The sequence below is a fragment of the Phoenix dactylifera genome, chromosome 8 (genome assembly GCF_009389715.1).
Source record: "Phoenix dactylifera cultivar Barhee BC4 chromosome 8, palm_55x_up_171113_PBpolish2nd_filt_p, whole genome shotgun sequence".
NCBI classification, from domain to species: Eukaryota; Viridiplantae; Streptophyta; class Magnoliopsida; order Arecales; family Arecaceae; genus Phoenix; species Phoenix dactylifera.
Window position 1 is genome coordinate 5,974,197 of NC_052399.1, and position 61,409 is coordinate 6,035,605.

At 42.2% G+C, this 61,409-nt stretch overlaps 3 protein-coding genes across 13 annotated transcripts; all 3 read left to right on the forward strand.

The window, feature by feature from the left end:
* Window positions 1-21,632: 21,632 nt before the first annotated feature.
* LOC103724316 (leucine-rich repeat extensin-like protein 2) lies at window positions 21,633-24,307 on the forward strand. The gene is made up of 2 exons (XM_008815539.4): window positions 21,633-23,000; window positions 23,115-24,307. The coding sequence occupies exons 1-2, from the start codon at window positions 21,781-21,783 to the stop codon at window positions 23,923-23,925; spliced, it is 2,031 nt and encodes a 676-aa protein (XP_008813761.2). The 5' UTR covers window positions 21,633-21,780; the 3' UTR covers window positions 23,926-24,307.
* Window positions 24,308-38,237: 13,930 nt separating this feature from the next.
* Window positions 38,238-49,238, forward strand: LOC103713995 (lipid phosphate phosphatase 2-like). 3 transcript variants are annotated; one of them, XM_008801080.3, is made up of 10 exons: window positions 38,238-38,366; window positions 38,453-38,596; window positions 41,731-41,952; window positions 42,061-42,148; window positions 42,260-42,369; window positions 42,496-42,589; window positions 43,053-43,241; window positions 43,352-43,411; window positions 48,795-48,950; window positions 49,050-49,238. In XM_008801080.3, exons 2-10 carry the CDS (start codon window positions 38,561-38,563, stop codon window positions 49,052-49,054), a joined length of 960 nt encoding a protein of 319 aa, XP_008799302.2. In that variant the 5' UTR covers window positions 38,238-38,366; window positions 38,453-38,560; the 3' UTR covers window positions 49,055-49,238. The 3 variants fall into 3 exon arrangements, with proteins under 3 accessions (XP_008799302.2, XP_008799301.2, XP_008799303.2); XM_008801079.3 differs by having other exon boundaries at window positions 48,795-49,238; XM_008801081.3 differs by lacking the exon at window positions 43,352-43,411 and having other exon boundaries at window positions 48,795-49,238.
* A 934-nt stretch (window positions 49,239-50,172) lies between these two features.
* On the forward strand, window positions 50,173-60,635 carry LOC103713996 (lipid phosphate phosphatase 2-like). Of its 9 annotated transcripts, none has more exons than XM_026807256.2 (8): window positions 50,173-50,356; window positions 54,237-54,461; window positions 54,581-54,668; window positions 54,765-54,913; window positions 55,012-55,105; window positions 56,280-56,468; window positions 56,560-56,619; window positions 60,153-60,635. In XM_026807256.2, exons 2-8 carry the CDS (start codon window positions 54,246-54,248, stop codon window positions 60,347-60,349), a joined length of 993 nt encoding a protein of 330 aa, XP_026663057.2. In that variant the 5' UTR covers window positions 50,173-50,356; window positions 54,237-54,245; the 3' UTR covers window positions 60,350-60,635. The 9 variants fall into 9 exon arrangements, with proteins under 9 accessions (XP_026663057.2, XP_038984733.1, XP_038984734.1 ...); XM_039128805.1 differs by having other exon boundaries at window positions 54,795-54,913; XM_039128806.1 differs by having other exon boundaries at window positions 54,795-54,874.
* The last annotated feature ends 774 nt before the right edge of the window (window positions 60,636-61,409 follow it).

The window sequence follows — 61,409 nt, forward strand, 5'->3', positions numbered from 1 at the left end:
GCCAGTCTGAGCGGCATATCGAGCCGTACAAGCGGCCTCGTCCAATCACACCACAGGTACACCGACCCCCCCTTATAAAAGGGAACCTTCGCTTTTCAGAGGGGGGGGACAAAAAAACTAATAAACACACTTTCTTCTTCTCACATAGATTGCCCCCCTTCTGACTTGAGCGTCGGAGGGCCGGCACCGAAAGACCCGGCCACCGGCTTTTTGCAGGCACCCCAACGGAGGACGCCACTAGCCGACGGACAGCCGCTCCGCTGCCGCTCCCCCTCCTCGACCGACGATCGCCCCCGGGTCCAATTTCCAGCAACAGTTGGCGCTAGAGGAAGGGCCCGAGTAGCGATTATGAAGTTGAGAAGCAAGGGAGCCTCCAATACCTCCCGGCGCCTCCCACAGAGTCCTGGACATTCCGTCCAGAATCCACCTACTCCGGCTGACCCGGTTCCCCAGGTTCAGCCGGAGCAATTCAATGCTTTGATGCAGCAAGTTCAGGTCCTGGCCGCCGCCGTTCAAGGCCTGCGGCGCAAGGAGGCTTTACCAACACACCCCCCGCAGGCCCAGGCCCTGCCGGAGTTTCCTCCCAACGGCCCAATTTTCCTAGGCCAGAATCTCCACGGCTCTTCCAGAGCCAACGACGAGGAGCGGACTTCCTCCCAGAGAGAGCTACCGGGGGGAGATCTCAACAGAAGACCCCAACCCTCTGAGGCTGAGTCAGCCCCAGACCACCGTGAGCCGGAGCAGACCACGACGACAATCCCACGGGTTGGGGAGCTCGACAGAAAAGTTGAGCACTTGGAGCGCCAGATCGCAGCGCTCCACAGTAGGAAGGCAAGGCAGGAGGGAGACTTTGAGTTCACTACCAAATCCCCCTTTTCCTGCCAGATCGAGGATGAGCCGGTCCCAGCGAGGTTCAAAATGCCTCAGGTGGAGCCCTATAACGGAATGACCGACCCTCTCGACCATTTGGAGAGCTACCGAGCCCTCATGGCTCTGCAAGGATCCTCGGAAGCTGTACTTTGCAAGGCCTTCCCAGCGACTCTTCGAGGGACCGCCCGGCTTTGGTTTTCTGGACTAAAGCCGAATACGGTATCCTCCTTTGAGCAACTCGGCAGGCAGTTCGCCACCAATTTTGCCGCCAGCCGGCGCCAACAACGGACGTCAGACTCCCTCCTGGACATCAAACAGAAGGAGGGGGAATCCCTCAAGGAGTATCTGGACCGCTTTACCGCCGCCACGTGGGAAGTTCGCGAGCTAGACCAGTTGATAGCCATGTCGGCTCTGAAGACCGGGGTTCGCTCCTACCGATTTCTCTTCTCCATTGAGAAGAGCTTCCCAGCCGACTTCACCGAAATGCTGGCCCGAGCCCGAAAGTATGCCAAGGCCGAGGAGGCAGTTGCCTCCAGGCGGGGCGCGATTGAGCCCGCCTCGAGGAAACAGAAGAAACGCCGCGAGGAGCGCGGCCGACAAAGAAGCCGATCCCCCCGTCGAGAGAAGAACCTCCCTCGGCTGAGGAGCCCCCCTCGGCAGCAGGGGCGAGCTCGGCGGAGGACCCCACCTCGACCAAGATCTCCACCACGGCCTCGGACGTACCCAGGGAGGTACGAGAACTACACACCTGTCAATGCCCCCCGGGCCGAGATCCTGATGGAAATCGAGGGTCGGGATTTCTTCCGACCCCCGCCTCCTATGCGGGATACGGGAGTTCCCCGCAATCCTAGGAAGTATTGCCGCTTCCATCAAGACCGTGGGCACGACACGGAGGATTGCTTCCAACTCCGGGACGAGATAGAGGCGCTCATTCGCCGGGGAATACTCAACCGGTTCGTGAGAAACCGGCGCGAGGAAAGGAGGCCGGCGGAAAACGCCACGCCATCCGAAAACCCGGACGACAACGGGCCCATCGCCGGCACCATCAATATGATCGGAGGGGTCTCGGCAGGAGCAACAGCCCAGGGAGCACCCCTAAAGCGCCCGCGTACTGATGAAGTCATCTCGTTCTCGGACGAGGACTTGGAAGGGGTCGAGACCCCTCACGATGACGCTGTGGTCATCTCTATGGTTGTAAATAGGTTTGATGTAAAACGTGTCCTAGTTGACAATGGAAGCTCAGCTAACGTTTTGTACTATCATGCCTACCAAAAAATGGGGTTGCCAGAAGGACATCTCCGGAAGATTAATGCCCCACTGGTTGGGTTCACCGGAGATTCGGTCCCGGTCGAAGGTGAGGCCAGCTTCCTTGTTACAGTTGGCCTCGCTCTCCGGGAGAGCACTGTGAGAACGGACTTCCTTGTGGTCCGTCTGCCCTCAGTCTACAACGCCATCCTTAGGCGGCCAGGACTAAATGCCCTTCGGGCCGTGGTTTCAACCCGCCATCTGCTCGTGCGGTTCCCCACCGGCCGAGGAGTGGGCGAGGTCCGCGGGGACCAGTTGGTTGCCAAGCAGTGCTACATGGCGGCCCACAGAGTAAGGCAACCGACCGAGGCGCCGATTCAGCCAACAGGCCCCTCACTACCCATAGAAACCCTGGATGCGAGGGACACCCTTTGGAAGAAGCAAGTAGAGCCTGGTGAGCTTCTTGTTCAAGTTCCGCTACAAGAAAATTTTTCCGAGCTAACTGTGCAGGTCGGCTCCGACCTTGGCGCCTCCGAGAGGGATCACCTCGTTAGCTTCCTACGGGACAATGCTGATGTCTTCGCCTGGTCGCCTGCGGACGTACCGAAAATTGACCCTGAGGTCATGGTCCACCGACTCCAGGTAAAGCCAACCAGCAGACCTGTAAAGTAGAAGAAAAGGGGCTCCGCCCCGGAACGACAACGAGCTGCGGCCGAGGAGGTGGATAAGCTCCTCGGAGACGGCTTTATCCGGGAGGTCTCCTACCCAGACTGGCTCGCCAACGTAGTCCTCGTAAAGAAGGCCAACGGAAAATGGCGCATGTGCGTGGACTACACCGACCTGAACAAGGCCTGCCCAAAAGATAGCTTCCCCCTCCCGAGCATCGACCAACTCGTCGATTCCACCTCGGGACACCAACTGCTGACTTTTATGGATGCCTTTTCCGGGTACAATCAAATCCGAATGGCGCCAGAAGACGAAGAGAAGACGGCCTTCATCACCGACAAGGGCACCTATTGCTACAAGGTGATGCCCTTCGGCCTAAAGAACGCTGGAGCCACCTATCAGAGGCTGGTCAGCCAAATTTTTAAAGACCAGATCGGCCGAAATATGGAAGTTTACGTGGACGACATGCTGGTGAAGAGCCGAGCGGCGGAGCACCATGTAGCTGACCTCAACGAAACATTCTCCAAGCTCAGGAGATACCGAATGAAGCTCAACCCAGCGAAGTGCGCGTTCGGAGTCACCTCGGGCAAGTTCCTGGGTTTCATAGTGACCCAGCGCGAAATTTAAGCCAACCCTGAGAAAATCCGAGCGCTGCAAGAAATGACGCCCCCGAGGACAGTCAAGGAGGTGCAGCGGCTTACCGGGCGGGTTGCCGCCTTGGGAAGATTCGTCTCCCGATCGGCCGAACGCTGCCTCCCATTCTTCTCAAGCGGCCAAAGGATTTCCAATGGTCAGAAGAATGCCAGCAGGCCTTCGAAGAGCTCAGAGGCCTTTTGGCCTCTCCCCCGCTGCTCACCAAACCACAGAGGGATGAAGTCCTTTACTTGTATCTGGCCGTCTCTCCAGTTGCAGTGAGCTCAGTCCTCGTCCGGAAAGAGGACAAGCTCCAAAAGCCAGTCTACTACATCAGTCGGGTTCTCAGAGATGCTGAATCCTGATACTCTAAGCTTGAGAAGACCATCTTCGCTCTTATCATTTCAGCTCGGAGACTCAGGCCTTACTTCCAAGCCCACACAATAGCTATACTGACCGACCAGCCTATGAAGCAAATATTGCAAAGGTCGGATCGTGCGGGGAGGATCGCCAAATGGGCGGTCGAGCTCGGGGAATTTGACCTCGAATATCGGCCCAGGCCGGCTATCAAAGCTCAAATACTCGCCGATTTCATCGTAGAGTGTACCCTGCCGGACGACCCCAAGCTGCCATCCGTATTCATGGAGGAAGCACCAAGGCCACCATGGGTCCTACATTCGGACGGGTCTTCAACTTCGGGGGGTAGCGGGGCCGGACTCATCCTCACCAGTCCAGACGGGGTGGTGGCCGAGCAAGCCTTGCGCCTCGAGTTCCCGACCTCGAACAACGAGGCTGAGTATGAGGCTCTCATCGCCGAGCTCAAGCTGGCGAAAGAACTGAAAGTGGAAGACCTGAGAGCCTTCAGTGATTTCCAGCTGGTGGTAAGCCAGATCCAGGGAGACTTTGAAGCAAAAGAGCCATCCATGCAGAAATATCTCCAAAAGGTGCGGGAATTTACGTCTACTCTGAACTCTTTTGATATTCAGCACATTCCCAGAGCGGAGAATTTTAAGGCAGACCAGCTGTCCAAGCTGGCAACCTCCCGCATGAGCGAGCTTCCCAAGGGGACAACGCTCGAGTACCTACAGGCTCCCAGCACGGAGGAACCAGAACCTACCATGTGTATCGACTTTGAACCGAGCTGGATCGACGGGTTCGTCTGCTACCTTCAGGACGGAACCCTACCCCATGACGAGACAGAAGCTCGTCGAATCAAGCGCCAAGCTCCCCGGTATGTCTTGTACGAAAACAGACTTTATCGTCGATCATTTACTTCTCCTCTTCTCAGATGCCTCCGCCCCTCTGAGGCGAACTATGCCCTCCGAGAGGTCCATGAAGGAATCTGCGGAAATCACTTGGGGGGTCGGGCATTAGCCCATAAGATCCTGCGGCAAGGATATTACTGGCCCACGCTCCAGAAAGATGCGACGGATTTCGTCCGGAAGTGCGACCGGTGTCAACGGAATGCTAATATCCAGCGCCGACCTTCAGCCCTGCTGACTTTCATCATCGCCCCCTGGCCGTTTGCCCAATGGGGGATCGACATTCTGGGGCCCTTTCCCCTGGCCACCAGACAAAGAAAGTTCCTGGTCGTCTCCATCGATTACTTTACCAAATGGGTCGAAGCCGAACCTATAGCCCGGATCACCGAGCAAAGGATGTGGGACTTCGTGTGGAAGTCCATAATTTGCAGATTCGGACTACCCCGTATCCTTATATCCGACAATGGTCGGCAGTTCGACAATGTCCACTTCAGGAAATTTTGCTCTGAGCTCGGCATTGACCACCGCTTCACCTCGGTTGCCCATCCCCAGACAAATGGGGAAACTGAGGTAACTAACCGTACTATTTTGCAGGGACTCAAAGCTAGGCTTGATCGGTCCAAAGGACAGTGGGTCGAGGACTTATACAACGTCCTCTGGGCGCACCGGACTACGTTCCGACTGCCCACGGGAGAGACCCCCTTCAACCTAGCATACGGCACTGAAGCTGTCATCCCGCTGGAAATTGGCCTTCCTTCTTCAAGGGTGGAGCATTACGACCCCGACACCAATTCTTCCCGGCTTAGGAACAACTTGGACCTTGTTGAAGAGACCCGAGAGGTCGCCTGGGTCCGCATGGCAAGATATCAACAGAAGACGGCCCAATACAACAACTCCAGAGTCAAGCCCAAACTCTTCAAAGTAGGAGACCTCGTGCTCAGGAGAGCCGAGGCTTCTCAACCGACCGAGCAAGGAAAGCTCGCCCCAAATTGGGAAGGGCCGTACCAGATCGCCCGAGTACAACGACCCGGAGCATACAAATTGAAGTCCCTAGAGGAGACTCCAATTCCACAAAGCTGGAACTCCGAGAATCTACGGATGTATTACCAATGAAACCCCTAGGGGTTCTGGGCAATCAGGAACATGGATTCAAGTCTCCTCCTTATAATGGTTTATCTCTTTTCAATAATTATGACTCCTCTGATGCTGGGTCGTTTGTGATCCTCAGATTCCTCGACAAAGTTCGGGATGCCTCGAGGTTCGGCCGTAGAGTCCCAAACTCCCTCGACCTCGGGAAGCGTCGCAGGTCGACAGTGCGTTCCCAGACCCCTCGACCTTGCGCACGATTCCTCGACAAAGTTCGGGATGCCCCGAGGTTCGACCGTAGAGTCCCAAACTCCCTCGACCTCGGAAAGCGTCGCAAGTCGACAGTGCGTTCCCAGACCCCTCGACCTTGTGCACGATTCCTCGACAAAGTTCGGGATGCCCCGAGGTTCGACCGTAGAGTCCCAAACTTCCTCGACCTCGGAAAGCGTCGCAGGTCGATAGTGCGTTCCCAGACCCCTCGACCTTGCGCACGACACCTCGACAAAGTTCGGGATGCCCCGAGGTTCGACCGTAGAGTCCCAAACTCCCTCGACCTCGGGAAGCGTCGCAGGTCGACAGTGCGTTCCCAGACCCCTCGACCTTGCGCACGACACCTCGACAAAGTTCGGGATGCCCTGAGGTTCGACCGTAGAGTCCCAAACTCCCTCGACCTCGGGAAGCGTCGCAGGTCGACAGTGCGTTCCCAGACCCCTCGACCTTGCGCACAACACCTCGACAAAGTTTGGGATGCCCCGAGGTTCGACCGTAGAGTCCCAAACTCCCTCGACCTCGGAAAGCGTCGCAGGTCGATAGTGCGTTCCCAAACCCCTCGACCTCGCGCACGATACCCCGACAAAGCTCGGGATGCCCCGTGAGTCGACCGTAGAGTCTCAAACTCTCTCGACCTCGGGATGTACCACCGGATCAACTGCAAGCTCAAGCTTCAGGTGTTGAGCTCGACTCTCCGACTGAAGCCAGAATGCCCCGAGAACCGGTCCCAAGCTCCCTCGACCTTGGGACGACGGGGCAGTACCTTCGCAGCCCTCCCGAAACGCTCGTGATTAACAACAAAGCATCTCCAAAATGTTCGTGGGAAACAACAAAACAACGCTCACACAGATTTCCGATGGCAACTATTTCTCCTATTGTGACCGGCGTCCCCGGAAGGAGGACCCTGAACAAAAGAGCGTTCACAAAAATTAGTCAAAAAGCAAAGCTGCCGACTTCGGCCTGGGAGAAGTGCGACGCGGAAGAACCGTCGCGTCGCCTCGACGTAGCTGAGTCGACCACAAGCCAAAGAAGGCTACTGAGTCGACCTGAAGCACTTGACTCCTGCTGCATGAGGTACATCCTGCTTTATGATTGCCTCGTTATATTTATCTACGTATTATCGACGGAACTCCGACTAAAATCTGGCCAAGGTCGGATTGCTCTTGCGAGTCGGTGAACGGGGGCCTAATTCGGCCCCCATAAATTTATGAAGATAACCTCGACCGTGGGCGCATTGATCAGGCTCAAAAGGGCCGAAATGTTCTCCATGGGTTCCGACCCCGTGCACTTAAACCTCGGCAGGGTCCGAGGGAGATAGCTGTGAAAGCCCAAGTGGTGATTTGGTTAGTGGCTCATACTCCCCTTCGGAGGACGGCGCTAACCCCTCTTTATAGACCTACGGTCTGAAAACCGAGCTCGAAAAGCTCGGCTAGACCTCCGAGAAGCGGCCTAGCACGGCCCCACTTGGCGGTCAGAGGCCCAAATCTAACGCCTCTAGAATCTAAGAACTATGCTCGGCGACCCTCGCGATCTTCGGGTCCGAGCTACAAGACTTGGTGAAATTTCCTAAAATATGAGCTAGGAGCCCCCCTAGTTAGTGTAATTGGAGTTCGAACACTCAAACAAGTTAGAAGAAAGAAAGGCTAAGCACGGCCAAAAAACATGCCTTTATTAAGCAGCCCGAGGGCTCGGATACAAAGTCGAGAGTCAGCAAAAGTACCGACCTCGTTTACAAGCAAAAAAGACAAAGGGAGAAAGGTAAACGCGGAGAAGTGAAAAGAAATCTTTTCATTTATGATGAAACGCCGAAAAAGCTAAGTACAAAATCAGAGGTCGACCAATCAACAGTCTTGAAGGCCGACCTCATCTACAACAAAAAAAAAAAAAGAAAGAAGAAAAGAGAGAAGAAAGAAAATCTACGCCCTAAGAGGCGGCAGCAGCATCGGCGTCACCCTCAGGGTCGTCTATGGTGACGACCTGGGGGCCTTCGGCAGGCACGGGCCCGGGGTCTGCAGCGGGAACCTCGGCGGACGCCTCGGTAATTCCGCGAGGGGGAACCTCCGTCGCCACCAGCGCGGCTGAGTCCGCCTCAGCCTCGGTGGACTCCTCCTCGGCCGCGAGGGCATCGGGAACGTCGTCGTCGGAGCCGCAGCCCAACCTCATCCTCGGACGAATCGTGGAGAGGTCGAACTGGGGGCAGATCCGAGCCATCTGCCTCCGAAAGTTTTAACCCCGGAAGAACCCGTCCACAGTCTCCTCCTCCAACATATCACGGAACTCTTCTGACTCCTTGAAGAGCTCCACGGCGTTCTCGGCCCGCTCGAGCGCCTTCTTCTCACGGGCCTCGAGCTGCTCGATCTTGAGGCGGAAGACCCCGCCCTCATACTTGAGGCCCGCGATCTCGGACTGGGCCTCCCCCAGACGCGCCTCAGAGGCGCGCAGGGCCGACTTCGCCAGCGAATGGGCGTCCCTCTCCTCCTCGAGCACCTCGGCCATAGCCAGGCGCCCGGCCTCAGTGGCCTCCCCTCGCGCCTCGGCCTCGGATAGTGCCGCCTCTAGCTCGGCGATTCTTTTCTTAGCCGGCTCCAACTGCCGGCTAACTCGCCGAGTCTCTTCTTGACACCCTTGGGCGATGAACACCAGGGTGTCAACCTCATGAATGTGCTGCAAGGAAAAAAGAGGAAAACACTTATGAGCTGAAAGATCTACAATACGCTCGCCGATAACTTAAAGAAAATCAGGAAAGTAGCTTACCCGAGCGGTATTACGGTAAGTACCGTCGACGACTTCTTCCAGCGGGATGTTGGCAAACTCGGCCCGGTCCGCTGGAAGCATTGCACGCCGAAACACAGCTCGTGCAACGTCGGCATCATGGATAGCCGAGCTCCCCTCGAGGATTGGGGATCCCGGCTCGCCTGACTCCTCTCGCCGGACCCTCGAAGAGCTCGGCTCCCCCGAGCTGGGGACCTCAGAGCCTCTGGCCGGCGCCGGTCCCGGGCGCCGTAGGTGAATGGGGGCCGGCCTCCCCCGCTGGGCAACGGGAGCAGGACAGAGAGGGGCCGTTGTGCCCGCGTCGCCAGCGTCCTGCGTCCGCCCCTGATCAGATACAGAGGCCCCCGCCTCCGAGCCCCTCGCCCTGGCCGATGTAGAAGCACCGGCCGACCTCGACTTCTTCCGAGGCTGGGGAATTGCCCCCCCGGCCTCGGCCTCCCGCCTCTTCAATCGGGAGAAAAGAGACGTGCTGCTGGTCGGCATGTGAGGGATGTCTGAAACCAAAAATTTTCCTAAGTATCAGACCACCGTTAGGGAAAAAGAGAGAGCAAGTAAAAACAAGGCGATGCGACTACTCTTACCCTCGGGGCGCGCCGAACTTAAGCCCACGCTTGCCAAGGCGCCCTCTCGTAGGAGCTCGGTCAGGTTGAACCCCTTCCCGAGAGCCCGCAGAGAGTCCAAAACCCTCGACTCCCTCCCCGAGGGATCGGAAAGCCTATTGAGGGCTTTCAGCCGCGGGTGCCCCCACCTCGGGTCGAACCCCCACGGCGCCTCAGACGCAAGAAAGAAAAATTTTCCCTTCCACTCATGAATAGAGGAAGGGGCACCCTGGAAGAGTGACATACCGCCCCGAAAGGCAAAGTATAGCCACCCCGCATCCGCCGGGTTTTTCTTAAATAAAAAATACCGGCGGAAAACGCTCACCGAGATCGGAATCCCGTGCCCAAGACACAAGGACAGAAACCTGATTATGGTCCTCTACGAGTTCGGAGCAAGCTGTGCTGGAACGAGTTGGTACTCTACCAGCAGGTTGCTCACGAACTCGTGAACAGGGAACCGCAAGCCGGCCCAGAGCGTCTCGCGATAGATCGCGATCCGACCTGGGGGCGGCCGCGTCACCCTGTCTTCCGGCCCTGCGGTTTCGAGACGAAACCCGGGCTGGAAGAAGAACCGGGAGCGGATCAACTCCAACTCCTCCCTCGACAGACTCGACCCCACATCCTCTGGACCAGAACCCATCCTACAGGAAAGTGGAACAAGCCGGAGGAAAAGAAAATGAAGAGGAGGGGGAAGAAGAACCCTAACTGGTACAGGGTAGAGACCTACTGGGAAGTCGCCGAAAATCGCTCCGGGCACCGTCGGCAAGATTGGGTTGAGAGGAGGAGCAAAGAAGGAGACGGCAAAGACAAAGGCAACCAAATAGAACCTTTAGGGCAGGTTCGTGGGGTTTATATAGGCCCCCCTAACGGCCTAGATCGGCGGGCTCGGTTCCCGCCCCCCGCTCGGATTGCGCCATGTGTCGGCCTCAGAAGCCGAAGCACTGTATTGAATCCAGAGCAATGAATCGAGTACGAAATCGAAGCGCCGTCCCATCGGATCTCGCGGCCTCATCATGGGTCCGAAAAACCGGACCATCTTGAAAGATGAGCGGATGCCACCCCCGCTTCCTCCGTTTAATAGGCCTCAGGGACACGTGGAGCGTCGATCTAGCCCCCGCTTTCCCTGATCGTTGTCCCACCAATACGAGAACAGAAACAACCGACCTTGGATCGTGCCACGTATTCACTTTGAGGCACGAAACGACGTACCTATTTAAGAGGGGAGCCTCGACCACGAGATTGAGGCGCCGCCTCATTGGGCCCAGGAATCCTCATCATGAGTTCTCCGAACGGAGCGACTTCGGAGATCCAAGGGGCGTTGTCCTCATTGTAGCCGCCTCGGGATGCCTAAGGGCGCAGACCCCGTCATAAGTCCGCCACCTAAAGGCGACCTCGAGGTACCAAAGAACGCAAACTCCGTCATAAAAGCTCCCGGACACGTAAGGACGCGGACGTGATTCTCTCCGACCTCGATAACCGCAAGGACATTTTCTACTTCCCGCATCCGAGCCTGCAAGCTGCTCGGACTCGGAAGTCGGGGGGTAGTGTTGAGGGAATACGGTTTTCCCCCGGTAATACAGTAACCCCGCCACTAGAAGGCCGCATGATCGCCGACCTCGGACAACTGAGGTCGGCGTCCGACCTCAGAGCCTCTGACCTGGAGAATTCCCGACCTCAAAGGTTTATCCACGTCAGCCACCTACTACGGCCGTACCCCTCAGAGGTCTGGCCAAAGGCCATACCCTGCCGCTGTCCCAGCATTTATTACGCGTGATCTCTGCAAACCCCTGGATCACTCAACAATTGATGAAAGTCTCCGTCCTACTCAACAATTAATGCATACCGCCGGCTTACTCAACAATTAATGCGCATGGCTCCAGTTATCTACGGATCCGCAACTCGTCACGGCAAGTCAGCCCAGCAGAGTCCAATCAACGATGATAAGTCCCTGATCTCGGCCATGCCTCCAACATCAATGCAATGATTCACCTGATCGTGCGCCAGTCTGAGCGGCATATCGAGCCGTACAAGCGGCCTCGTCCAATCACACCACAGGTACACCGACCCCCCTTATAAAAGGAACCTTCGCTTTTTAGAGGGGGGACAAAAAAACTAATAAACACACTTTCTTCTTCTCACATAGATTGCCCCCCTTCTGACTTGAGCGTCGGAGGGCCGGCGCCGGAAGACCCGGCCACCGGCTTTTTGCAGGCACCCCAACGGAGGACGCCACTCGCCGACGGACAGCCGCTCCGCTGCCGCTCCCCCTCCTCGACCGACGATCGCCCCCGGGTCCAATTTCCAGCAACAATATATAATACTTATTATATTTTTAATATATATATATATATATTGATGGCTTAAAAATATTTTGAAAAAAAATACAGGCTTCAATTTTTATCTAATAGAAAAGTAACTTTTTTCATATATTCTATGAGTTATTTTCATAAAATATAAAATTTTATTTTCATAAAATACTTTTTTTATTTTTTAAAAATTTCAATCAAATGAAAAACAATTTTTTATTTTATTTTATTTTGGAACCAAATGAGCCCTAATTAGACAGGTCATTGGAGACTGGTGGCTTTCACGAGGAAATAAGATGTCCACGTCTGGAAGATGAAATTGGCCTTGGATCTATTGATCTTTACCTTGCAGGCAAGCAACAGTGATGTCCAATAAATGCTCTTAAATAGAAATCTCAGTTCGTGTACCCATGTACCATAGATACGTATATAATATACCATAGAGTCGAATTTTTTCCACAAAAGCTGCGAGCAAACCATATGCGCATTGAAAAAAAATATTCTTCTATCCTTAAAAAATTAATGATCTTCCGCGAGTGTTAGAAACTAGCTCGCTTTGTGATACCAACTTTCTATATTTTCTATGCTAAAAAATATGAATTATAGATGTAAATTTAAATGATTTTCCTGGTATTTGATTGTTTCATATATTCACCGTTAACCCTTCATGAATGTGGTAATCAATTAGCTAATTGCATAAATACTTAAGTCATAACAAAAATGAGTAATTAGAGTATAAGGTGATATAAATTGAAAAAAATATATTAAAAATATAATTTAAATTATTTGTTCTGTTGATAGTACCAATGTGCTTTATATATAAGTTGAACCTCTTGACTCAAGAGAGCAAATATGGTAGAATACAGCAACAAAATTTCATCATTATAAAAAAAAAACTAGAAACCGGTATAATATAATAATAAAATTTTATTTTTTTTATATGTGGTAAATTTGAATATAACAATCGCATTCCATAATTTTTGAATGTCACTCTAAGTTGATGTATGAAGCTTGTGTATACAATATGTGACAGTTGTGATATCCAAAATCGTGCATACTATAATGGGCGAAATTATACATACTTCTGGCAACCTTAATACAATTTATTTTTGTATATATAATATTTACGTGATAGGACAATATAATTGATAGTGTTGTGTTACTTCTGGTTAAAAGGACAAATATGCTTGTAATACAATATAGGAGGTTATTTACTGTGACGTCGACAATGTTGAATCATGCTTTTGAGATATCATGGACTTTAGAAATTGATGTTATACATTTATGCAAGAAGTAATGGCTTTAACCACCCGCCTCATATTGGTCTGGGTTGGCACCTCAAGTAGGGAATCTTGCATGACTGGCCTCTTACCGTGCAGGTGGGGAAAGACCGCAAGGAAACCAGGGGTTTGATGAAAGGCAGGCATTCTTCTTCTCTTGGCTGGGAGTGGGGTCGGGGATTTAAGATTGTAGTCTTCATATTATTATAGGGTCTGATGGGAGGCAAAATGGATCGTCCAACTTTGACGTGGAGTCACCCAATTCTGGCCGAGCAGATCTCAGAGCTGAGCAGATCAGACCTCGGTCCCGCCAAGAGTTAAACCAACCTCAGACCCTACCGATAGCTGAGCTGACCTCAGCTAGAAGCCAAGCCAATCTCGAACCTCGCTGAAGACCGAGCCGACCTCAGCCGAAGACCGAGCCGACCTCGGCCAGAGGCCGAGCTGGTCTCGGAGCCTGCTGAAGGTCAAGCCGACCTCGACCCTGTCAACTTTTATCCCGTCGAAGATCCTGCGGATCCTTAAAACGAAAGGAATGGTTCCTCCCCAAGGCTTTGTATAGCCCACCTCAACGACTGTGATCAGCATGCTCGGGCAGCCGAGCAGCCAGATTATGCCACGTAGAAGATCTAGAAGCTCCCTCAGTAGTTCTTTCTGTATCGCGGTGTTAAAGGCCGGTCATTATGACGGCCGCCTCGGGGGGTGGAGCATTGATGACTATCCCCTCACATACTACCATGTAATGCCTCGGGAAGGAATACACACAACGCATTAAAGAGCTCCCTCAACCACTTTTCGTTTGGAATGACGTGGCAGATCCTCGAAACAAATCTGTAAAGATATCTCCCGAATCCTCCGCCTGCGGAATTGATTTCCGTGCTGTACGCTGCCTCCAACTAATGGCCAGCTGATCACGAATCAGCCCGAAACTTTAGGTAATGGTCAAGATCCTCACCCTATAAAAATGGGATAGAGAAGGGCCTTCGGTAAGCTATTACAAGCATTCTTAAGTCATAAGAGACCATAAAAGGCACTCAGAAACCTCTTCAAAAGCCCTGCTAACTTAGCCATTGGAGGGCCTTCGCTGGAATCTCCGGCTAAGGCTTTGTGTATATCAGATCGCAAGAGGTAGCTCCCTTTCTTTGTCCCGACTGGTGTCTTCTCGGCTTCCACCGGCGTGGCCACCCGCATGCCAAATTTCAACCACAACAGGGTCATTGACAAAGAGAAGGATTTATCAATGAGCGATTCATGAAATAGTACACACCTGTTAATAATATAATTTATTTTTAATGTCTTCACAATAAATACTTTTAGGTATCTTTCTAAATTATATCCAATGCAATATTATTAATGTTTTTGTCCTATGAATTCCGAGAGGTTACGTGAGAGCAATTTCAAGACGAGGGGGATACAAGAGATTGCACCTCAATGTAGAAATAGATGTTCAATGCTAAGTCTCAAAAGTTTTGACGATCTGGCAAATGAATATATCTTCTATTAAAATAAAAACAATTTGACAAAACCATGACATTCGCTAGTTCTTGTTAAAAGTAATGGTAATGGCCAGAATTGTAACGTTACAAATGCATGAGGAAGAGTGAGATCATAAGCCACGCAACAACTAAGACGAAACTATCTGAAATATACTATTTTTTTACTATATACATCCTTTCATATTTTACTTTTCAAATAATATATAAATAAAAGCTAATTTAATTAAAAATATATTTATTAAGTTCAATCTAAGCGGTTATAATTAATAAACACGCACTATTCATATAATTAAAATCTCTACTAACATCATTACAATTTTAACCCGCATTTAATAATATTCTGCTGTTTTTTTTTTAAGTTTCTTAAATGTTCTGCAGGTTAAAGTTCTGTCCAGTGTGTGCCAAATATGGCACGTTATTGACCTGAACCGGGCACCAATATCCGTGCAAAGATCAAACTAAAGTCTAGAAATTTTGGAGGAACCCTGAACCATCTTATTTATGACTCCTGCACGCCAATATCAGAGGTCTTTTTTTTTTTCCTTTTTTTTTTTGGCAGCTCCCCACACCATACGTACATACATGAGTAAAACCAACAAAATCAAAAAAAAGAAGCTGACTTAACAGTAGGAAACATCCGCCTGGTTCATCCAGAGAAAACTTCCAGAATGATGCGCCGCATAAAAGGCCATCCAGTCAGCGATTGTGTTTGCTTTTCGGTAAATATGTGCAGCCTTGAAAACGCCACAGTCCTTGGTCATCCTCCGTATGTCATGGATCAAAGACAACTCATTCGTCACGGTATGCCATCCGTTGATCCTCTCGATCACAAAAGTTGAGTTATCCTCCAAATAGATATACTTCGTACCTAAAGCGCGCCTCATATAGATGACACCCATGATAGCTTTAGCCAGATCACAGATATGGAAGACCAAGATCCGAGCCTCTTTTCGTTGCTACAGAGGATCGTGCTGCGAGGCACCCGAGCATCGCCAGTATACGGGCCGGGTTAGGCTCACCGGGAGTGAAGCTGTGGTCCTCCCGTCCAGAAGCAAAAAACAAAAAAATCTACCCGGCCCAAGCCCATAACCAAGCGCACCCTTGTTCCAAAGTGCCACTTGACGTGGCGTCTTATGACTGGCCCTAATTTCCTTGGCTGGGACCACTATCTTCGTGCCACGGAACACGCTTGGCGATTGCCTTGTGCAGCGTAACGGAAGTTGAGTTCCGGTGGTACCATTCCCCGCTGGACCACGGCAGGCTGGGGGCGGAGGGAGGGCGCTACGTTCCACGGCGTCGGTACGACCGGATACAACTGGATCCGATCGGAATCAAGGAACTGACCCGGAAACTGCTACAAGGTCCGGTCCAGATCTCAAACCGGTTGGGGCCGGGCAAGAATCCCGCTATAATGATGGTTTTTTTTGGTCATCTGGTTGATAGAAACAAATAGGAGCTACACAATGGAGATGGAGCTGCGCCAAATAGCTCAAACTCTTTAAACTCTGTTGAAACAAAAAAATTTAGCCATCACTTGCCAGACCAGCAAATACAGAGGAAAGATAATGGACCATAGATGGTCTTTTTTTTTTTTTTTGGGTACACCAGTTCCTCACACCATATATATACTGCCATTTAGATCAGACAAGAGGCGCTGACTAAACGAAAAGGAAATATCTGCCTGGTTTACCCAAAGAAAACCCTCCGAGTGATGCGCCGCGAAGGAGGCCACCGAGTCGGCTGCTGTGTTAGCCTCCTGGTAAACATGAGTGGCCCTGAAAGAGCCACACTCTCTAGCCATTTGTCGTATGTCAAGGAGCAAGGTCTGCCCGTCCGACTCAGGATCTCATGCACGGACCTCCTCAATCGCAGAGGCCTAGTCACCCTCCAAGTGGATGATTTAATCATATTACTATCTATCTAATAACTTTTGCTTGATTTTTATGAAGGAATTGAAGAAATGTATTTCTACCTGATGAGAAGTGATGTGATATTATTTTTTGAGCTTATGTGGAGAGTTGAATAGGTAAAATAATATCTTAATTGATTGAATAATGAAATTAAGGCCAACAATGGTAATCGTAAACCTTGCTATATAACATCTATTGCTCAATTTAGCAAGGGAAATTGTTGAGCGATGGTGCGGCATTGTGAATGCTATTAATTTGAAGCACGGGTTAGGCTTCGTTTGGAGGAGTTGTTGGCAGTAGAGTTTTTAGAAATAGAGTTTTTGGAAATAGAACTTTCTAAAGTAAAGCTTTTATAAAATGTTGCTTGTTGTTTGGTAACTACATTTCTAAAGTGTTGTACTACTTTAACATGTATTGGGTAAATAAACTAAAAAAGTACTTTTGGTATGACAAAATGACTATAAAAGACATTGCATAGTATTATACAACAAAGCACAATAAAATATAATATATATTAATACATAAATATATAATATAGTATAATATTACTGTAATGTAATATAATATTATTATAATATAATAATATAATATTATATACTATAGCATAATAATTTAATAAAATATTATAATTATTAGTGTAAATTTATTTTTTATAATATAACAAATTTTCTAGCTAGGTGATAAAATTGGTTAAATAATTATTAAAGGGACATTTTGTATAATTGTTATATTTTATCACGAGTATTTTGGTCAAAAAAACAGCTTTCTAACCGGGCCTAAAAGTGCTTTTTCGGAAAGTTTCAAAATGTAGCTTCTTCCAAAAAACTGTTTTTAACATTCTGAAAAAGCTAAAACAGCTTTTCGAAATTTTTACCAAACACCCATATTTCATCTAAAAGTGCTTTTGAAGAGCCATAAAGTGCTTTTTGGCCCTCTAAAAGCTCTCCCAAACGAAGCCTTAACACCCTGGTATAGTTGCCCAAGCTGAAGAAAAATTAAATCAGTTTTGAACCTATAGAGTTGCCATGCTCATGTCTCCAGCTGGGTCCTCTTTTTCGTTGCCCTCGAAAACCCACTACAAGGGCCTCTATGTTGTTGCAATTATAGATGATGGCCCTACTAGCATAAACACATTCTATCCTACGTTTGAATAGTGTAACCATGCACTAATCATGTCAGGCCACACCGAACTAACCTTACATATTTGACTTGGAGTAGAAAACAAACTTCTCCATCTGGATTTTCTTTAAGAGCTAAAAAACCTAACCTCCGACGGCTACTTAAAGATCTCCACACCGTCGTTCGCCTCACTGCCGTTAGGTTTTGCTAGTCGCAACCGCTAAGTCACCATCGGTTCCTTTCTTCTTCTTCTCTTGGCGTCCAACGGTCTTAGCTTACGGTCACCAAAGATTTTAGTTAAGCACTCACTAAAGTCTTAGGTTCTAATGGAGAATTTCAAAAAATTTTGGACCTATAGTTTGGTTATACTTACAAAGTAAGTAATATGATCTTTTTTCTAGATTTATCGGCAAATTATAAGATTATTATATAAATAAATTTTGAATCATACTATTCATGGTGTATGAATTTGATGAACGATATTTTATTATTGAATATGCTTTATTTTGGAATATTATAATGATGCATAATCAAAAATATTGAACTCGTTTGATTGTTTTTGACATCCCATGATTTTTTGTATTTTTGTCGAATTGGGAGATGAATTGCATAATTGTTTTGAACTCTTAGTCTGACTATATTAAGAACCCGCCAATAGGGACAATATATTAGCAATTAATTTGTCCTAAAAAGTTTTGTCACAAAAAGATGTGCGACATACCGCAAGCAGATATGCAATTCTGAAGAACTTTGTCGCAAGATGATACATGGCACACCGCGAGAAGGTATGCGGTATTATGACCCTGTTACAAGAAAAATATAATCATAGCTCATGATTGACAAGATGAATTTGATGATTTGAAAGATTTTGGATTTATGAATAAAATTTGATTTTGAGAAAAATAAATTTAGCATGTATAATATTTTGATAATGTTGCATATCTGGATTTGATTTTAAATTAATAAATTTCAAATACTTATTTTCTATAATTAATTATTTAAATTATTATATAATTAATCTAGTGGAAATGTTCTTTGTTTACTGGGCTATCTAGCTCATTATTTCATATCTTACTATTTTTACAGATTCTGAGAACTAAAATGACACGATATTATGATCGAAAGGATGACTAGAGGCAAAATTTGACGTCTTTAAATTCAAATCAAGATTTGATTAGAGTTTGATTTAAGATCTTTTAAATATTGTTGGTTCTATGAGACATTAAAATTAGACTCTAATTATTTAAATTGAACTTTAATTAACATTATTTCTTTAAATTTATTTCACTGCTTGTATATGATATCATGTTGCGATGCTTTGCATGTTCGTGAAAAGAGTTTTCTACGAATATACTGCGGTTGCTGCGATTGCTATCTCAGCAATCTCTCGGAGGCATGACATACTTAGACTCCGCTTATTTGCATAAATTAGGCAGCTTTTTTTGGCAGGTAATTTAGCAGCCGTTTTTAATGCACATGCATGATGGCAACCCCCTCCCTCAATAGTGGTATAAAAAGTTTACCAAGCCCGGTCAATAATAAAAAAGATTAATGGAATAATCAAACACCAGCGCAAAAATGGATAATAATGCTACACCACTGCATCGATGATGTTGATATGGACTCATAATAAATAACATATTCAGACACCTGGCCTCATCTCGTCCTCCACCACATGAATACATGATGCCCTCCTTTGAATGGCTTGCTAGGTCAACGGCCAAAGCCGTCAGCCACCATCCAATGTTTCCTCTATTCACCATCTTATAATCCCCATTGGAGGAAGCAGCCAGAGAGGACAATTGGAAAAATAGCTCATCTTAGTGACACATATAGGACCAACTGTCTGGTTAGGTTATCAACTACAATATTCATCCTTCTCTCTCTCTCTCTCTCTCTTCTCCAGCAAAAAACGTGAGAAGGAAAAAAAAAGTTGGAGGCGAAGAAGCAATTTAACCAACCAAGTCACTTTCAGGCCACTGGCAATCACAACAGTAATCCCAAGGAGGGTGTTGAAGCTGTAATGATGTGAAGGAGCAGCGCCCCAGCTATAGAATGAGTGAACGCAAGCCCCTCGAGGAGCTTGCATGGGAGAAGGCCAATGATATAATAATATGAACACGTAGCCCCAACTCCCCCCTCAAGCGTGCTTATCTGATCAAATGCTACAAGAAAGATTTAAGAGTGGTCAACGAGCCCTATTTATTTGCAATCAAGTAACAAGCTCTATATAATGGTCCCTTGCCTTACGTGATACAAGGACTTGTAAGTCTCGAGCACTATATCGCTGCAAATACCTCGACTAACCTTCGCCATCACTAGTAACTCCATTTAGCAATCAAGTTGTTTCAATTGGGCAATCCAAGATCAATCTAGTAGGATTTGAACTCATGACCTATTCTCTCCAGAATCACTCAAATCCCATGGAAGATCTTGAGTGTAAAAAGCCATGACAGAGAATCAGCAAAACTAGGATTAGGTCGGCTTTCGCAGTTGTCTGTTTCCACAAGGAAAAGAACCGAGCCCACCATGCTCCCGAAGCTGACTGCAAGTCTACAAATTTTATCCATGGGCAGTAGCTTTGCCCACACAGGCAGCGTGGGGTCGCCCAATCACTCCCATCCCCTTTGAAAAAAAAACTGGTGGCCAGTCTTAGTCACTGGTGGTGGTTTTGTATGGTTGGGCCCCAGCTCCACGGAGGGCTCTCGTTCAAGATTTCACAGAAAATTCAGTAACAGGACAAGTAATGCCTGATGTTGGGTGTCTAATTGATTCTACTAAGAGATGGGAAGAAAAAAATAATAATATCGTAGCCGTTTCAATCTTTTCGGCCAATTAATCAGAAGAACTAAGGGCATTTTAGAAGCGGCTTGCGTAAAGCCGAAGAGACTCGATGCTTATCTGCTTCCTCTTTTAGCTCACCGGAGGTGCAAAGTAAGTGTTTGTGTATTAGTCCATCATAAGAGCAATAACATACATCTTCCGTTAGGGCAACTCTTGCTAAATCGGGTCGAAGTTAACGTTCGGATCGGTTTAACGTACTGGGAAATTTAGCATGGTTAGATAATATGGTTCAAATTTGCCAATTTAAGATGATGGATAATGGTAAGATGCAATGCTACATGAAATTGAATTTTCTGTATATCATCCACAATTTAATTCAACCGGTTGACATATGTTCTTTATGTATCATCCAATTTATTGATATCATATTGAATTGACTAATTTAAATTTATCCATTTTTTATATTTGAATAAAATATTTATAATGAAGTGACAAATAAATGATAATTAACTCATTCATACTTTTCAATACCAAGTCAAGAATCTTAATTTTTTTTTCAAAAAAACAATATTAGGTTAGAAAAAACTTTTAGCTTCTGTTTTTTTAAATTGTTCTTAAAACATTTATAAGTCCGCTGCATGAATTTTTTTGCACATGAAAAAAAATTGAATAATGAGATTCGACTTTGAAGCATAAATTTTACTTGAGGATTTAGATAGGCAAAGATGCTGACCTAAATTTATACTTTTTTTTTTTGTAATTGTTGGACCATCCTAACTTTTTGGAGTTTCGCGTATCCTTCAATTGGTTTGACCTTATTTGCATCATTCAATTTAGAAAAATATCATATATCATCCATCATAGTATCACTTAATTCACTGATTTTACATAAAATTTGATGATTGCTTAAATGATACCTAGCCCGAACGGATGACATCAGTCTTTGTGTACGTCATTAACTTCGTTTTATATTAATGAGTTTGGTGATGATATAATAATTTGCAAAATAATTGGTAGTAGTACTCTTCAATTCATTGACTCGGGCTTTTGATTGATTCTAAATTATATTTTATATTCAATGCGTGCTAAATGGTTTCCATTTCTTGAGGGGGAAAAAAATCCTGTTTTGATTTCAAGCCAACGGTTTTGGAGCAGCAATCCAATTCATTCATTTGCTTGCCTATACAAAGAGTAGGATCCTATTCATTCGTCTGCTTGCCTCTACAAAGAGTAGGTTCCTATGCGAGAAACACACGGTGATCGCACTCGACTTCGTAGTGGTTTTCCTTCCTACTTTTTTATCTTTTGGGTTCCGCATCCCTCATGCAGCCCTTCCGCATCCAAAGGTCCAAAAAGACAAAAAAATAAAAACAAAGAAAAATCAAAAAGGCGATAGAAGCGACCCAAAACCCCCCCTCTTCAGACTCTCCAATCCCAAACACAAACCATTCGATCGCGAGCGAGGCGAGGGGCGATCGAACCATGGAGGTGGTGCCAACGACGGCCGGCGGCGGCGGCGGGATAGGCTACGCGGATTCGGTGGAATCTTCGCCCCGCTCCCGCGGCGGCGAGTCCTGGGACGAGCCCTTCCCGTCCTCCGCCGCCGCGGCCTCCCGCCTCCGCCTTATGTGCAGCTACGGCGGTCGCATCGTCCCCCGCCCCACTGACAGGTCCCTCTGCTACCTCGGCGGCGAGACACGGATCGTCGTCGTCGACCGCCAGTCCTCCCTCGCCGATCTCTCGGCCAAGCTCTCCCGGAGCCTCCTTGGCGGCCGCTCCTTCTCCCTCAAGTACCAGCTCCCCAACGAGGACCTCGACTCCCTTATCTCCGTCACCACGGACGAGGACCTGGACAACATGATCGAGGAGTACGACCGCATCCTTCAGTCATCCCCCGCTGGCGCGGCCGCCCCTGGTGGGGGTGGTGGCAACACCGTCTCCACCCGTTCCAACCGCCTTCGTCTCTTTCTCTTCCCCTCGAACCCGGACTCGGCCTCCGCCTCCTCATCGATCGGATCCCTCCTAGACGACTCCAAGTCTGAGACTTGGTTCGTCGACGCCCTCAACAGCGCCATGGGCGGCGGCATCGACGGTCTCTCCGCCGACTCCGCCTCCGTCAACTGCCTTCTCGGCCTCGAGGACGATTCCTCCACCCACTCCCGCGGCGTCGGCGTCGGCAGCGGAGGCCCTGCCGGCGGCGCCGCCTCCGAGCCCGAGCGGCTCATCCTCCCCCGCCCGGACTCCTCCGGGAAGCTCGCGCGCCACAGCCACGATGTCCACTCCGTCCCCGACTCCCCGATGCTCGACACCACCTCCTCCTTCGGGTCCACCTCCTCTGCTCCCTCTCTCTCCCATCTGCCCCCGATCCGCGTCCGCCCCGAGGATCGCCCCCCCGATCAGCGGATCGGTGGCCTCGACGACCACTTCGCCCACATGAACCTCTCCTCCGCCGCCGCCGTCTCCGGCCAGCGGCCGGACGAGGGCTACAAAGACTCGAACTTTCCTCCCCACTACCCCTCTCCTCCTCCTATTCCCCTTCCCACCGGCTCCTCCTCCACTCCCACCATCTCCCCCACCGAAAACTCCGGCCGTGTCTACTCCGACGACGATAAGTCCGACCATGGCGGCGTCCGCAAACCGCTGCCCCCTCCTCAGCCTAAGCCTACTCCGATCGACGCCCCCATCTCCGACTCCACCACCAGGTTCCGTCTCTCCTAAATCTTACTTTACTATTGCCAATTTCATATTTCTTTTTTCTTCAACTTGTTATCAAGATTCTCTCTTTTCATCTGGTTTTGGTCTTGGTCTTCGTCTAGAGCTATGTACTATCCAGACAGAGCTTCTTCCGCTGCCAGCGCCGTCAACCCGGTATCGGAACCAAGACGGGAATTGCCTGGCTCCGCCGACCCAAGCTATAGAGTTCCGATGCCGGTACCTGATTCCGGCTATGTTCTGCCACCTGTGCATCGGGAACAGCTCCAACAGCCACAGCAGCCACAGCAGCAGCAGCAGCAGCAGCAGCAGCAGCAGCAGCAGTTCATTCCGGCCAACCCCCATTACATCCACCACCCGGCCACCGGCAACGTCGTCCCCGTCTCCTCCTACTACCCCATTGCCCACCCAATTCAACAATCACAGCAGGCCCCCCATCCCTATGATTCCCAGATTCCCATGTACTTCCTGCCTGTCCGCCAGAACCCGCCACCCTACAATATTGCGGCGATGCCGCCCAATTTGGCGGACCCGGCTGCCGCAAAGCCCGCCGGGTCGCTTCCTAGGACCACCGTGAGGCCTGAATTGCCGGCAAATTTGTATAGGACTGCGGCCGCCTCCGCGCCGCCCCCTGCTGCATTGCAGCCGGCCCAGCCTCCGCCGCCTCTGATCCGTATGGCAGCCGATCAGGTCCCCCACCAGTACGCCGGAATGGGATATCATGTCATGCACCACCACCACCCATCTCAGGCCCCAGCAGCAATGGCCAATTATGGCTACGAATACGCTGACCCAGCCCATGCTCAGATGTACTACTCTCAGGCTGCTCCGCCCCCTCAGTATCATACAGTGACCTCCGCGGCGGTCATCCCTGATGCAGCGCCGGGAGATGTGAAGCAGGCTAGAGCATCATGATCACTAGTTGTTATCGAGCTCTTGGAGGGAGATTTTGGTGGTGGCGTGGGAAATATTATAGTAGGCTCTCTTTCTCCCTCTTTTAAGTCATATAAACTCTGTTATCACTCTGTTTTGATTTGATATCGGGGAGTGTCGTCCAGTATTGTCATAATGTTGTGTGTTGGTATTATGTTTGTCTATGTTGTAGGAATAAGGGGAATTGGGTGATGAAAGAGTCTACTCTGCTTGTGTTTATGCTGTCATTATTCTGCTCTTTGTGGCGTAAAGTGTTATGCTGGTCTATTGGTGTCTTTGAATAAATATACAGCAGTCCTGGAATGAGATCTCTATGTATATAAGAATAATCAACCTTCAGAAAGAACATTTTTAGCTTTTTTTTTTTTGGTTGTTGTTGTTCTAATGCAGCTAAAAGCTGCTTACGGTCAAACAAATCGCCTGCATCAAATAAACTTAATACCGGAAATTGCTTCTGATATATGCCAAAGGTTGATCGATATCTAGCCTTCTTAATGGCTGCTGGCTGAACTTGGTGAATCCTGCCACTATTTCTCCTGCCGTGAAGTGTTGGAACAACTCTTGTGGATGACCACTGAGTAGCCCAGCTCCAATGTCAAAGGAGCCCCATTTGTGTGCCTTCAATTACAAGCGACACTGATGTGATTTGGTGGTGCTGTTTAGATACAGTGGGATCCGGATATGCTCTGATATGCTAAATTGAGGAACTTTCGTAAGGCCTCTCGGTCTCTGCTCTCCCTCGAATTTTCTATTTTTCTGTAAACAATTTCTTCCAGTCTTTAGCCGAGAACATAGGGATGTGGGGTGGAGCATGCCGTTGGTACCATCCAACCTGGATTGCATCGAGAAGTGAGCACTCCTCAGGTGGGTTCCATGGATGGTCTTCCGTAATGAACGGAAGCGCCACTTGGGAGCGAGGGGTTGGAGGAATTTAGGAACTTCACGTGACGAAGTTTAAGCCTAGAAGCTATGGAGGATAACATGGTGGGGGGGTTCCACCATCTGGAAGGCGGGCCCGGATATTTATTGGAGGGTGAGATGTTCGATGGATGCCGGTTTAATCTTCCTTAGAAGCGAGGATATTTTGGTGGCCTTCTCATCTTATTTCCATCCATTCCTCTCCTTTCCGACCTTCTAGTGTGGCCTAAAAAGACCTGAGGATGTTATCAATCATATATACTTCCATATAATTGTGAGATGGAACTGTGCTATGACTTAGGTGACAGTCTTAGTTGGGTTTGGTTCCCTTTCAACCATGGTAGCCAATGAAAGATATGTGAGGTGCTTGTCCTCCAAAAGGGAGGAAAGCCTCCAGCTCCTGCGCCATTCCTCTCTCGCATATGTATCAACGGGCCTCTGAGGAAAAAAAATACTTTAAGACTCTCAAAATTAACCAGCCTTCGGTAAAAGGCTGGTAAAATGCCACTACCATCTCCAACCTCAAATCCTCCCTCCTGCTGGTGAAAGGTCTTTCAGCTCCTCCGACTGCTGTCTCAAATTCCCTCGAGAGGTTTTGAGGGAAAAGCAAGCCATGCTTTGATGTGATGAGGCAACAATGCAATGCAATCCGTCTTTGCAGACTACTTTTTTTTTTTTTTTAGTAGACTGCTTGTTATTTTTATCCTTCCACAAGTCTAAAGCAAAGTTAATCCCGGAATGGGGAGCAAAGTCATGGTGTTTCTGATGTAGATACCAGACAACCGAGCACTACTTTAAGCTTCTCTTTATTAGCATTGACTCAATGCAGTCTTTAAAAAATGGCATTCATGTATTTAAAAAAAAAAAATGAAAACCTAGGCAAGCTCGGCGCCTGATCACAGATTGTCCTGGCTATGTTCCAGCGGTTCACTTTTCGTCGACGTCTACATGCTGTGCTTCCACGGGAGGGATAATATATTATAACTTTTGCATCTTATGACACTGTGGTTGTCACGGTAAGTCAGAGACTAGTCTTTGGTCTTTTGGTAAGATCCCATATGCAATCTAAAGACGTGAAGGTGCTTTACGTTAACACAAGAAGGTGTGTTTTATTTGCATGCTTGCGTAGGCGACCTTTTGCCTTCATGCGACACGTCAACCGTGACGCTCGTTTATTGAAGTAGCACTGTATCAAATACATGTGGGAAGGGGGAGGTTTATACAGAAAGGAAAACCACTTGTTTTTTGAGTTTTTACACGTTCAAAGCATAGAATATTTCTAAGATGATCATCCAAATTAAAAATTCATCGGACGTTTAGGGCCCTAAACATTTTCACATTTTCTCCAACTTTAGCGCCCAGTTGGATTAATTTGTCTGTCATCAAGCTACAAGCACAGTGATAACATTCTTTCAACTTATAAAATTCTTGACATATAAGTTTTGTATGAACAGTATGATTTTACAAGTTATTTTTCGATCAGTAACTGAATTAGTCGATAAGTACAGGAAAATATTCATGAATTGTTCACAACACATTCAGAAAACACTCAGCGGTAGCAAATTATTGGTACGATGTTTTTGTTATCAGTCAAAAATGAAGTTTCAGTATGTTTTGCATCCCCTGCCTTTACTTGTATAAATAATACTAAATTTATTTGTTTACCTATTATATTATAAAATATATTGTTTTTCAGTCTCACATTAGCGTTATGCCGTGGTTTTTCAGATTTTGAAAATTTGCCCTAGCTTATTAATTTGGTTCAAACGGTTGAAGTAAGAATTTTTAGCAATATATAATTCAGTAAATCATTCTAAAAAGATAATAATTTATTTAACCTCCAAGAGCTTTATCATACCTCCATTTGGACTCCTCAAGGAGTAATTTACACATCCCATTCAAACGAAAAATTTGGAAATTGGTTAATATATAATAATTAATTCATTGAATTGACTTATTAGATCTTAATCAATTATTCTAATAAGGTAATAAATCTTATAATTCATTAAATTGACATTTTAGATTTTAATTTACAATAATTGATTTGCTAACGCAAAATTAGTAATCAATTATTCTAATAAGGTAGTAAATCTTATAATTCATTGAATTGACATTTTAAATCTCAATTACAATAATTAATTTGCTAGCACAAAATTAGTAAACAATTATTCTAATAAGATAATAAATCTTATAATTCATTGAATCTCAATTATAATATTTGATTTGTTGGCACAAAATTAGTAATCAATTATTACTAATTCGAAAAATTCAAACGGAAAATTTGAAAATTAGTTAATTCGTAACAACAAATTTAAGTTTGCACTTAGGCTTTTGTAAAAAATTGAATTTGTGTGATTTCTAGTGATTATATCCACTAACTAATGGTGTCAAAGAAAAGCTTGTCAAAAAGGCATGCGTGCCTAAGAAAGGCTGGTACTTAAATGAACCTAGTGCTCCACCACCGATCTGGAGCTGATCTGGCTATTATTTTTTGGATATATTAACTAGACATTCAAAATTCAATACAAATTTTAGTGTAATCTTTTGACGTAGACTTTTTGCCTTCATTCATATTTCTGTCCCTTTTTTTATAACCTTGAACTTATAGCCTCAAACACTAGTGACCACCTTAGTGCCAAACCTAAAAAATTTGATGGCCATAACTTTAGGAGGTGGCAGAACCAAATACGGTTCTGGCTCACCACATTAGGGTTGATCTCAGCCATAGATGAGAGCACCACTGAAGTTGATAACGGATCCAACCCAACTACTTCACGATATGCTACTTGCCAAAACTCAAACCGGAATTCATTCTCTTCCCACATTGAATCTTCTGCCTCCACCAGCATACCCTCTAGGACACCTGATAAAATAGACTATCATTGCATCCATAGAATCCTAGGTACCCTTTCTGAGAGGCTGTATGGCATTTATTATATAGCCAAGAGTGCCAAAGAACTCTGGGATATCCTAAAAAGCAAATATGGTTTTGATGATGCTGGGGTGAAGAGGTTCAAGGCCTCCAACTTCAATAACTTTAAGATGGTGGACTCAAAACCTATAAATGACTAAATCCATGATTTTAAAATTCTGATCCACCAACTTAGTGCTACCAATTTGGATGAATCATTCCAGGTAGTCTATTTGATAGATAAACTACCTAATTTCTGGTCTGATTTTGCTAAGACTCTGAGCCATACCTAAGGAGATCTCACCCTAACCCAAGTTTTGAATCTTATTAGAATAGAAGAGCAGCATAGGCTCAGGAGTAAAACCTCTACTGGACACAAGAATAATGCTTAGAATGTAGAGGCCCTACCTAGAAAAAATCAGAACCGACCCTTCAAAAATAAATATTATAGAAAGACACCTTAGAACCCTAGAAACCCTAACCACCACAATGGAAAACCTATCCAATCCCAGGAATAGAAGAAGAAGAAAGAGGATGGTGGTGTCTGTTTCTGTTATGTGTGTAGTCGAATCAATCATTTGTCTTCTCAGTGCTTCTATAAAAAGACCGCACCTCTTCAATCTAAGAAGAAAAGTCCATACACAACTAGTGCTCAAGTCAACATGGTGACTTCTGGTGCTAGCTCCTCTAAGATAGCTTTCAGGTCTTTTTCCTTCATTCCTGAAGTTAACACAACTTTACAAGCACTTGATTGGTGGATTGATACCGGAGCTAGTATTCATATATGTTCGGATCGCTCCTGGTTTTCTTCTTACCAGGTCTTAATGGAGGAGCTGTGATCATGGCAAACAGCTCGGAGGCATGTGTGCTAGAAGTGGGACGAGTGGACTTAAAGTTTACCTCTAGAAAAGTTCTATCCCTGCACGGCGTCCAACATGTTCCAGTTGTTAGGAGAAATCTCATTAGTGGTTCTTTACTTGTCCAACAAGGCTATCGTCTTATTTTTGAGTCCAATAAAATTATAATTTCTCATGATGTAATGTTTATTGAAAAATATTTCTAAGTGAAGGATTGTTTAAGTTGAATAAAATAGCTCTTTCAGTAAATAAAAATTCTTTGATTATGAATATAGAACCTCCTTCTATTTGGCATGGTAGATTAGGTCACGTAAATTTTTAATTCAATTAAGCAACTTATGAACCTAAATCTAATACCAAAAAGTAATTTTAAGAACCATAAGAAATGTCAAATTTGTGTAGAAGCCAAACTTCCTAGGAAGCCTTTTAAATCTGTTAATAGGGATTCAGATCAATTAAAGTTGATCTATAGTGATGTTTGTGACTCGGATAGAACTTCTAAGAGAGGTAACAGATACTTTGTGACCTTCATAGATGATCTATCTAAGTTCTGTTACATCTACCTAATTAAAACCAAAGATGAGGTGCTTAATAAATTTAAGATTTTTAAGATCGAAGTTAAGAACCAACAGGAGAAGAAAATTAAAATTCTTAGATCAGATCGGGGAGGTGAATATACATCAAATGACATAACTCAATTTTGTGAAGATCATGAAATCATTCATGAAGTGACTGCATCCTATTCTCCCTAATCAAATGGAGTAGCAGAAAGAAAGAATAGGACTTTAATGGATATGGTTAACTCCATGCTTATAAGCACAGGAGTACGAGAGAATTTATGGGGGGAAGCTCTAGTTTCAGCCTGTTATATCCTCAATAGGATTCTTTCCAAAAATAATGATCTAACCCCATATGAAGTTTGAAAACATAGAAAACCTAATCTTAGCTATTTGAAAGTGTGGGGGTGCTTGAAAAATAAAAATACCTAATTTTAAAAGAAAAAAATAGGACCTAAAATAGTGGATGCGATATTCATAAGATATGCAGCCAATGGTAATGCCAATAGATTTCTGGTGATTAATTCAAAAAAAAACAATATTAGCAATAACACCATCATAGAAGCCAGAGATGCAACATATTTTGAAGACAACTTTCTATTTAGGACTAGAGTAGATAGTGGTATAGCTAGTAGCGCTAGTAGAATAAGGACAAGTGAAATAGAAGTAGAAGCAGAACCTAGGAGGAGTAAGAGATCCAGGATAGAGAAAATATTTGGAGATGACTTATGTACCTTTCTTATAGAAGACTCTCCAACTACCTTTGAGGATGCAATGAAATTCTTGGATTCATCTTTTTAGAGAGAAGCTGTGGACAATGAGATGCAGTCAATTATTCAAAATCATACTTGGAAATTGACTGATCTTCCTCATGGCTATAAAACTATAGGGTGCAAATGGATCTTTAAGAAAAAACTTAGACTTGATGGCTCTGTAGATAAATTTAAGGCTAGATTAGTTGCCAAGGATTTTACTCAGAGATCTGGGGTAGATTTCTTTGATGTCTATGCACTTGTAGCTAGGATTACCACTATTAGGGTCTTTATAGCATTAGCCTCCATCCATAGATTAGTAATTCATCAGATGGATGTCAAGACAGCTTTTCTAAATGGAGACTTAAATGAAAAAATCTATATGAACCAGCTAGAGAGATTTGTAATCCCAGGCCAAAAAAATAAAGTTTGCAGACTAGTCAGATATCTCTATGGTCTTAAACAAGCACCTAAGCAATAGCACTTGAAATTTGATGAAACCATGATGACATTTAGATTTAAAATCAATAGCACAGACGAATATGCATATCATAAGAGAGTTGGATACAAATTTATGATCTTGTGCCTCTATGTAGATGATATACTGATCTTTGGGACAGATTTTCAGATAGTTGATGAAGTAAAACAATTCTGAAGTCATAAGTTTGATATGAAAGACTTGGAACAAGCTGACTTAATTTTAAATACCAAAATAATTAAAAGTGTAAATAGAATTGAGTTATCCCAAAGTCATTATGTTGACAAGATACTCAATAAATTTAATTATTCCGATTGTCAACCTGTCTTTACTCTCTTTGATCCCTCTACACAGCTTAAGAAAAACTTAGAAATTCCTATCCTTCAAAGCCTATATGCTCAAATCATAGGCTTACTAGGATTCTTAGCAAACTACACCAGACCAGACATAGCATATGCTGTAAATAGACTTAGTAGATATACTATTAATCCAAATAGAGATCACTGGACAGCATTAGAGAGGATCCTTAGGTATCTTAATGGTACCAAGTTCTATAGTTTGCACTTTAATAAGTTTCTTGCTGTTCTATAAGACTATAGTGATGTCAACTAGATCAGCGATACCTTAGATGTTAAATCCATCATAGGATAAATTTTTCTCCTAAAAGGTGCTGCTGTGTCTTGAAAATCCACCAAACAAACCTTAATATCTAGAAGTACCATGGAGTCTGAACTAATTGCCTTAGACACCACTAGCATTGAGGCTGAGTGGCTTAGAGATCTACTAATAGACATTTCTATAGATGAGTCATCTTTACCACCTGTCTTCTTACATTGTGACTGTAAATCTGCTATAGATAAGTGCAACCAAGAAAATGCTAATGTAAAAATGAACAGGCATTTAAAAGTGCGTCATAAATCATTAAGATATAAATTGAAAAATAACATTATTGCTCTGAATTTTGTAAAATTAGAAAATAATTTGACTGATCAGCTTACAAAAGATTTATCTAAAACAGTGGTTCTAGAGTTGTCGAGAGGGATAAGGCTTAGCCCATAAAGATAGATCACCACGGTGGGAACCCAACCTTAAAAGGTTTGATGGATAGAAACAAACCGAAGTGTGACTAAGAGGAGCACTATTTTATGTTTTCCTCATCCCCATGGCGCTAGTGCTCATAAAAGCAAGCGGTAGGATGAGTTTATTTATATAACTCTTAATGAGTCCGAGACCCAAGAGGCAGGAGCTTCCTTGCTAGCTTTCTTATTAGGACGCACCTATATGTGCAGTCGTGAGGCCGCGATTATGGAAAAAGGAAGATTCCCTAAAAAGCACATAATAGATACCTGCGCATGCCCATATTAGCGCAACCTGCTTAGAACCCAGATCGAGCTATATTATGTATGCTATTGATTTATTCTGAGCCATGGACCGAGATTCAAGGTTAAGACCACTTTGACTCCACAGATATAATCAATTGTCACTAAGTGAAGGTTCAAACCGAAAGATACCTACACCTATTACATAATATAAGATATCCAACATTTTGTTTTGATTTTAAAATTATTTAAAAATTAATTTTTGTGAGGGATTGTGAGAAAAATTAAATATACATGCGGTCTTTTAGGGCTACATGCACATTTGAAAGCTTGCATGTTTGAAAAAAAGGTGCGCTTGCCTGGCATCCCGTTGGGAATAAATGGGCACGTGCAGTGGGCACAAACTGTAGTCCGTTGGCACACGTTGCCAGCATTTGCGGAATTAATCTTCTAGCCGCGTTGGAATTTAGCAGAACGCCCGATCGGGCGTTCGCAAAATCATCGCAGATGCGTTCGTAAAAAGACTGTTTTGCCCCTGTAATTACCCCTATAAATACCCCTCAATTTCATCTCTTTCAAAATACGAAAAAATAGAGAAAAATACTGAAAAAATTCTGAAGAAAAGTTCTTCCTCCTCTTAGGCACTTGTGATTTTTATTTTTGTTTTGTTATATTTTATTCTTTTTCTTTCGTTCTTCGTTAGATCTGCAAGTCCGATCGGATTTGTTTTGACTTTTTCCAAGACGTACCGAAGAAGAAGTTGTAGAGTCGTCATATCTCAAAGAAGGATTGTCGGGAGACCCGTACGTGGGGGTAAACACTTCTTTGGAACAACGTATACGCGCTTCGACCTGCTTTTAATCAGGCTATTTTCTCTAACTTATATTTTTAATTTAATATTAGTAGATATGTAGGATTTGCAATTTTGTGATTTAATTTTATTAAATGAATAGATTTATTTTGTGTTAGAATAGATTTCTTTTGTGTTAAAATAAAATTATTTTGATGTCGAATAATATATATATATATATATATATATAGTATTCCCTATAAAGATTTTCCATTAATTGTAATTTTAGATTCATTGTTTATTTAGATAATATATTGCTAACAAGAATGGCTGCCACTAATCAAACACAGTCATCAACAGCTCCAGTTCTTACTTTGGTTGCCATCAGTAGCGCATCAGTAGCCCACATTCAAGGATAAATAAGAGATATAGTGTTCCTTTTCACATTCACAAATCACAATCAACCTTGGTTAACAAAAAACGGCAGCAGCTGAAAACTATCCTTGGAGGAAAATGAAAACAGATTACTTTGTTCAGAGTTCTTCTATACTGAAAACCAGGGGCGGCCCAAAACATTTGGGGGCCTAAGGCGAACTCACAAAAGAAGGCCTTTTTTTTAAATGATGAAAATTTTTTAATAAATATAAAATAATTTAAAATTTTATTTAAAAATAACTCGTTTAGCTTTTTGAGATGCAAAATTACTAATCAAATTTTTATACTCAAGATTCATTAAAATATTATTTTCAATCGATAATATAGCTAATCCATTTAATCTTTCTTGTGACATAGTTGACCGCAAATAAGATCCAAAAAAATCACAACCAACCGACAATTAGACCCAAAAAAATAATTGTAGTGTCTCTAACTTGAATAAATCAAAATTAATTGGATCAAAAAATTAACCAGTTGGCCATATATTCTCTTGGCTTTTTTTCATTATTATATAACATTAAATGCAATAAGCCAATAACAACAATATGGCATATGAAAGAAATCCTCTTTATAGACAATTGTTCGGTGATCACAGAACTATTAGATAATAAAATAACAATCAACATATACTTCCATGTGATGATGTGAAATAGTTAGTGAATACTGAATAGTGATTAGTCAATATAAAAGTGGCACCGTATAAAACTCACCACTGCGGTCTACGGCACTGCCTGGGATTTGATTTTGCCTTTGCCCTTTGGCCTGGGAATTGGGATTTGGGAATGGATGCTCACGGAGGAGCCGACGAGGCCGGAGCGGCGGAGCCCGGAGGTCGGAGGCTCGGAGCTAGAGAGGAGATCCGGCCGGTGGCTCGCCACTCGCCGCCGTGACGCCGTCGCCGGGTTCTTGCCTTCTTGGAGTTGGAGCCGGAGGAGGAGGACGATGGCCTTTAGAAGTTTAGAGGCTACAGCGGAGCCGAGGAGCCGGAGGCCGGAGGCTGGAGGTCGGAGGAGCCGAGCAGAGCTGGAGAGCAGATCCGGACTCCGGAGTCCGAAGGCCGAAGCAGGGGCGGTCGAGCCTCAAGCCGTCGACGGTCGAGCCTCCCGGCAGAGAAGGGAACTAGGGAAGGGCCGAAGAACTGAAGTGAAGAAGCACTGAGGGCCGAGGGGAGAGCCGGAGAGGAGAACGGAAGGTACGCTCTGTTTTTTTTTTTTTTTTTTGCTTTGAAGGGTTCTGCCGTTTAGCAAAAAAAAAAAGCACTCGCGGGTGGAGAAGGGGGGAGAGTCGGAGAGAAGGGGAAGGACCGTTGCCTGTCTCAGCTATCGTAGGCTCGTAGCCATGCCGTCGCCCAGCCGTAGCCTGTCTCAGCAGCTGAGCAGCATAGCCGTCGCCTCGTCAGGGAGATGGCAGATGGGGATTGCGATCTGCGGACCCACTGTAGCGGGGGCCAGCAGCATAGCCATCGCCCGTCACCCACTCACCCTGCTACTCTGGCTCTACCAGCTTTCGGATGTGAAAGCTCACAAAAAAAAAAAAAAAGACTCTCCACGAGTCCACGGGGGCGGGGGCCTTCAATGAGCCGGAGGCCTTAGGCGACCGCCTCGGTCGCCTAAGGCTCGAGCCGGCACTGCTGAAAACAACATGCTATGGTTCAATTTTGGCGGTCGCCTAAGGCTCGAGCCGGCACTACTGAAAACAACATGCTATGGTTCAATTTTCTGATGCAATTGATCTTGGATGCCACCAAATGCAGGCTGCTTCTCGTTGCCCATTCTCGTTAAGCCAATCAGTTGGCAGAGGCTTGCACAGGCAATAACGAGCTCTTCTCGTTCAAAGTCCAGACCAGGTCCGACACATAACCATGCTTAGAAGAAGAAAAGAAATTTTTTTTTTATAGAAAACATGAATAAGTTAAAAAAAGCCTGTGGCTGGGGGATGTCGGCATCCTGCACTTCGAGAAACAGTTCACATCGCAAACCTATCATGGCCAGCCGGATATCCCAGCTTCCGATCTAAACTTGCCTCGCAAGCGAAACCATGTGTAAGCTTGCACGCATGTACAGTCACCATTATGAGCTCCTCAACGTGTTCGTCCTCTTTTTCTAAGACACTTCTCAGTCATCTTGGCACCAGCTCACAAACATGTGACTTGCTTGAAATAACCTCGATTGCCAGGACCCAGAAGAACCGAGGGACAACGTGCGCCCCCACTTGCAGTTGTGAAACAACGAAGAGGTGAGCGTCTCTCAAGGTCGCCATTGATAAGTATTTGTCTATCTGATCATGTCTCACCTGCCTCGTGGTAATTAAGTGGTACAGAGATGCAATGGAGCCAACTCGAGCTTACCTATGTCAAAATCCTTCCGAGTTGTTGAATCCGAGTTGATCGTGAGAACCACTTAATTAAGAAGACTTTTAAGCGGAATCTGAGTCTCTATTCATTTTGTTATCCAGGTAGTCTTAAAGCTTGGATTGCATGTAGAGGGACTTAGTAGTGCGTCTCAAACTGGACTAAATTTCTTAAAAGAATAATCTAGACTTGTTTGGTTGCTGAAAAATTTTATAAAATCTTCCGAGTGGGATCTTCAGTCTTGAAGGGCTAGTTTATAGAGTTTGGAGCCGGCAGTCAATTCTTAATATTAAGAGATAGTTAATCCATTTTTTGAGATAATTCAACTTATTCTCGAAAAACAGGAATTAGTGATGCTTTGTGCTTTCCGAATTCCTTGCATGGCTTGAATTCAAACAGGAGAGCAAACATGTAAGCTTGCTGATAAGGTTGTTCATTATGAGATGAGAAGCTTTATTAACTTGCAATCTTATAAACCATGCTATCTCACGCCATCTATTATTGGGTGCGTTTGGCATTGGCCAAAGAAAACACTCGGCAGCTTGAGCCATATATTGTTCTTGGCCCTCGGTGACGGCCCGGTCTGAACTGCGATTGGACCCATTTCCCTTTTGCATCCAAAACTTAGGAAAATTCCATCTGGAGTCCGACTCTTTCTGCATTCGACGCGTCCTGGGGACAGCCTCCGCATCGTGTTCGTGTCATCCGCTTTTCTTTATCGTATGGAGAGACGACAGATGGGGCTCATCCTTTGCTCCGTGATATATGGTTGATGGTGAGGGAGGGGTGTACTTTTCAGGCTAGGCATATATACCGTGAGGCAAATGGGGCAGCTGATTGGGTGGCGTCGTATGTGGCGAACCACTCAGGAAGCACCCTATGGGTTGGGGTGGATGACTTGCCCGGTGCATTCCGGGACCTTTTGTTTGCAGATTCTGCTGGGTGTATTCGTACCCGTGTAGTATGATATGCCCGTTGCTAGCAAAAAAAAAAGAGACGACAGAGCTCGTCAGTTGGGATCCCGTCACCGCACGGTAATTTTCTAGCCCATTCTTTTTTTTAAAATATTTTTTTTTTGCCGCTAAGATAGATAATTCATATTCCGATCCACAAAGTGCTACCGGCGTGGCTGGCCATAAAGACGGCCATCCAGTCCGCAATTCTGTTAGCTTCTCTAAATATATGCTTAGTTTGAATAGCTCCTTCATCCCTTACCATCATTTAGATGTTTCGAAGCAGTGGATGTTTGCAATCGACAGTCTTCGAATCTCTTTGGATCCAACTGACTCTTTTAACGGCTTCGATAGATCTCTGTGAGCTAATGCTGAAATATTTAACACAGAGACCACATCAATGTTTTCTTCCGCTTACGACAGGAAACGAAAGTGGCCTCGTCCAATCGTGCTTTTGCTTGCTGCTTCAGATGCTTCCGAGCATTATTTCAGCCACGAATCAAAAAGCTTGCCATATTGGTGTGGTTAGAAAAACAAGCACAATCAGCTAGATGAGGGCTTTTTGGGCATATACTTTTAGTTGGTAAGTGCTTTTTGGGCATGCTTGGTTCGATTTGATTGCGCGGAATAGCATGGTTCTGCTTTCTTTTATTCTTTCCTTTTCTCTTCTTTTTTCTTTTTATTTTTTTTAGCATCCGCTTTTGGTCAATTTTAACAATTCTTTTGAGTCATGTCATGGCCAACGACGAGCTAGTTATATGCACCTTTAAGTGTTTACTTGGCTAATGAAAGTTAGTGTTGCAAGCAAAACTTAATATATTATATATATATAAGACGGTTGCTATGATGCTATCAAGACTCAATATTTATGGATCCAAGCAATTTTTTGTGAAGTAGTTGAGATTTTTTTTTTCTTCGGGTAAACAAACAGTTGAGATTTCATTTCAACATTTCAATCTTTTTCCTACGACAAGAAGCATGCAAAAATGATAACTTTTATTTAAACCACCTTTCAATTTGTCACTTTCTACCAATGAAATATGCTTCATGTATCCTAGTAAAAGAAAATAATCTGAACATGATTAATTAATTAATTAGTAAAAGATGATGTTTTGTGTGTGTTAGTTCTCAGATTTTGTCTGTTGATTGCTTCACATCGAAGAACAAGATGTATTCCTACCAATAAAAAGAAAAAGGAAAAAGAATAAAGTGTCTTGCGTAGTTGAAGAGAAAGATTAGCATTTTCGGCTGCTAACGGGGTGGTATCACCGCATAATCACGGTAGGGGAATTTATCAACGTAACGTGGATGGCCGCTAAAAAAAAAAAGAAAAAAAAAAGAAGAGAGCAAAAAACAAAAACAAAAACAAAAATAGCTATACTACTAAAATCTAATATGGAGATACAAGGACGAACATGACCCTTGAGACAATGTGAGATCGGTGCGTGCCGAAGACCTTCAAATGGTCTTCTAGTTTTGTTCTTTTTGTTAAAGCAGGCGTTTCATATAATTCAAGTATGGATTTACTTAATAAAATCAGAAAACAATAAATTTTGGAGTATTTTGGGCAACTCCTTCTTTCGGCCCATAGGGTACTCTGGAGTGATAGACGACATAAGAAATCATCCAGTCCATGGCTTTATTCACCTCTCTGAATATATACCTAGTCTGAAAGGCCACAACGTCCCTCAACATAACTCAAATATCTCGAAGTAGGAGGTGTCCCTCTCTATCATCACTTGGGCCATCCTGGATTCAGTTGATCATCATTGTCGAGTCATCCTCTAATATAACCGAGATAGTATGTAGCACGCGCGCTCAAGTGGCCTGCTCATATGGCCCTCTATAAAAAGAAACCATCCGGATTCCCTACATGGGCTTTCCTGGTTTGGGCCTCATTAAGAATAATGCCCACATCCCCCAGCGCCAGAGGATAACGATTTAAAGTTCAAAAATCTCTCTCCTCGACTCTCGCAGCCAAATCCCACCGCTTGGGCGCCAATAAATTAACACATGTCCGAGCTCTCCTCACTCCAGCACTCGACCTCTCTCTCTCTCTCTGGGCGGTTTCTTGTGAAGCTCTCGGTGTCCTGCGGAGGAAGGGTTTGCGTCTCTCCCCTTTTCAGCCTTCAATTTCTTCTTCTTTTCCCACAGATAGGGCTTACCGGTTGTCTTTTCTTTTCCTACAGTAACGGTTCGTTTGTCTTGGGTTTTGTTGGCCGCTTTTGGCTTTTTAGTGTTGGATTGAAGGGTGGCATTTGAATTACGCTGGGGAACCTGCAGAAAGGAAAGACATAATGCGAACTTGTTGGTTGCTGAGTTCTCGCCGAAGGGTAAAGGCTGTGTTCTTTCTTACGCGATAATAATCACAGCGATTTGGGCTTTCGATTATCGTGACTTCTACTCTCTGTTACTCATAGTTTTCTCCGAATTGGAAAATGGTTGGTCCTTAGTGTAACAGGAGTTGTGATGGTCGGTTTTCAATTTTTGAGATCTTGTTGCAATCCCTTCGTTATGTTGCTGCCTGATGCATCATGCTCAAGTGTTCCTTTTGATGGAAAGTTTTAGGTCAATCTGCAGAAAATCCTTTTTTGGGATCCTTTTCCACCTTAAAAATCTTTATTTATTTATTTTGGTACAATGGCGACTTACACGCGACCAACTTATCCAATTCTGTATGAATTTCCCCGTTATTCTTGAACTTGACCAATACTTCGGGGGAATTTTTCTTCTTTATTTTTTTCTTGTAGATTTCTTCTGGAAGTACTTCTCTTCCGGAAAGAGTTCTCTTTTACGTTTCCATATTAATAAGCATTTTGTTTTCAGCCTGAATGAGGCATATGTACATCTAGCAAAATCCAGTACCAAAAATTCTTGGTATGCTGTATGCAGATGGTACTCAACCTCATTCACTTTCTCTCTTCTTGACCTAGATCCCTATCATAACTCAAGACCTCACCCAAAAAGGATAGCAGGAAGGTGTTATTTAGGGTTCCTTGTCCTATACTCAAGGTCTACCCAGTGCAGAACTGATATGGGACTAAACACATGCCTGCACAGGCCCTTACATACTCTCCTATTTAAGCCCTGGTATCCTCATTAGGATAAAGGTCCAAGTCAATTCAAATCTAATTACAGGTATTACTTTTTTAATCACAAACACCACAATTATTGGTAGTCAAACAAAATGGGCCCATGCTGTAGTGTTCCCTAGTCCACATGGGCAATGGGTCGGATCCGCTCTAATATCATTTGTTGCAACCTAGGACCTTATCTAAAAAAGCTAATTGGAAGATGTTATTTGGATTCCTTTGGATAAGTATCCAAGATATATCCAATGCATAGCCGATGCTTACGTAAGACTAAATATACACATGCATAGGTCCTCACAATCTCCCTTTTAATTCTCTCTAACTTTTCCCCTAACTTCTCTAACAAGATCTACCTTCTCCCATTGAGTGATTCATATTTTTTGTTTTCCTTCTTCAACTAATTGATCCTGAATTTTTGCTTTCTCCTATTCTTAGTGCGGCATCACATGATCGGAATGTGACTTTCTCTCATATTCCTATTTATATGACAGTTTTCCATTTTATTCCTGCTTAAAATACTCAGCCTTTGCAAGAATATGTTAAATTATAATTTTAGACTTCGCTCATAATCTTTTTCTCAGCTTTGAAAAACTTAAGCTTCCTCACCCAAATTGTCATTGTTTCTCCAGATTTCTAATCCTTTTTCCTTAATTCACAGATCGTACTTTCCAACAAAGATAGCCTAAGGATTGCGTTCTCTGACACTTTGGACAACTATTGTGAAAAGTCTGCAGTCTTATGGACAAATATTGAGCAAATGCATATTATTTTAGTCAGCAACTTGTTTTCCAAGACGAATCAAATGCTCGAAAGGACATAAACAAATATTTTTAACAGCTTAGTTGTGGTAAAGGAGGGAGGTTTGTATGCATCAATCATGTCTCCTCTTTAAACCATGAGAGCGGACTAAAGGTTGGTTTGTTGATGAGTTGAAAAGGCTTGTCAGGATTACAACCCTAAAGGAATCAAGGTGAAGGGAAAAGAGAGAAGAAAGGAAGGACAGATGATGGGCCATTCTTGTTTTTGTTAAAAAAATGTGGAATTCAAGGGGGCTTTGATTTGGCCAAAATGAAAAGAAAAGAAGAGAAGAATTTTGGTAGGCAGGCGCACATACAACCCAAAGGCTGAAGCTAATTGATGTTCAGGCAACACCTGCCCTAAGGACTAAAGCATAAGGGCATAAGGCAAAGCCTAGAGTATCTCCATTGCAGGGTAATGCAATTGCAGAAAGTTATTATGAAAATAATTTTAACAATGGGGGAGCATGAATTATTAGATTTTGGTGTTTTTGCTATATTGCACTCTTTAACTATAGAAATCATAGAAAGTTTCATTGGAATATGAAATTTTTTGAATCATAAATATCATTTTTAAAGTGTGAAGGGGTAGGGGCTGACCATTATCATGGACAATAAAGAGGATGTTATGGGAAGAATTAGGGTTTTTTGGTGGTTTTTCCCCCTTTGTTGTATAAAAGGTATTGGTTGTCTCCTTATGGATATCTCTTGAATACTCAACCTTATAGAGAGAGAGAGAGAGAGAGAGAGAGAGAGGTGGATGTGTATGTGATTCATTATTATTAGGATCTAGTAGAGCCTCATACCCATTCCCAAGTGATTTTGTTGATTAGGCCAATTTAGCTACAATCAATTAGCATAAGGGTGTGTTTGGTCAGTGGAAGTTGGGCTCTAGAATGAGAATGAGTGACTCCCACTCCAGTCATTTGGTTTGGAGGAGTACCATTCCAATTCCCATTCTAGGAGGGGAATGGGAATGCCTCAACCCCCCAAAACGCAATCCTAACTCTCCTAGAAGTATTCAAATCCCATTTCGCTAGGTTTACTTAAAAATTATTTTCCAAAAATACCCTTATATTTAATTGATTTTTTAAAATAATACTTAAAACCATTGCGCTTTCGATTCTGATTCTGATTCTAGTTATGAACCAAATGCGTTAGGGAATATGGTCATTCCGATTCCCATTCCAATCCATTTCAATTCTGATTCCAATTCTAGTCACTAACCAAACGTACCCTAAAGTTATCTAGCGAGCTTGATGTCCTTTGTACTTAATTTGACTTGTCGAAGTAGTCCAAACTTCCATGACTTCCTCAATTTCAACCATTACTTCAAATTATGGAGCTCGTTTTTGTACCCCCAAAAAATGTGGAACTGATTTTTATAAGTATTGGTAATTTTTTCTTGTAATCCAAACTTTGCAAGGGCATGTTTGGAATCTTTAGTGTTCAGAAATCTACTTTTGTAGGTATTGGATATTAGTGGTTAGATCAAAATAAAGTCTATTGGACATTTCATGCAAAATTTTAGAGGCTTCCCCCTGATTCTCTCTTATTTTGATATATATGTCATGACAGGAACATATGAGGGAGATTCAACTAGGTTCTCACACAGTGCAATCTCATGGAGTTAAAGTGGCAAAAATACATAAGTACGACTGGTTTGTTGTCGTTTTACTTATGATGATGGTGGTTACTTTGAATGTTATCCATCCATTTTACCGCTTTGTTGGAAAAGATATGATAACAGATCTGAAATTCCCACTGAAAAGTAACACCGTGCCAGTATGGGCTGTTCCAGTAGGTTTCTTCATGTCTTTTTCTCAAGTTGCTATTCTTTATGAAATCAAGGCAGTATTGTGATCTACAGCAACTTATTTTCTTATTCTATCTGTGTTGTACTTTTAGATCATTTCAGTCTTGTTGCCGGCTGCTGTTTTTCTTGCTGTATATTTTCTTAGGAGAGATGTTTATGATCTGCATCATGCAATACTAGGTAGTTCTCGATCTCCATCTCCTTGATATGATAAGAAATTCTTCTTTTAACTGCCATTGATGGCAAAGTTTACACTTTCAGTTCATGTGTTTTAATTATGTGCAAGATCAGGCCTCCTTTTCTCCGTGCTGATAACTGGAGTCATAACCGATGCACTTAAGGATGCAGTTGGGAGACCTCGTCCTGACTTTTACTGGCGCTGTTTTCCTGATGGAAAGGAGGTTTGATTCTCATCCCATCTTTTATTTTTCATGTAAAAATAATTTTGTTCTTGGCGGTTATTCCCTTTATGTCTTTTTTATCAGCGTGCTTGATCAGAAAACTATTTGCTTGTGCATTTGTTTCAGTTGTATGATCAAGTGACGGAAAATGTTATTTGTCATGGAGATAAAAGTCTCTTAAAGGATGGACACAAGAGTTTTCCTAGTGGTCATACTTCATGTAAGAAATATTGTGCCTAATTTCTTTCCTTCTTTTGCCACATTTAATGAAAAATGAATCTTTATTGTTCACTATGTGATGGAAATGCTATTCCAGTGTTAGATAATGTGCTTTTACTACTTTGCAAAGGTGCCTTCCTTTCCAGAGGTAATCCAATCTGAAATAATCGTGATGAACTTTCATGGTTATGTGTATGATGTATACTGACTGCTATTAATGGTTCAACTTGTATATTTATTGCAAATGGAAAGTTATTGGTAGCTTACTTTCTGTCAAATAAAGATATTATAGATAAAGAAAACAGTTTAATGACATAACCATGACACAAAATTCAATTACCTACATATATATGCTTTGTGCTCATTTTACTTGGATCTGAATGTTGGATGATTTTCAGTCATCATATACTCAATTTGAACACCTGTATTAATGGAAAAAAAAACAAAAATATGGTTTTGTGCAGGGTCCTTTGCAGGTCTTGGTTTTCTTGCATTATATTTGTCAGGGAAAATCAAAGCATTTGATCAAAGGGGTCATGTGGCAAAACTTGGCATTGTATTTCTTCCTCTACTTCTTGCATCCCTTATTGGAATATCAAGAGTGGATGACTATCGGCATCATTGGCAGGATGTCTTTGCTGGCGGTATTCTAGGTTTGTGTTCTTGAATTGGTCAGCTTGCGAATTTATAACTGTTAGCAGTTTATGGGCAATAATGCTCCTTCATGCCTGGCCTAATTACCACCTACAACATATTCCTGCAGGTATTATAATGGCTGCATTTTGTTATTTGCAGTTCTACCCTGCCCCTTATCATACTGATGGTAATAATCTATATGCATAATTCTAAATGTCAATGCAATTGCCATTGTTTTATAGAAGTACTCATATTTCAGTGACACAGACAGATTTAACTATAAAAAAACTTAGTGGTGCTTTGTTTTAATATCCTGTTTACTGGACTTAAATGGTGCTCTTTCAACATCCTGATTAATGGGCTTATTACTAGTTCATTTAGAGCATGTTTGGTGTTGTTATTTTTTAAATTTTTTTGATACATAAGAATGATATTTGAGGTTAGCAGCATTTGTTTAAAGCCTTAGGTCAATTGAACCCCCCCAAGGAGTGCAACTGTGTAGTTGGGATTCATGAGAGCTAGGTATGGTCCCATATTCTGGTGATGATTGTTGGACCGGGCAACCATGTCATGAGCGAATGTTGGGAGTTGATAAGATATATGGTTCGAGAGTTTGATGAGATGTATGGATCAGAGGACTTCCAGATATTAGACTTGTGGGATACTCAAGCAGCGGGTCCTGGTCATGAGCCCCGCCCTTTGCTATAGGGAGGAAGACAACTTTTATCATAACTCATGACTAGTTCAATTAATGGCATAAACAAGGACTCCTTTGGTATGCGAAAGAATAAAAAAAATATATAGTAAAAAAAGTTTTAAACAAACTTTTTGTTTGATTGAAGTTTTTTTAAAAAATTAAAAATAGTATTTTCATACAAATAAGATTCTCATATTTTATGATAAAAAAATATATTAGAAATATAGAAAATCTACATTTCTGCCGAGATTTTTTTTTCCAAAACTACTTTTAAGCATCAAAATACAGAAATAAAATTATTTGTTTTATTAAAAATATAATAGATATTTCATACAACTTTTCTAAAAAAATTAAATACTCAACCAAACATAAGCCATTTTGTAATAGTTACTTTCTTATAGTCAATCAAACATACTAAAATCATTTTTCAGGGATTCAAATCTCACATGTATTGCTTTATCATGTATAGAAAAGAAATGTGATTCAAATCTGTTGCTGCACTTATTACAATTCAATTAATAAGGTCTCTCATGTCTCTCCTGTCTTCAAGAATTCTGGCCACAAAAATCCGCAACAGAGTAACATGGTAGAATAGGCCGCTCTCTACTTTCTTCGTCTCCTGTTGCTCCTATGAGAGCAGGAACCCAAAGACCTCATCTTTATTTTTCTCCAAAGGCACGCATTCTAACCAAAAGATTATATATATATATATATATATATATATATATATATATATATATCTCACAATCCACGAGATCATTTGCAAGAAACAATCAGAACATCAAATAACGACCAATATATCTTTCGAAAGGCGTCAATATACCAAAAAAATAAAAAAACCTAACCAACAGAATTCAAACCTACAGATATCATCAAATAGATTACGACAAAGACTAAAACAACAAGAAACAAAAACAATCACATCTACAAGATAATCCGCATCCCTATCTCCAAGAAACTGCGATCATCACACAGATCTAAAACTACTTAGAATCAAACCCAGCAAGGATCACGAGATTAAGTACCATCTCTGACTTCCGCTTCCGAAAACTCGATCTAATGTAAAATTCGCCAAGAAGACACGAAAAAGAATCCCCGAAAGAGATCGGACGATCGAATGAGAGGGGAAGGCGGGCAGATCCATGTCTGTATTGTGGAAGGTGCAAGCATGGCATAATCAGATGGAGGATTTCCAATCAGCAGTAACAGATTATATAGGTCTTAGAACATTCTTTTTTGTTATATTCATGTCTTGTTACACTTTAATTGAACGGTGTGAATTTGTACTTAATATCTGTGCTGATTTTCTTTGATTTTATCTTGTTTTGCCTCACTTTGTCTTCTTGCAGCATCTAGGCTACCACCATGACAATCGAGATTTTATTGAATCTGTCATGTGATGTTTAAGTCGCATCCTTGTTATGCTTGTTTTCTTTCCATACATGGTTTGGAATATTAGCATGCACATATTTTATTAGTTGATCTGTACCTGGTTTGCACCTATCGGTATGATAACAACCTGCCTCTCAGAATCTTGGTTTATTGTTTTTATTTGGGTCATAATATTGCTCCATGTCATAGTGCCTTGACTAAGTATCTTATAATATGTGCTCAGTTATTGTGGTAAACATTATCATTGGTCTGGTTCGTTTGTCTTGTAGAGATCTGCATGGTGGCCAAAAAGAATTTCTTGGCCAGCGGTCATGCATTGATCTCTCTTATCCTTCCACATGGATGTGCACCAGCTTTCTAAGATTTAAAAAACAAAGTAGAGCCCCTTCATAAGGTTTGCTTGGTTATAATGTTTGAGATGATGCTACTTGATAATTATTGTCAGGTAGTTCTTGAAGGTTTTGTTGTTGTCGGTGGCGGTGGGCCGCTGTAGGAAGCTATCTAAGATGGTTTTCCATATATGACAGGAGTCTTTAAGTCTAGGCTTAATATCAGAATAATTATTCCTTGTGGAGTTTGTGCCTGCGGAAAGTGCTGATTGGATTGGATAAGATCAAGCCAGCACATGAAACCTAACTTCTGAGGATCACAATATTCTAATTGTATATTTTCTTGTGTCATTGGAAAGCTAGTTGAGATGCCATCTAGTTTGCATCTTTTCTGGTTATTAGTTAGCCAGTGCAACCCACTATGAGCTTGTATTGTAAGTTTTCCATCTGGTATTTTTTCTTGTTAAGCTCATCATCATAGAGGATCTTCCAACATCAACATTGCAACTCGAGGCTCTGTGTCCTAGGTCTATCTTCTTGCATGCCACTTCTATGGTTGCTGATGAAGCATATTATTGCCTCCTGCATTACCATCTCAGCTTACATGGGAAGTTACCTCACTGCGAATATCATTCCTTTATAACTCTGCTTATCTAGTTCTTTGATGCATCATTGTAGGAGCGATCGCTTCACTTGCACCGTTGAGTTCCTTCTCATTTTCTTATGGACTTAATATTCAGCCTCCACTTTTGATTGTGATCCTGGCTGACCAGGTGGCTTGATATAGGATTCTGTTTGCTCTGAATTATGCTAAAAAGAAAGAGGTGGGGGATTTTATGCATGTCTTAGTTTAACAAAATTTCTGTTAAGGTTGTTTTTTAGGTTCTTATGTAAATATTTAAGGGAATTAGAAATGAGGATGATATATTTTTGAGAACTAACACAGTCATTTTGGTTGGACATCCAAGGAAGTATTCAACCTTTTCTGTAGCATGATGGTTTAAAGTTTTAGCAGGAACTGAAACTAATTAATCCATAACCAATCCAATGGGTGGCCTAAATTAGGTAGTTTATATAGCCTATCAGCCTAATTTGATGTATTTTTCATCAACTTGATTGATGATATTACTTGTGGGTTTTACAGATTGGTCTTTAAGAAGTATTTTTAATCAATGCATGATAAAACTTGGATTTTGCAAATTTTGAGAAAGAGATGGAAACATTTGATTGTTGGATACTTCTATGGATAAGGCTTTGTTTAAGATGCACATTAAACATTTTCATTTGGGTGCTCTGTCTGTTTTTCACATGAGCCTTATGGAACTGTCTTGCCTGTTCCTCTGTGATGCCAAACTAGAGCAAAGATGTAATCAGGTTCGATGTTGTACATCAGCAACTAGGAAGTATTTGCTAAGAACACAGATTGGCCACCTGACTAGGAATTTCCAACCTATAGGTGCCTCAGAAAAGTGAATCACTGCTTATTACTCTGACCTTGGCTCAAGCCTTAGGTAGGCCTTGATTTTCCAAGCAAATGGCAACACGGAAAGCGCTACACCAGTCCTCTTTCTTGCCAAAACTCTGTTCTAATATTCAACGTTTCAACTACAGATTTGGATAAACGAATCATGAGAAAATTTCAAAGCCATAACTTTCTCAGCCTTCAAGTTGTAAGTGTAGCCTAGGTTGCATGGGAGAGGGGAGAGGGAGTAACTGTTTGTGTCCGATGTTAGTTGAGGATGTAATTTCTGTTTTGGAAATTGAGGCAGATTGTCTGGCATCATTGGTTTTTGTTAAGAAATCTTTAACTGCTCGATCAATCCTTGTCAAGCACTGTATCTAATATCTCTTTTATGGGGATTCAATCTTGTGTTAAATTTTGCAGTTATATCTTGAGAAAGTCTCGTATGGATGTTGGTAGTATTTAAAGCTCTCAAGAAGATTATAAATTGTAGTTATCACCACTCTGCCCTGCCTGACACCCTGTGTGCTTATACTTTGGAAGTTTCACATTGATTTTCTGAGTTTCTTTTCCGTGCAACCTCTCTCTTTATCATCTTTTCCTTTTTCCCCCCCTTCACGTCCCAATAATGTTGTGTGATTCACATTCATTCCAAGGGCTGGATTTTTTATTGTTTTAGAGAGAGTAGTAGAGGAGTGTGGAGTTTAAAATTTCTATACAAAAAATAGTTATTTATTGATGTGCTTGTATGTTAAGAAAAGAACATAAAGAAGCATTATAAGGAAAAAAAAATAAAGAAGCATGATAAGGAGAAAAAAGGAAAGCCTCCAGTTTCTCAAAGATGCGAGGTTTAATCCTGCTTGCAAGAAGGCAAACAGTTTCTGCTTTCCTCCAAAGACAACCTCTCGAATAGGGAGTGTGCAATTCTTCACGTTGCTCTCCAGACTTGTCCAGGATGATGCCGAAGCCAGGATTATTTCTAGGGTTGACTATTTCTTATAATACTATTTGATGTTCCATACCCTTCGCTTTTTTGGCTCCATTATTTATGGATCTAGCCCAATGCTAATTCAACAGCAGAGGGAGAAAGAAAACAAAATGGATACTAATAAAATGATAACTGTACAATGTCATTTGTTTGTGAAGTTCAAATTTTCACATGCATTTATCTGTAACCGCCCTTCATTATTGACACCATGATTTTGGACTTGTGCTGATTATTTTTCTTCCCATCTCTGAAGAGACTGAGAAATCCATTGATGGTACACTTGTGGTGGCTCATAATATTTTTTGGTTTAGCTATTGATTAGCTGATGACGTCATAGTTGATAAGTAATATATTCTATTTTCTACTTTGTTGTATGTTGTCTTCTGTGTGGTCATCATCCACCCGTCCCCGGTCTCTCTCTCATGCTTGTGTCGGTAAAGAGCAATAAACTAAATTAATATCGGGCATGACTAAACTAATTTTTTGTATTATGAGAGGATATTCTGTTACATGGATGGATCTCCTCTACAGTGGAGCAAAGATCCATCAGATGACTATAATCATCTGTGCTTGACTAAGATCTCCTGCACCGACATCATTGAGAATTGTCATTATACTTATGACAAAGTTAAGCTAATTCTGTGAGTGATTTCTTGAAAGTATTCCTGAGCGATCATCTAATAACATTGCTTTGTCGTGAAGGTTGGGGACCGTATGCGTACTTCCAGATGTTGGAGGAGCCACGAACCAGCGGCAATGCAACTAATGCGTCAAACCAGCAACCTGAAGGTAGCAATAACAACAGGTTACCTGGAGCACATCACGATAATAGGACTGAAGCAAACGATTTAGAGTCTGGTAGGTCGTGAAGTAATGCTGTACTCTGACCAAGTAGAACTGTTGACATTTACAGATAGCACCTCTAACTTGTCTCTTGTATATATGTGCAACTGCAAGGCTAATCGTGGAAAAAGAAAGGAGTGTTCAATCATGTTAGTTACGAACTAGTGCAGGAATTCTGACGAACTTGTAGTAACTGTTCTTCCTATGGAGTTTCCAAATGAATTGCTTGCTCTTGTACAGAAGCCTGATTCCCTGGTAGCAAAATGGCTTTAAAGCTCTTCTTCCAGAGCCCTTATTAATTTATGCTTATTTAATGTTTATTTGGATAAGAATCCCAAATCAGCTGTGCAGTTGCTGATCATTGCGAATTTGAAGGTCATCTGTTTCTGTGAACTTAAGGGCATTCCTTCCAGAGCCCTTAAGCATGTTTACTTCTATGTCCAACCTATTTGGTATTGGACCATTTAATTTATGGTTAGCTTTATCCACATAGCGTGTTTTGCATCTTTGGGTTGTTTATAATGTCTGGAACAAGCATCATTAACCTTAATATTCCATGGCTGCACATAATATCTAAGATACTGTATCATGAAAATGCCCCATTAGATTGCTTTTGAGAACCTTATCGTGCAAGCTCATTAGCAATCACATCTCCTCTTTAGACTTTTTTTTCTTTCCTGATGCAAGAATAGACGTCTTTGCTAATGTGCTTGCTTCATGAGCTTCTTAAAAGCAATCTAATAGTGCGTTTTCATCGTACGGTATCTAATATCTTGTTGTTTTCGATTTTTAATTAATTGATTTAGTCGTCTGGCATAATGATTAGGCTTGCAGCGTCAGGCTTTTACGGGCTTGCAGATTCTGGATTGAATCGTGCTGGGCCGGAGTTATGGGCCAGGCCCATTTTGACCTCCTTATGGCACTTTGCCGCGCTCAATACTTGGCCTTGTTTACAGTTGTTAACCCCTTGCCGCCACCCACAAAAACGGAAAAAATAATAATAATAAAAAAAGCCCTTTCCGCTTTTATTTGGAGAGGGTGTGTCCCGTTCACATCTCGCGAGCTCGTCAGCTTTCAAATTTCAAACGGGTCGTGCTCGACCGAACGTCACAATAGCGACCTGTGTCTCCCAGCCTCGCTCCCACTAACCTAGGATAGGGTCACCCGACGGTAAGTGTAAGACCAAATGGACGACGGTAAGCCAGCCTGCCTGCGGCTTCGAGTGGACATAAATAAACGGAGGCCGCCTCCCTCCCGAGCGCCGCCCTGTCTTTCCTTCCCACTCTTTTCTGCGTCGTGCCAGGGAGGGAGAGGAATCTCTCTTGTTCTTCGGCCTTCTAATCGCGTTAGCACGGAACTCCAAGTCCAGCAGCGTCGTTTACTCTCCCGGTGATATAACGGTTTCTATTTTCCACTCCCTGGTAAAACCGACAATTCCCTTCGCCACTTCTTTTCTTTCCCCGTCTCCTCTTCTACTTCACTTGTAGCTGCTCCGAGTTCGCCAGATCTCTCTCTCGCTCTCCCTTCTAAATAAATAAAAAAAATTCTCTCTCCCAGGAGTGTAAGGTCACCTCATCTCTCATTCATCAACTTCTTTTTGTTTTTATTGCAATCTTTTAGATTTATAAAGAAATGATCGCAGTGATGTTGGTTTCTTTCTGCACCACCTCAGGAATCCCTTTCTTGTTTCCCGCCGGAACCTGTAGTTATGATTCTTTTCTTCCTAATCTCTCTCTCTAGTGAAAACTTATTATCATTCTTTTACCTATCGAGTTTTTTAATCTGGTTGATTAGGTCTAGTGGAATCTAGGTTTTCTGTTTTCTTGATTTTAATTATGAATATGATGTGATTGGATTTATTCCGAGTATTTAGATGTGTGTTATTTTCTGTGCTTTGGATGATTTCTTGAGAACTTGGTGCCTGAATTTTCTGATTCATTTTCTGTTATCGTCATTGATGTGAACTGCTTTCTTGTTGCAAAAAAGTCGGTGAGATGCTTGCGATGTTTAAGAAATTATAGATAACCTACCGGGGGGTGCGGGGTGGGGAGGTAGTGGTTTGTGGATATTAGGCTCTGTCTATGTTGACTTCAGTTGAATGGTGTGAATAAAGAAGTCGGGAACTCACAGTGACAACATGTTTCCTATACCTAATCTTGCTGAAAGATTATTGAAGCCTTTGATTATGAAATTGAATACCTTAACTATTGTTTCAGAATTTCTGAAGGACTTCAAGCACTTAGTGGAAGCCTTTGTATTGACTAGGACTATCTTAAAATTATTATTATTATTATTATTATTATTATTATTATTATTATTATTATTATTATTCTGGACCTTACTGCAGGCTAAAGACATTACAGTCTGCTTACAAGTTAGGTGATGCATTGTAGTTATTTATTTTAATAAGATTCACAAACAAACAAATAGCTCCATACTCACTATGGATGTTCAGGTATAAGATCCATGGGTCATCTCACGTGGAGGGAAATACATTTGGAATCATATGTTTGAGGTGCTTATAAGGTTATCCAGTTATAGTTGGATGGCCAACCATATACTTGTATATAACATCAAGATCCATTTTACCGATGTATCGAAATTTTCCAACATCTTTAGACTCTACAATATTCATTGGTTGTGTTATGGGATAATGCCTGTAGAGCAATTTGCTAGTCTGATCATGAGAAGGAAGAAAAAGTCCAATATCTGAAAATCTAGCAACTAAATAAAACGTGGATGCACCACCACCACCATCACTAAATACTCTTTCCAAGGGTCCATCCATGCATTCCAAAGCCACCAATCCACGTACGTTACCTTTCGGTTATTCATGTGCCACTCACATGCTAAAAGCTGCCTGGCTTTGTCCTTAGGACTATTGTTTAGGGCCAGGTTTGGTCCAAGCCCACCTGGTATTTCAATCGAGCCTCAGTTAAGACATGCACATGTCTTGAATTGTTTGGTCTGGGCATCAGTTGGCCCAATTATTGGTGCTAGTTGATAGCCTATTCAGTCTCTTATACTACGTCCTCTTGACCTTTGTTTAATCAGAGACTACATTTTATGTTTTCGTCAATGCATAGGATGCTAGTATGTGGTAGCTTAGAGTCCAAACATCCCTTACCTAAGGTTCAAACATAGCATCTTGCTTTGAGTAAATTATATCGATTTTAGAAAGTCCAATATAATGATAGGTTTTGTCATAATTTGGGCTATATGAGGCCATGATAGTGAGTTATGCTAATTCATATTGCCACCAGCATGTCTGTGTAACTGGGTGGATTTGTATTTAAACTGATGCTGCTTGGTCCAACTGAATGAAATGGTGTTTAGACCACAAAAAATGGATTACATGTAATTTTGGTTTAACATTTTGCCTAGTGTTGGCGTTATATGGGACTTGAGTAGGTAATCTTAGGCCCCCTATAATTGATGGGGTTATTCGTCATATTTTAAAAATATTGAGAAATATGTTATCTAGCATGTTTATATTCAATATTCTAACAGAAATTTGGTGAATTTGATGGTGGCTTCAGCATCTAAAGATCTTGCTAAAATTAAATTTGACATTTGAAGGGGCTCATAGGATGTGACTGTTTATGTCAAATTTCAAAAGTATCATTTGTTGTGGTTGCTGTAGGTGTACCTATAGTAGTTTGAGGTAAGTTGTAATTTAAACATGTGAGAAAGATGAAACCGACAATGTTGTGGATGATCTTTCTTTCACTATTGAGAATTTAAGATAGTAACAATTAACCTGGTCTCTCTGTGTCCAGGGACCAGTGGGATATTTTGCTTTCTAGCCTCCTATGTGCAGGCTATATGCACACATGCACAAGAATTAGGCACACACATTGCATCTTATTAGCTATTTGGAGGAAGTGATGATGATGGTGTCATTTCTTCTTCTTTTTTTTGGGTATTTGTTTGGGTTTAACATTTATGAAAATACATTCATATTTTATTTTTGAAGGATTATAAAACGTTTACTTTTAAGAATTTTAAACTTGTTTGGGTGATCGGCAACATAGGGTGATTATTTTGAAAAGGAGAGCACTAGATGCTCAGCTAAAAGGTCGCAGGTATTAGAGAAATGGAATGTGGTTGATGATGGGGAACTTCTGGAGTAGTGATTCATCTACCAGAGTAAAACTTGATATCACTATTTACGTACTCTTGAAAATTTCAAAGATATTTTAAGTCGTTGAACTTTAATCTTCAAATGCACTCAAGACGCTAAGAGGTCATGATATCATAAACATCATGTCTTCATTCGAGTTTACTTTTGTGCAAGGTTTTAAAATTTGGTTGTGGTGCCCTAGGTATGGTTTTGGTTTCAGCAATTTTATCGTCATATGGACTAAAGATTCTGAGAGGTTATGATTCATAAAATTTGTCTTCATTTAAGTTTACTTTTGTGCAAGATTTTAAAATCGGTTTTAGTCCCCCACATAGAGTTTAGTGTCAGCAGTTTCACTCGAATTTTAGGAGTTTGTCATAAAGTCAAAAAAATCAAAAATTAAAAAGAATTTAAAGATCAAGAAAGTTATTTTATAATATTTTATAGTGTTTTAAGTTATCTGGTATCATAGTTTATGTATTTTGGGTAATTGTAGGCTGAAATTAAACTTTATTGAAGCTTAATGCATTAGATATATAACATGGATGTACTAGTCTATTGGTAAAACACACCAAATATCACTCAAACAAGCACAAATTAACAAGACAAATATACGAGTATAAAATTAATTACATATATGAACTATAAACGCTTCGATACATGCTGTGCAACTTAAATCCTACATATTGTGATGTCGATTATAACTTAAAGACACAAGTGACAATTGCATCTGAACCACCATCATAATAAAGCTTAGATGAGAATAAATAGATTAGATCATTAGAGCCTTAGATAAATGCGTGATTGTATTGTAATGAATATTAGTAAACATTAAACATATATCTACTTGTTAAACAAAAAAAAAGGGAGGAAAAACTTTTTTAGGTTTTTTTTTTGGCTGAAACTGATTGAAACTGAACATTCCTGTCAGTTTTGATTCGGTCTCATTTGAAACTGACCTGTTTCAGCCGAAACTTCAAACCTTGTTTCTATGGTATTCTTGCACCTTTTTTTCTTAATGCGAAATGAAAAGATCTTAGTCTATGGCCCCTATTATTTTTGACCATCACGGCCACTTCCTGCCTTCTTCCCGTTTCTGTTAATAACATGATTAACAGTTATTTCTGAATTATATAATCGTTTCTTTTTTCTGAATTTATTTTTTATTCACCTACCAGTGCAGGATTATGGCAGATATTCGGTTGGGTGCTCATACTATAAAATCCCATGGAATGAAAGTGGCAAGGTTCCACATGCATGACTGGATTATTCTACTCCTCCTTGGGGTCTTAGAAATCATACTAAATGTTATAGACCCTTTTTATCGCTTTGTGGGGAAAGACATGATGACTGATCTGAAATACCCACTAAAAAGTAACACAGTGCCATTTTGGGCTGTTCCAGTATGTTCTTGCTTCTGACTAACTAATATCAAGTCTGGACTAGAGTTGATCTGGATCTTTTACTTGTGGTACTTAATTTATGTATTGTAACATAAAAATACCCTCTTCTTTTGTCACAGGTGATCGGAATTGTATTGCCTGCTGTGGTCTTCATTGGGATATACTTCAAAAGAAGGGATGTGTATGATTTGCATCATGCAATACTGGGTAAATCTACTTTTATTGGCCCTATTATTTTAGAATAGGTGCATTTTTGTAGTATATTAATGGATTTGCCACTTAATTATTGACATTTGCAAACAGGCCTTCTGTATTCTGTGCTTATAACTGCAGTGATTACCGATGCAATCAAGGATGCCGTTGGTCGACCTCGGCCAGACTTTTTCTGGCGTTGTTTCCCTGATGGAAAAGAGGTGGGTCATTATTCTTGCGACCATCCTTCATTTTTTTTGGTAAATAAATTCTTATCCTGGAAATCCCTATATATGTTTCTTGCTGTCCTGCATTGCATAGCCTAAACAGCTACAGTTGATCCACATGTCATGTATAGGTCTATGATAATGTCACAACAAATGTTATATGTCATGGAGAAAAGAGTGTTATCAAGGAAGGGCACAAAAGTTTTCCAAGCGGTCATTCTTCATGTAAGTGAAACAATCAGTGTCCGCTTATTGTAGGTTGCTACTTTGACGATCTTTACTGTTGATTATGTAACTTGCAACATGGCTTATGTTTTGGTGACTTCTTGCCATATCTGATATCATGTCACATTGTACTCCTGATGTGGATTATAATAATATCCAATTATCTGCTAGTTCACTTATTTAATATATTATATATAAATCATATATTTTTTGTCTATCTTACCTGTGTTGATGTCGCTGTTTTAGTTAATATGCAACATGAGGCGGGGTAAGAGGTTGCATGTTGGTCCATTTCATATAGTTCAACTGTCTGGAACTTCTATTTAGCCCATTAGGGCCCAGCATTGCCCTTAACTAAGTCTCCTCAAATCCACATTGAAACAGTTCACAAGTGTTGATAAGTGGATTGGTTGCATAGAGCCATTTATTGCTCTGTGCTTCATTGGCCACAAAGAACCTGTTTCTTTTGTTGTTAATGATGGGTTTGATTTTATACTACTTTAGCTATGGCATTTGCAAAGAATATTAACATGTCAGATGAAAGGCTTTTTGGGGTTTCTTTGGGGGGGGTGGGGAAGGGATTTGAATATCAAATATACAATGTGCTCACTTAATATTTAGATAGCATCTACCTTTTTTATGGAGCTGTCATCAAAGACCAGCTAGCAGTTCTTCATGCTTTTTTAAGCCATTTATAACATACTAAACTTGGACAATCATGTGAATAGATAAATTTCATTCAACCCAAAACATATAAGCGTTGCCTATGCATGCTTCCAGTAAAGATCATATGGTGAAAAATAAGTATCTAATTATAATGTATTTTTCGATCGCATTTCTGGAGTCTTTTAATGCATGTTGATGCCTTAATAATGTTAAATGTGTTGATTTTGTCTGCTTTGCATATTAAAAATGGTGAAGAATGAGTGCATATTATCTATTTCTATAGTCGATGAGTTTCTAAGCTTGTACGATATTGAGCTTATTTGGCATCATGAATGTCTTATGCTGCACTTGGCTTGTGCTTGAAAAGGCAGTTGAAGATCCTCTTGCTTTTCAGAGTACTAATCGTTTGTAAATTAGAATTTTATGGGATCATTTCATATTCTGTTTTTTGCATTATTGGTTTATATAGTAATGGGTACTAATGTGCTTCCCATCCATGCATATGCAGGTTCATTTGCAGGCCTAGGTTTTCTTGCATGGTATCTTTCTGGGAAAATCCAAGCTTTTGATCGCAGAGGCCACATTGCCAAACTTTGCATTCTGTTTCTTCCTCTACTTTGTGCATCACTTGTGGCAATTTCTCGAGTGGATGATTACTGGCATCATTGGCAAGATGTATTTGCTGGTGGCCTTTTAGGTTTGCATCTCTAGGATTGATCATTATGGATGGTGTACTATTCTTTTTGCATTTCTTTATCATCTGTTGAGACCTTAATTGGTTTTTGCAGGATTCGTAGTTGCTTCATTTTGTTATCTGCAATTCTTCCCACCACCTTATGATGTAGATGGTATGTTTTCCATATCCTTGATTTGCTCCTTGTGCATCTATATCATTAAATGTTCTGGTTCTTTTTCTTCCTTGTGGGCCAAGTTCTAGCCATACTTAACTAGATATTGAAGTATTCTTGGGAAGTAATTTATATAAAAAATTATAATATTGTTTTTTGGATAGAAATGCTAAAAGCATAACCTTTTTTGTTTATTTGTTGGGAATGCCTTTGCTCTGTAATTACTTTTGGCATCTTGATTTCAATATAACGAGGGCTCAGGGTTGGTCAATTGCATTATAGAAATGTTAATTATTGTGGGTAGTGGCTTTCTAGAGGCTTAAAAGACAACTCATGAGATAATTATTAGACTTTGAAATTCTTTTTCGATCAGCAGAAATAGTTATTTGTGCAAAATATGTTCTAGCTCAGTTGATGGGAATATATGCACTTCTGTAGTGATGGGACCAGACCGAACTTATATGCTAAAGAAGAAAGAGGACAGCTGATGTGATGCTGTTATATTAGACAACTGAAGAATGTTGGAATAATTGAAAAAAATTTAATAGATGAATCTCCTAATAGCAGAAAGTTGCCAATCTAGCTGGAAATATATGGCACGAAGGAATTAAACAAGATGGATGCGATATATCTTTGCATCTAGCTGAACTCTTTATTATTCTAAATTGTACCTAAATTTTAATCAAAATCTATGCATTTTTCTGATTTTGAAAAATCTTTGTTTCTAGTTGAAGTATTCATGAATACGGAGTTGTATTTATGTCCAATACATCCATAGAATAAAAAGACTAGTTTGCTTTCTGCATTGAGTCGATCTATATCTTTTTATAAGCTCTTATACTTTTCCACCTTGTCCATCTAACCTTGAAATCAAAACCACTATGTATATACCATCTCCACATTGTCCACTATTGACATCTCTATAGCTACTCCCCTTTAGTTCCCGGTCTCCAAGGGAGAGATATAAGAGAAGTGCCCCAGGCAAAAGTTGGGGTGTTTTGTCTACTTACATATATATGTAAAAGAATCACTGAGCATATAAATCTTCATCTGCCCCTCTCCATGTCTCCATGGCTCACAGCATGCACCTTGTTATGTTTCCCACAAAAGTGAGAGTTCAGGTTCTGAAATTCTTAAATTTCTATATGATATCAGGACCCAGACGCCTCCATCTAGTGTGAGAAACCATTCCATGCTGTGAGCCCTCACCCCTTTCAGTGTTCCTTTCTTTTTACTTTATACCTTTCACGAAATCACTACCACCCATCAGTGAAAAAAGTCCTTCCTCTAATATCAGTTGTGCAAATTTTAGTATATGTGAGGGGAAAGGGATATGAATTATAGATGTAAAAAAGGACTACTTTAGCCTAATGGTAATAGCTTTGTATTGGATGACTAACCTTTGATTCTGATGCTTTGGTTGCTCATATGATGGCCATAGCAAGGCAATTGTGTTATCCAAATATTTGTTACATGCTTTGTTTAAGTGTGCCCAGAGCGCCTTTTTTCGTTAGGCAACATCAAGACGTACGCAATGCATTTACCTACATATTTTTCTGTATGGTAATAATTGTATCAAGATCACTTTTCTCTGGGTTGTGCATTTGTTGCAGCCTCCCATTGGAACTGTTTTTTGATGTTGTGGAGAGATTGCCATGTACCAAATGAACAATATGGCCAGCCAACTTATGCATCAATTAGTGTGATCTTTCATAATGTATATTTAGTATGCCATATTGGCCCATGGATTGCATAGGGGTTCCGATATGGTATAGAAATAAAATTCCAGTGTCCATACATAGAGTTGAACATAGTCAAACAAGAAATTGAAAGATTTCGTTGAAATTGTTCGTTTGGAAATTTGTGGCAACATTGGGATGGCAGACGTGGATATAACTATACATTTTCAGGTGCAGTTATTATAAGCATAGGAATGACTTCACATCCACTGCAAAACTTAGAGGTGGGGGGTTGAAAACTGTAAACTTAAAATGTTGGATGTAATATAGGAAGCTTAAAATCCCTGTCTACAAAGATCACATACTTTGAAGCCTCTTGCTTATGCATCAAAACCTCCCAGATATGATCTTAGTGGCCTAATACCATATGTTGATTTTGGTGACTTGACATGTATGCTTGGGGTCCCCAAACGTGTTAATTTTCCATACATAGGCCTAAACTGTATAATATAACCACATATATATATCTTCTTGTATACATCCACATCACTAAGCAAAGAAATAGAATATCCGAGCCTTCAAACATGGTCTTTCTACCAGCCAAGACGTAAATAAGGGTGAAAACATTACAATGGCAAATGGAGGTGCTTGATTTATGTTAAGAGCCTATCAAAAAATCCAGGCGATTAGATGGATGGGCTCAAGAGTACACAAGCACTACAAGAGTTCTTAACCTATGCGATGTGGGACTATTATTCCTCAACACCCCTTCTCACGTATAGAGCCTGAGGAACGAAACCCGGAATGAGGGGCGACACATAGATTAATAAGTGGGAGCATGGAAGTTTTTGTAAGCAAGGAGGATCGCTGGCTCTGATAGCATGTTAAGATCCTATCTAAAAACCTGGGTGATCTGATGGATTGGCCCAAGAGTATATAAGCACCACAAGAGTTCTTAATGTATCCGATGTGGGACTTTTATTTCTCAACAGTATATTATAAATAACAAACCCCCCGGTGAGCAAATTGTACAGCAGGATGGTGATGCATGGACAAGTCATTTTGAGGCATATGGCTGGAATGTATTTAAGATATATGAATTTCAGGAATATTGGCTCTATCTAAAGGCTTGGAATGGGCAAAGGATGCAGGATATAAAAGTCTGGGCTGAAACAGATGCTAAAACAGAGGTCAACTTTCGGAATGAATATTTTGCATGAACTCATAAGTTCATTCTACATCTTTGGGACGTTGTTGGTCAGCTCAAGGATTTTGCATACCTTAGGGTGAGCAAATACACGGCTGATTGACTGGCAGACTGGAAAGAAGTCAGATGGTAGATGGTTGGAAATCTGGGCTTTGTCTTGATATGATGAGTTATAAGATTTGGGGGGGAGTGTACATAGTAATCTGTGTTGCAGACGGTTGAGTTAATTAGAAAGACAAAATAAAATCAAAATAAAGTTAATAACAAGGAATACAGGTCTATTGTCAGAGCTAGTTAGAGTCTTGTTGATCTGCAGCTTGTTCCAATGTCATCCACCTGGCTGCTTACGAGGTGCATAATTGTCAAATAATGCATGTCATCAACACAATGTTTTTGTATGAACAGTTTGTTGAGCTGTTAAATATCCAAGGCATCATGACATGTCTACTTTTATAAGTATTTTATAGGACATCTATAGCTTTTTAGGCAAAACATTGTCGATGCTATCACATGATAGCTTGAAACATCAGAATAATGGAACTAATATAGCATTGCTTATACTTCATTTGTCTCAAACCTTCTCCTTTGGCACATCAGTTGTTTTTTTACTTCAGAAGTCCTTTGTCATTTGATTCTTTTAAGTGCAGGTTGGGGGCCTTTTGCATATTTCCAGATGTTGGCAGAGACGGGCAATAATATTCAGGGGTCAACTAATACAAATCCTCTTACTTCACGACCATCAGAGGTTGAAACTGTTTATGTTCAATCCGAGCAACAAGTTGGGATTTACATGCGAGACATAAACCCAACTCTAGACGCAATGGAAACTGGCAGGAGAGATTAATTTCGGACACCGGAGGTAACATGAAATCCTCTCTAGAAAATGGGGGTCAGTTGGTTTCCTAATCTTTCCAGTCCTGTATTCTCTTTTCACAATGTATAAAGTTTCCTCAGTGTGATTGTAAGCATGCAGAGTTTGCAAACCCTACGCTGTCTTGGCTCCTTGCAAGGAAAGATGCAGTGTGATAGATTGTAGCGAGAAAAGCATTGTAATAGGAGTCGCATGTATGTGAAATGCAGAAGCTGTAGCTATATGCAATTGATTTTTTTTTTTTTGTTTGGATGCATGCAACTACAGTTTTTGCAGCTCAATATTTGTTGTAGGTATGTTGCAATTGGAATTTGCAAGTATAAAAAAGCTATCATGGTTGGATAAAACAGAACAGGTATTTTCATCGTTTAAATACGAAGGTAATGTTATCCTCCATCCCTGTACTTATGTTAATATAAATATACTATCATCCTAAAGTAAATAAATATGAAAATTAAAATAATTCTATTTGTAATACGTAATGGATCTCGCCAAGGATTGAAATTTTAATCATCCTCCATGGCTGCGTGCCCGATAATTATGTTATACAATTTGAGGACATCAATCTTCGACCATTTGGTTGAAGAACTAAGAGTAGACTCATCAATCAGGGTTCTCCAGAGCACGAGATTTTGATAGACCAACTTGTTCTAAACGTACTCGTTATGAACGGTGTCCGAAGTAATTGTATTTCTCAGGCATTTTAAAAACACTTCATGCGCGCATGTTGCAAGCGAGTGATCCATGTATCTTCTGGTCTCCTTGGAGGATGAGGAGGGGAGCAGACCTTAAAGTACTTGTCAATTAGGTAGCCTTGATGATGATGTGACTGTCCATCTCATATGCATCTCCACGTAGGCTTGCACCCACTGAGATTGAGCATTCTCATGTGTGTGTTTTTTTTTTTTTTTTTTTTTTGGTGAGGTGAAAATGAGCATGCTCATGCGGATGCATGCGAAGGATGCCTACAATGGTGACTTCATCAAGCTAGCCTCGATGAGTTGGATCATATGTAATAGCTCGGATGCTCTAT

Bases quoted from the DNA above. Each gene is read 5' to 3' on its own strand.
- LOC103713996 (XM_026807256.2), top strand. From the start codon at position 54,246: ATGGCAGATATTCGGTTGGGTGCTCATACTATAAAATCCCATGGAATG. The intron at 54,669-54,764 runs GTAAATCTACTT...ATTTGCAAACAG, and splicing joins TTTGCATCATGCAATACTGG to GCCTTCTGTATTCTGTGCTT. The intron at 54,914-55,011 runs GTAAATAAATTC...TGTCATGTATAG, and splicing joins ACCATCCTTCATTTTTTTTG to GTCTATGATAATGTCACAAC.
- LOC103724316 (XM_008815539.4), top strand. From the start codon at position 21,781: ATGGAGGTGGTGCCAACGACGGCCGGCGGCGGCGGCGGGATAGGCTAC. The intron at 23,001-23,114 runs GTTCCGTCTCTC...GTCTTCGTCTAG, and splicing joins ATCTCCGACTCCACCACCAG to AGCTATGTACTATCCAGACA.
- LOC103713995 (XM_008801079.3), top strand. From the start codon at position 38,561: ATGCGAACTTGTTGGTTGCTGAGTTCTCGCCGAAGG. The intron at 42,149-42,259 runs GTAGTTCTCGAT...GTGCAAGATCAG, and splicing joins TCTGCATCATGCAATACTAG to GCCTCCTTTTCTCCGTGCTG. The intron at 42,590-43,052 runs GTAAGAAATATT...GGTTTTGTGCAG, and splicing joins TCCTAGTGGTCATACTTCAT to GGTCCTTTGCAGGTCTTGGT.